Here is a 70,442-nt window from a genome sequence, read left to right as displayed (position 1 = left end):
GCACTGGCTGAGAGCTTCTTCACAAAGGGAGCAGAGACAGGTCAAGAATACCAGACATTATATGGGATTAGTTTGCATAGCCAGAGACAGTTCCCAAAACAAAACTGATCTGGATCTCACAACCTGGGGGGAAGGCTAGTCTGAAGAAGTGGCTAATGGCATGATGAGATGTATGCTGAAAACACATCACTGCTCCTCCTGTCCCCATCCCTCACACCCCACCTCCTTCCACCACGTAGGCAGCTCCTAAACCTTAGGGTCTGGGCACCCACCAGTGATGTTTTGATGATGTTTGTTTAGCCACCAGCAGACCCCTGCTAGTAACGGTGGAAACTAAATATAAACTGGCTCAGGCTCATGGGTTTCATTATTGAGCTCAGTAAAGGAAACACCTGGAGTGAGAGGAGGAGAGGCAGAGCACATCCACTCTGGTGCTTGCAGGGAATACCCGCCCCAGAGGCACTGGCCTTCCCATCACATAACAAATAACAAACAGATAATGTTTTCCATTCCAGTAGCACATCCCTTCAGAGCCACTGCCCAGCCTCCAGCTGTAATCACTGCAGCAAGAGCTGGCCCATCCTCTAGCACCAGGCTGTCTGCAGACTCCTTACTCTGCTCATCACACCCAGCTCTGCAGGTTCCATCTCTCACTGAGGGACTTGGAAAGGGTGAGCAATAAAGGATGTCATCTATCTGTCAGCCCTTCATCTTTCATTGGCCAAGGTTTCTCTCACAGGGGACAGTGATGGTTCGCAGAGGATGGTCCCCCACTCCCCACCACCACCCAACCAAGAGCTTGTGCCTTTGCTCCCCTCCCAGCCTCCACCTCACCACCTCCTCCATCCCCAGCCTCCTCTCCATCAAAGGGCTCTGTGTTGTGCCTCCTGCTCCTATTGAGCTCAGCACTACAAATTATCCTTTCATTCCTCCTGTCACTTCCTCAGCACAGCTCCCAAGTCCCTGTCCCCTCTCTACACTCCCCAAGTTCAACACCAAAAAGAAACCCCTCGATCTTTATTTTCTCCCATGAAAAACAATCCACCTGCTCTGACTTTCATCCCCACTCCAGGGTTTTTTTTGCCCTTCCTTGCTGTATTGACTGTTCTTACAGGAAAACATTCACAATGAAAGAGATCAGTGGTGATGGGGAGGATAGCACAGGAGCCAGCATCCATCCAGACAGCTGCTCCTGCTTCACAAGCCACTAATAAAGATTTTGTTTTCCCCTCTCCCTTCATATGCTAATCACCCAGCAGTGATTAGAGTTGCAGCCTGACTCCTAGGGAAAGCAACAGAGGAGAGGGAGCTGAGAGGTATTTTTCCAGTGCTGAGCAGCAAGGGAGGGGGGGAGAAATTGGGGAAGGGAAAACAAAACAAAGCAGCAAAACCAAGAAATGCAAAGACTTGAAGAAGCCTCATTCCTTATGGTTGGTCACGTCCACCCCTTTCAGTATTCAATCTGGGCAAGGGGCCTATTAAAAATCCCTGCTTTCTTATTAGTATTCCTCCTTCCAACCCGGAGGAGCTGGTGAAGGGGGGGAAAGTGAGATGGGAGAGGGTTTGGGGAGAGCGCTGGGAAATTCCTGGCATTTTTCTGCCTTTGTGTCTGGGGGCTGAACTGAAAGGGAGGGATGCAGAGCTGCATTAAGCCTCCTGCCCCCTCCAGCAGAGAAGGGATTGAGCTTGAAGAACTGAGAGCCTTTTTATCCCCTTCCCTAGTCAGCTTCCAAGAAAAAAACTCCCTACAAATTTGGTGGGGTTTGAGGGAGACACAGCTCTTAAGGGGACTCTGAGGTCCTACTGCCACCTCCCTGGATAACACTGACTCCTTCTGATCCCCATGGCAAAGCCCTGTTCAGATCTTCTCTCTCCACCCCTGGGGGCTCAATCCTTTCAGCTTTTTGTCTGGTTTCACTTTATAATTGCCATTCGATGGGGCTCCCCTGGCTCCTCTTTTGATGTGATCCTACACTGCTTCCTTTCACTGTCAGATCCCAGCTAGTCACATTCCTCAAGGCATGACTGCAACACTGGATGAGAGCAAGGCCTGGCCTCAGCCTCTAAAATAACTAGAGGTGGATAAAGAGCAAAAGTGGGTATGGAGGAATATTCCTAGGGAGGAGCGCGAGAATTGCAGCAATAGCTGACCACCCCAGGATGAGGATATCTATCAAGACCATCATGTTCATCATCCGCTGACAGACCTGTCCTTCACAGCTTCTTCCTAACCCTTTTTCAGCTTTAGTCATGCTTCTGGTCTCCACAGCATCTTAAGGCAGCAAGAGCCACACCTGAGCTCCGCCAGGCTGCTGTTGGTTACGGGAAGGAGCATTCGCTGCCTCCTCCCATCCCTGCCTCCTCCCACTCACTGCCCTATCGCTCGGGATGTTGTGACCCAGGGTTTGTTCTCCTGCTCAGCTTTCTCTTCTGCAGACAATGGAGTTTCAGTCTATTCCCTAGGTAGTGCTTACACTGAAGTTGTTCAGGGCCTATAATTGTTCTTGGTGCTTTTACCTTTTCCAGTGCTATTGTATCCTGTTGAGGTGGAGGGATCAGCATTGTATACACCCTGCAAGAGGTCAGTGCCCCAGAGATTTACTCAGTCCCATGGGCTGGGTTTTTTTTAACATTACTCTTTTCTTAAAAACTCTAAACTCCTATTTGACCTTTTTGACTCTGGCTGAGTGCAGTGATGACATTTCACTCAGCTCTTTCCAGGGCCACAAAGCTGTTACCTTGGGAATAGCTTATTTGGGGCCCACACATGGTTAGGCTGGGTTTTTTTTTTTCCCTGTGCAGTCTTTTACACTTTTCAACATCAAGCATGGACTGTCCCTTTTCCTGCTCACTTCCTGCAGACTAGAAAACCCTGCTGCAGTTTTCCATGCTGAGCTTTCAGCTGCACAAATCTCTACAGGTTTCATTATTCACCCTCCCTTTACCGTATCAACTCTGAAAAGACTGAGCAGAATGAGACCAGAAGAGGCTGGGCCTGCAAGCACCAGGCCTCTACTGGGAAAATCAGCCCTGCATTCCTGTTCTTTGTTCCCCATCTTTGAACATTTAACTAATCCATTGCAGCTTGTGAATAATGATGATGGGAGAGTTTTCCCAGGAACTGGATCAATCTGATCAGATTGGACCTGGCCTATGTGACATCTTGCTCATGTTTTTAACAAAGCCCAGCAAAAGAGGCCAGAAAGCTAACGGTGCCAGGATGGCCTCACCCTTGATGTTCAGCCTGCACCTTTCCTCTCACAAGAGGCCTTCTTGTAAACTACGTGATCTCATGAGAAGATGGACGTGCCTAACTTCAGAACAGAGCGTTAAGACAGTCCCATGATCACTGCCTGGATTGACTCCCCTTAGGGAAGTCATCTCACCTTATCCAACCCATCCTACCTGAAGGACACAGCTCTGGGTCCTTCTCCCTTCCTTCATCTACCTGGCAGCAGGAGGGGAAAATATTTTGCATCGTGGAGAGCTACAAACTGTGTCCAGATTTGTCACATGGAAAGAATTATGGTGCATCCACACACCATCTGACAGCTAAAAATAGAGAGCATCCATCTGAAATCACTGAGCCCCACCTCAGAGCTCCCGTGGAGAGCCCGGCAGGACGTGTGTGTGCGGCAACACAATGGAAAACAGTGAATGCTAAATATAGGGAGAGCTGCTCTGAAGCAGGGGTAGGTGGGGTGGAACATGTGCCGTGCCAGTAGCTCAGCTTTTGGCTAGTAAATAAGGGATGACAACAGTCAAGGAACTGAGGCAGGAAGAACTTCATTTATCCTTGACTAAGTGCCGCCTTGTGCTTTTGTCTCCTGCCAGGAGAGACCTCAAGGAAATAGGGAGCTCCTCACCACATCCCATCCCTCTCCTTCCCTACTCCTCTTTCTGCTTCTGACTGCTTTGCAAGGGCCAGCTTGGCCCTTCTGTTGTCCATTTTCAGAAGATGCACAAGCACTGCTCAGTGAGATCCACAGAGAATCTCTCTCATTCTTTGACAAATTAATGTCTCGTATCAAAATCAGAGCTCACTGGAAAGGAAAAACTCTCTGTGGCTAATACCAAAAGAGGTTCCAGGCTTCTATTTCCTCTCTCATTATTTCCTGTGATTAATCCTTGTGTTATTTAATGAGGAATGGTTGGTCTCACCCTGCCTGGTGCTGTAGAAGCCAGGGAAGCAGATGATTCAAACTCAGCGATGTCACATCGAAACAAGTAAAAAGAGAATCGTCACACTTTGTTCACTGGTTCTTACTCATCTGAGGTTAAGCATTCATCAATGACAACTAGGTTGGGAATCCACACACCCAAGTTTGAGAGTGAGTTCAAGTTTCCCATGAGTTATTTCATCACCTGTAGAAAATGGTCAATAACGTTTCCTAGCCTGTTTTCCATGTTTGCCTTCCAGCACCACACATAGGCTGGGCCCTTTGCAGGAATAAATGCTGTTCTGTAATGCCATCACATACAGACACGTTAAACACCCAAACAAAGCAGAATCTGAAGGGGACAAGCAGATTCTTTTAAGAGAGAATGGGTTATTTAATAGAATCATAGAACCATTTCAGTTGGAAAAGAGCTTTAAGATCATCAAGTCCAACTCTTCCCCTCACACTGCCAAGCCCATCACTAACCCACGGCCCTCAGCACCTCAGCTCCATGGCTTTGCAATACCTCCGGGGCTGGGAACTCCCTCACCTCCCTGGGCAGCCTGGCACAGGGGCTGACAACCCTCTCAGGGAAAAAGTTTTGCCTCAGTTCCAATCTAAACCTCCCCTGGGGCAACTTGAGACCATTTCCTCATGTCCTGTCGCTTGTTACTTGGAAGCAGAGACCAACCTCCACCTCACTGCAGCCTCCTGTGAGGGAGTGTCAGAGAGTGCTGGTGGCTCCCCTCAGCTCAACACCCCCATTCCCTCAGCCCCTCCTCACAGCACTTGTGCTCCAGCCCCTTCCCCAGCTCTGTGCCCGGCTCTGGCCACGCTGCAGCCCCTCAGTGTCCCTGTGGCAGTGAGTGAGGGGCCCAGCACTGACACAGCCCTGGAGCTGCAGCCTCCCCAGGGCCCAGCACAGGGGCCGGGCACTGCCCTGGGCCTGCTGCCACCCCACTGCTGAGCCCAGCCAGGCTGCCACTGGCCTTCTTGCCCCCCTGGGCACGCTGCTGGCTGCTGTTCAGCCCCTGGCACCAACCCCCCAAGGCCCTTTCCCTGCAGCAGTTTCCAGCCCCTCTGCCCCAGCCTGGAGCTGCCTGGGCTTGGGGTGGCCCAAGGGCAGGACCCGGCACTTGGCCTTGTTGAACCTCATCCCATTACCCTTGGCTCATCACTCCAGCCTGCCTAGAGCCCTCTGAAGAACCTCTGTTTTTGTGTGATTCAGCATGTGAACTATAACTTTACAGCACCAAGCTCTTCTTTAACACACCATCTTGAAAAGCAGCATTAAGAGTCAGCATCTGTGTTTGTCATCTACCCTGTAACTTCAGTTGCTTTGAATGAGCTGGGGTTCTTCCTCCAGGGAAGATTCCCACGGGACAGCAGTTATTCTCATGGTTTTGTTCCCCATTTTCTAGCAGAGGGTTTACACTGATTCATAAGAAGCTTTACACATTAACCAACAGGCTTCCCGGATTCCGGGTAGGAATTCATTTTGTTCTCAAGATCTTTGAGCCAAAGGGTCTGGAAGTTCTTGCAGTGTTACCTAACTCTTCTGAGTACTGCAGCACCTTCTCACTATTATGAACCCATCCTGCTCCTTCCACCCTTCTTACCAGGATACTCCAAAGCGTTAATATCATCAGCATGGCCACTTCACGTGCAGCATGGGCAATGCTGCCTTCCCCAGTGCAATTCACTGGACATCTCAATATGAGTCCTTTGTCCATGGGCTTAGAAATGTAGAAACAGACTAGATTTAGATTTTTTTTGTTGGCTTAGAACCCCAGGTATATCCAAATACCAAGAAAGTTACCATGCCACTATGCTTCGGGGCATGAGAGAATAATTATGCTTCATCTAACATTAGCCACAGAAAAAAACCTTCATCCACATGAATCTTTCTTTGTTCATCCCACCCAGGGCAATGTAGACTTCTAAGACTGGTGGTATGAGACATATACAGGGGAATATCTCTTTTTCTACTGACTGAAAAGGCCCTGAATGGAAAGATTCACTTGAAAATGGCTAGCTGCTGGTGAACTAGGACCCATAGGAACTTTACAGTGCGACACACAGCACTTACTAGTTGGGTGTTAACTGAGACTAAGCCTTCCCTTTGATTGAGACCAAGAGATTGCAACATGGATCCCAGATCCACCTTGCTCTTGGCAAGTTTGGGATCTAGTTCAAATCATAGAGTAGCTCAATCAGCCAAAGCATAGAATGCATCTCTTCTTTCTCCTCTACTGCCTGATTTTCCAAACCCATTTTGATCAATCAGCAGAGCCACGGGTTCTCTCCAGCACAGTGACTGCTGGTGATTGGTTTAGCTGTGGCTCTTTGTAAGCCTGTTGGGAAGGAATTGTAGGTTTCCTTTGAGTGGATTTGCCATGTGTTAGCAGGTGAATCAATCACATTCAATCAGCTAAAGAGATGCCAAAGTCCTGCGTGTCCTTTTGCATCTTCTGCAGGTGTTCTCTGAAGTGGACCATAGCTCGCACACATACAGGATGCAGTGACATAATGACAACTTCCTTTGGTCCCCCAAATTTCAGCAAAGCTCTCCCCACAATGAGAGCATTCCCACCATGTCTGTTAGCATTTTGCTAGTGAGCATGCTGGAGCAGGTCCAGCCCAGCCCCTTGTTCTTCCTGGAATTTCCTTTTATTGTTAATCTCAACAGTGTGAAACATAGACCTGAGCTGGAGTGTTCTTATGGACATTCGACTTTCTAACCAACAGTCCTTTTCTGTGCTGTTTATTCTTTTCTCTGGAAGGAGAGATTCAAAGTGCCTCCTTGGTTAACTGTTATTTTAACTGACAGAGGACAGCTCTGTGTTGCTATGCCTAACCTTGCACTTGGCACAGAGCTGAATCCTGAAAACCCCTCCGGGTCTCTCTGCAGTGTCCTTAGATCTGCTTGTGTGCCTTGCTTTGCATAAATATATCTTTCAGATACAGAAACACCAATAAAGCAGCCATATCTTTCACCTCCAGGTGCATTGGAGTCTCTCTGGTCCCTTCAATAAAAAGAGTGTCCATTTGAGATGCCTTAGATAATCCCCCATGGCTTCCAGCTACTGCCCTAAAAGGACATGTGCCTCCTTGGGTTACTGGGAGACATCTGCCACTGTGGAAAATCGATGGCTTGAATCCCACTCCATCCTTAACTTTTACCTCAGCAGTGACTGCACTTCAACAAAGAGCAGAATGGGAGTGTTTAATGTGATGGGAACCCTTCCAGGTAGCTACATCCATATTGTAATCCCCATGTAACTGCAAGGACTCTGCTGCAAGGACTCCCAGAGACAGGAGACCAGGCCACATGCCACTGGGCATTAATTGCCTTATTTGTTAATTTTCTTCTTTTTCTCTCCACCCTGGCTTTTAACTCTCCTCCCTGTATTGTCTTAGTGCAGCTGCAGTCCACCACACTGCAGAGCAGGGGGTACCTGGGTGCCTGTGTGGCTGGTGAGAGTGTAGGGGTGCTTTTGCAGAGCTCCCTCCTTCAGGCTTCTCAACCTCAGAGGTAAAACTGATATTTTTAGGATAAAGTAACTCCCTTGACACAGCAGCCTGCATCTGTGAGCTGAATTCCTTCTCTTGCAGGTAGCAGAGAGCTGAGGTGCCTGCTGTAAAGAGCTGGGCTGTATCCAATGTAAAATACCATGGTGAAGAGTGGTGAATGCTGCTAATTCTCCTTTGCAGTGCCTGGGAACAATCACAAAATGCCAGCTCCCCAGGTACCTAATTAGCAGCCTTAACCCAGCCAAGAGGATGTGTCTTTATCCTATGCTGGGACAGGGATGCTCTCCAACTCTTGTTTGCACAGCATCTAGCAAAAGGCAGCTTTGAATCCATTTGAGCCTTCTTAGATCAACACAAAACACAAGAATGAATAGTAATATTCCTTAGCTCTAATAAGTCCCATTTCATTGCCAATGTCTCAGGCTAAAAGAAGAATTTCTTTTCACTGGTATGAGGCTGTGGGCAGACTCCCTCCAGGCTGGCTTGATCTCAAGTGGGTGAAGTGTTTGCACAAGGTCTCCTGGCAACAATTTCCCAGCATCTGGGCAGTAGATTTGGAAATGACTTAAGCTGAATCAACAGTGACTCCCCGTTTGAGGTGACCTGGGTTAATAAGTCCTGCTTCATCTGTCCTAGGCTTGAGCACCAGAGAGGAAGTTAAACCCAACACAGATCACCTGTACCAATCTGCAGCAGCCAAACGTGCCATAAACCTTTTGTGATGTGCACCCAGGTCAGCACTTTGCTGAGCATCCTGGCACCTTGCAGAGGAGAGATGCTGATGGAGTTTCACATCCTCAAGGTCTTTCCCAGCTGCTCTGAGGTGTCTCTTGTTTTGCAAACACCATGCAAAACATGGTGCTTTGAGTTTTGCTGATGTGGGCACCTGCACAGAGCCAAAGGAATGGTGAGAGGGTGGATGGAGGGAGATTTCCTGTTATCCTCACCTTGTTTCCCTTTTACCCCACCACATAACACCTTCTTGCAAATGCACTTGGCAGAGCAGGTAGCTGCTCTGCTCTGCTCTGTGCAGGGCAACCATCAGAGGTGAGGGCAGGGCAGGGAGACTGTGTTGCCTGTGTTTGATACTAACAAAGGGACAGGTACAGAGCTAGAGTTGCAGTACAATGCAAGAGTGAAGGGAAGGAGAAGAAGTCAAAAAAGCACTGATAATCTGTGTTAGTCTTCCTCTCCTGATCTGTGTTGGCAATGCCTGGCATCAGTGCCCATGTCTGGATACTCAGCAATGACGTGTCTGGAGAACAGTGCACCTGAAGAAGTTGCTTCTAGCAGAAGATGATATATGGGATGTCTTGGTGCAAGTAGACTTGGAAGGACTTTGCACGTCACACAGAGTTTGGTCTCTGCAGAAGGACTCCTGACTGCAACAGCATCAAGGTACAATCAGTCCCTATTTTCTCCATTCTTACAAGCAACCTGAATTTTGTAAACCTCTGGCCATTTATTGTGGTGCATCTTTTTGTAACTGGAGACCTAGAGAGCTTCAATTCTCTTCTACTGTATTTTGATCAGATGCTGTGATGCAAGCAGGAAATTTCCTGTTTCTTCTGCACTTGTCCAGCAGACAAATACAGGACTTGTCTCTCCATCCTTACCAGCCTTTTGGTGATGATGCATTCATCTAAGATAGACTAATTAAACTATTTTACTGTGAGGGTGAGGGAGCCCTGGCCCAGGCTGCCCAGGGAGGGTGTGGAGGCTCCTTCCTTGGAGGGCTTCAAGCCCCACCTGGACACGTTCCTGTGTGACCTGATCTAGGTGGGACCTGCTTCTGCAGGGGAGTTGGACTGGATGATCTCTAAAGATCCCTTCCAACCCCTACCAGTCTATGATTCTATGATTCCAATTACCTCTCCTTCCTCAGAAAGATGCTGTCAAACAGCTACTGCTCCGGTCCATGCCAAGGAGTGAGCCAGCACGTTTTACTGATGCAATTTAACTCTGATGTCCATTAAACATGCCAAATAAAACTGAAACATACTGTGATTTGTACTCATGTCTCTTAGGCTACAGGGATTTAAGGAGGTTCTTTGTGAAACCAATGTCCTTCTGTAATACCCATTAGTGCTGACGAGGGTGACGCATTTCCACTAACTGCATGAATGTCCCTTAAATTAGTCTTCACTAAAACATGGGAGCAGGGAAATAGAAGGGAGACAGTGTTTTAATTAGCTTTCAGACTGGTTTTGTTCTTGCTTTTAAATACAGGAGAGCTCTGTATAAAATATTAAAGAAAAACAACACTATTCAGCAAGAAGAGCACCTGAGTTTGTAAAAATGCTTTAGTTCTTGGAAATAGCAACATCTAATACATCTACTGTATGTTCTTTGCAGCTTATGTTGGGAAACTGAGGCACTACAAGAGAAAAATAAATGCTAAGAATTAAATCAACACCAGTATTGGAACTGAAACTTAAGAGAAGGGTTTACCTCATCCGATTCATGTCTCAGCAACCCACAGTTTGCACCAGACTTAAGGGAAACTGCTCAGAAGAGAAGCTGGGAGCATCAACCCCATAGTCAACATTGGAGTAGGGGAGAGAACGTGAGTTTTTTGATGGTACTGAAGGAGATGGGGGCTCAACCACTATGTTGGGACATGAGGTTTCCATTTGAGCCCCTTTTTACCCTGTATTTTTCCACCATGTCTAAAAAAGCACAAGGCAAAGCAGAAGGACATGAACTGAGACACTTGCAATCCAGGACAAGAGCAGAGGCAAGCAAACAGCACTTGCCCAAGGCTACCTGACCCAACCCAGCCATTAACCCTCCTGTCCTGACTCCCAGCTCACCACAATGCTCGGAAACCCTCACTATGCACCCCCACGAAGCACTAACCACATCCTAAATCCACTGTGCAACCAATGGATGCTTCATGGAGGTGACCCACAAAGAACAGCCACGTACAACAAGCTCTCTCTCATCCCTTTCCCCAGTACAGGCTTCAAATGCTTCACCTCATCTCTAATAATTCAATGAGCTTTGTTATGACAGGGCAATGCAGTTAATGGAGAGTGAAATTGAAGAAGAATGTGTGGAAGTTGCAGCTTTTATCTCTAAAACAAATAGTGAATTCCTCAGGGTGGCTGCAGCACCAAACAATGACCCAGGCTGCAGGACCTTTGCAGGTTGCCCTGGTAACTCCCAGGCTGTTTTGGGGCCAAATTCTTGTCAAAGAGGGAAAAAGAGGTGGCAAAGCTTATGGGAAGAGATGTGGAGCTGGTGTTTGGAGAGCAGCATGCACCCAAGTGGGAGGCATAGAAGATATTCATGTTGGAGGGACACGCTGCACCCAATGCCAAGGCCCAAAGGATCATCTTGGGAAATTCCCACCAAATCCAGGAGATATGGACCCCAAGGGGTTCCCCTGCTCCATGCAGAAGGAAATAATCATAGAATCACAGGATGGTAGGGGTTGGAAGGGACCTTCAGAGATCATCTAGTCCAATCCCCCTGCAGAAGCAGGGTCACCTAGATCAGGTCACACAGGAACGTGTCCAGGTGAATCTTGAAGACCTCCAAGGAAGGAGCCTCCACACCCTCCCTGGGCAGCCCTCACCCTCACAGTGAAACAGTTTTCTCTTATGTTTAAGTTGAACTTTTTGTGTTCCATCTTCATCCCATCACCCCTTGTCTTGTTCCATTGTCCAGAAAAAGGAAGCAATAAACCCCAAATCTATTTTAGTGGTCTTCTGCTGGTCCTTTCCAGCCCACAGTCCTCTGCAGAAGTTTGTGGGGAAGATAACAGAAGGGACTTTGAGGCAGGAGTGAGACAATTCTCCACTCACCCTGGGCTTGAAAAAAGGAGATGTCTGTATTGCTCTCTACAGCTTCCTGAGGTGGGAAAGTGGAGAGGGAGGTGCTGGTATTTTCTCCCTGGTATCCAGTGATGAGACATAGAAATGGTTCAAAGCTGTGCCAGGGAAGGTTCAGACTAGATGTGAGGAAGTATTTCTTTACCAAGGGGATGGCCAAACACTGGAAGAGACTTCCTAAAGAGATGGTCAATGCCCCAAGCCTTGCAGTGTTTAGGACTCATTTGGACAATGGCCTTAACATCCTTTAATTTTTGTCCAGCCCTGAAGTGGTCAAACAGTTGGACTACATGATCATTGTAGGTCCCTTCCAGCTGAAACAGTCTATTCTATTCTGTTCTATTTAGCTGGAGACATGCAGAGTGACAGGTTCCCACCAGTGCCTATTTCTAGCATTGGAAAATGTGTGTAGCTGCTTACCAATCTCTCCTAAAGGGCTGTTTGTTTGTCTTTCCTGTATCCCTCCCATTACATACAAACCATTAGGTGAGCTATGTATGAAGGACAACCCAAGACAGATGTGATATGAAATTTCCAGGTGTATCTGTGAATGCTCTTTGACCCCACTGGGGACTTTTCCATCTCCACATGGACCTTTCCAATGCAGCTGCCATACAACAGCCATTAATATCCTATGCTGTAGCTCCACATCTCTCTGGGAGTATGCTTCTCACCATCAAGACTTCTCCACTTGCCATAAAGACATCTCCAATACCTGAGATGCCAACCCAAGCACAGAGTGGGTCCTGAGAGGCAGATGGATTTGATCTCTTTGTGCAGGACTCACTGAAGGGTTTGGAAAGGATTGAAAGAGGAGACACTAAGTCAATGATCTGACGTGCAATAGGGGCTTCTGCTGAGATTGGTTACTGACTCATCTGAAAACATCACTTCTCTTTGTGCTGTGAGGCTCAGCCCCAGATTTAGGTGCCTGATAAAACCTCCTGCTGCCACACTAGGTGCCTCAGGTTGTCTGAGACATCCCTCTGGGGCTGATGGATGTGACATGGGACACAATACACAACTATGCACCCCCTGGACAAGCCAGTGGAGGCTGGACAGGACCCCTTACCAAGCAGGACACCTATTTTTAGACAATTGAATTAAAGCCCAAGTCAAGGCAGTGAGCGGAGTTCACATAGCAATTCAGCTCGTTTGACATTTTGTGTCCTTCAGGCTGAAAATTTCTCTGCAGTCTCTTCAGAATAAGAACAGGATTTAGTCATTTACACAGAGACTGTAGGATGTGAGTTAGCACACTGTGTTTTGTTGCCAGCTGGACCTGAGCCGCTGCCCCAGAGAGCTTGGGTTACACATTAGCCTTGTGCATCCTTATGAAAACAACTGCACTGTGCTCTCCTTTTCCAGTAGTGACCATAGCAGCTTCTACACCACCACAAATGGGGATACCTGCAGCTACCCTGGAGACATGGACACACAAATGTAGGTGTTTTGGTCCAGATCTGAATCGACCCATAGATGGGTACGTGTGTGGTTGAGTTGATGAGCAGCCTCCTGGAGCATAAGCTTTGCAAGGCAACTTGCTGAAAACGAGGTTCCTCACTTCTTCTCTTAAAAAATTAAACCCAAGAGGATCAGAAATGACACCTGTCCAAGCAGCCAAGTCCAAAGCAAAGTGGAGGAGCAGAAGTCCTTCTAAACAGGATCACAGTCAAGATCAGAAGCTTATTTCAGGGCTGAGAGCTGAAGCCAGATTTTATAAACCTTTGGCTAATATGTCAGATCCCAAATCTGTATGAAGGACAATCCAAGACAGATGGGATATGAAACTTCCAGAGGTATCTGTGAATGCTCTGTGAGCCCACTGGGGACTTCTCCATCTCCACATGGACCTTTCCAATGCACCTCTCATACAACAGTCATTAATACCTATGCTGCAGCTCCACATCTCTCTGAGAGTAGGCTTTTGTCTCTTCACCCACAGGAGTTTGTGCAACGGCAGCTGGCATTGTGAGCAGGATCCCAGACTGTTCTTGGCTTTCTCAAGACAATCCCTGCTCCAGAGGCAAGCTGCATTTCAGTCCCTCCTACTAAAGAACAGACCCCCCACTTGAGACTTCTGACTCCTCATCTTCTGAAATACAAGGGAATTACCCCCATTCCCCATTCTGTGCACGTCACAAACATTTTCCCTGTTTATTTTCTCATGAACAGCCTCTTGTCCTCACTTTGTATCTGTCTGCAAGCTTCAGTCCATCAGTGGTCCTGTTTCTTCGAGGCTATCCATCAGGCAGACATTAGACCACAGGTATTTTTGTCTCTTGCTGAAAAGGGGGAATGGTTTCAGGTTGGGGTGGATTTTTTTTGGCTTTCCTTCCTGAAATAGCCATTGGTGATCTTCCTTCCTGGAGTCCACATGCTGTTGTTCACACTGTTACACACACCAGAGCTATCAGCTCCCTATGCTGTCATTCATCTTCCCCTTTTAACCCCAAATTTGAATTCCAAACGTTATTACTTTGTGCCCCATTGCACCAGGAAGGCAGATGATGACATTCAATAAAATCGGATTACTGGCAAGTTAAATGACCCTGAGCTGGATCTCAGCCCGAGGAGTTTCATGCCACAGAGCCTCTGCTTGGTCTTTTTCTGTGGAAAGAGGTAAATAGTCCATGGATGCCTGGAGATGTCAATCAAATGCTATGATGGATCTGAACACAGCTGAGAAGGAATTAAAGGGTACAGAGAGAAAAGAAACTCTTCTCGGGGAATTTGTCTTGTGCTGTGAGGCACAAGAGTGTCTCCTCTGTTACATTTTCTTCTCCTTTGTCCAGTTTACCCATAAATGACAGAAGAAATGGGGTTTTCATAGCCTTTGGGGAACCAGGAAAGCCTCTTATGGTTTCCCCAACAAAGAAATCTTGTGTCATGAAAAGTCTTTCATCCCAGCTAAGTTACATACCTTAAAACCACCATCTCTCTGTTCTGTTCTTTCACAATCTTAGATAAATATTTGCTGGGGACACAAGGAATCGGGTGTATGTGAGTCTCTGTGTGTGTGTGTGCACACTTTCACATCAATATCAAGCTTAAAGAAAGACACTTGACAAGCTTAAACCCATGAGGTTATGAATAATGATGATATGAATAAGAAATTTTAGAGCAAATTTCTCTCTTTTTGTTCATGTTTCTCAGGCAGATGTGCAGACCACTCTCCAAAGGCTTTCTCTGCATCTCTGAGGCTTACCTTTTTGTGTTTGGAGTTGAAAGCAAAAGCTTTTGTATCATTTCCTGACCATGTAATGAAGGTGTTTAGGAAAACCTCCAGAGCTGGGACACTTGAGATAAAGTTCCCTGGTAGCAATGCTGCAGGTCTTTGGATGTAAAAGACTTTTTGTCCCTTTCTATGAAAGACCAATGGCTTCTTGACATCCCTAGAAGTGCCCAGCTTCCCAAATTTGGGCCTTTTTTGACCTTTTCCCTAAGCCAAAGGTTAGGCTGCTGAGCAGGATGCACTTCAACAGACATTCAGCTTCTGAAACAGCCATGTTGAGTACCAATTTCTTTCTTCCTTCAGCTGCTCATGAATCATAGTCTTGGTCTGACACCCTCTTGGTAATTATCCTCTTTGCTGCAGAAACGAGAGGCAGATTTGCCCATGTAAATGGGAAGGCATCTGCACCCTGCAAAGCAGCAGAAACAATGTGAGTCCTTTCTGCCACCCCCTTGGAAAAGGAGGTTTAGCACACTGTTTCTGGATGAATCTGTTTTCCCAAGAGCTGAGACTGTGACATTATTGTAGCCACCGTGGCAATAATCAGCAGCCAAGGCTTGCAGAAAGAGAGAAGCTGCATGGGAAGTAGGCAGAGAGGAGGTTGGAGACCCTCTGAGGATAAGATATTGCTGAAGGAACAGCAATATCTAGCACAGATGGCAGAGCCCTTAGAATCTGGGTATCCAATGATAGCCCTAAAACTCCCAAAGGAAGCTTTCTGCACAGGATCAATCCTCCCCTTGCAGTGCCTGGGCTCTCTTCCTTGTCTCTGAAGGCAAAAGGAGGTCCAACAAGCTGAGAGTAACCCTGCTGAGAATTGACAAAACTCTCTGCCTAAGTGGCAGGGTACTTGTTCTGATAATGTAAGAGAAACCCTACAGCCCAGATCAGCAATCGATAAAGACTTCATAGGATCATAGAGTCATTACAGTTAGAAAAGACCTTTAAGATCGTCAAGTCCAACCACTCACCTCACACTGCCAAACCCACCACTAAACTAAACCATATCCCTCAGCATCTCATCTTGGTGTCATCTGAATATCTCCAGGGATGGGCACTCCACCACCTCCCTGGGCAGCACATTCCAAAAGACCAGCACAGCCCAAATCAGCTGAATTTATTTTCCCCCTACCTCTCAATACACTCATTGCAGCATAAAACCCATGGCCATGGAAGACTGCTTGACTTTTAAGTGAGTTTCTGAGGCCATTCTGGTTTTGTTAGATCTTCTTTGATCCCCAGCCTCTAAGGCACTGTTACCCCAGAGCAATGTGCCATGGAACATTTTTGCAGTGTGGTGTTGTAAGAGAGTTTGAGGAGCTCAGCATCTCTTCATAGAATCAGAGAATTGTTTGGCTGGAAAAGATCTCTAAGGTCACAGAGTCCAACCCCTCTCCTCACACTGCCAGGCCCATCACTAACCCACGGCCCTCAGCACCTCAGCTCCACGGCTTTGCAACTTCTCCAGGGATGGGGACTCCCCCACCTCCCTGGGCAGCCTGGCACAGGGGCTGACAACCCTCTCAGTGTTTCCTAACATTCAATCTAAACTTCTCCTGGCACAAGAAGAGAAAAATCCCCAACTCACTACAACCCCCTGTGAAGGAACCAGCCCCTGGCACCAACCCCCCCCCCCCCCCCAAGCCCTTTCCCTCCAGCAGTTTCCAGCCCCTCTGTCCCAGCCTGGAGCTGCCTGGGCTTGGGGTGGCCCAAGAGCAGGACCTGGCACTTGCCTTTGTTAAACCTCATCCCATTGCCTTCAGTCCATCAGCCCTTCCCTTCTCTCCATCTTCTCCTCATCCTTCACTCCTCTTTATCCCAGGGACACTGTTATGCTGATGCCGCTCAGGTTTTTCCCCAGGCTCTCTTGACTTGGCAATTAACACCAAAATATGCTGACTGAGAGAGAGAGATAGAGAGAGAGAGAGTGTGTGTGTGTGCGTGTGTGTGTGTGTAGAAATGTGATCTGTTCTTAAAAACATTCTGCAGGGAGAGGTGGAACTGCCTCTCTGATGCTGGCAACATTACTAATGTGCATCAAGACATTCATTCATTTATTGGAACTCAAGTTTCATGGCTTTTAGGTCCTGTTTAATGCAGAGTCATAGCAAGAGAAGGCAACGATGGGCTGAGGGACATGGGAAGACTCTCTGCACTGACCTAGAAGCTAAAATCAGGCCAAGAAGCCTTTTCTGGGGACTATAAGCAAAGCAGAGAGACATCAACTCTTGTCAAGGTGACCTTGCAACAAGAAGCAAGTCCACCTTCCATTGAAGGCATCAAGAATACCACATTTGAGAGTTATTTTTTGGGGAGCTAAGGTTATTTTTACCATTCCTGGGTCCAGGCTGGGAAGGTTCCTGGTGTAGCTGAATCTGTCGGTACAAGGAGGAGGATTCAGTGCAAAGCTCTGGGCTTATTTTTAGTCCCCTCTGAGCTGCAGTGAACGCTCCATGCCTGAACAAGCAGATAAAAAACTTTCAGCACCCTTCCTTCTCACCACAGAAAAATGCAGAGATTGGATAAGAATTTGGTCCTGAAGACTTTTGGGCACGTTGCTTCCTTGGAGACATTCTCAAAGAGGCACAAACCTTTCCTAGACTTGTGAAATTATTTCAGTCATTTTTGAAAGCACAGCTTTGTTTTGGAAGGGGTGATGGTGTGGGACTGAAGTTTGGATGGGAACACTGTGCCTGGTCTCAGGATTTAGGAGAGTCCAGAGAGGAATCCAAAATCCCTCTCCCAGAGGGGAATTCAAAATCAAACCCCAAATTGATGAAAATCCCAAATGCCTCCCAAGCCACTGTCCTGATAAACACCCCAAATCCCTCCATGTGCAGTTGGGAATCCCAACTGTCCCCAGGACCTCATCCTGATGAAATCCCCCAGATCCATCTCCAATGAAACTCTCAGATCTCCCCACAAGTCCCCAACTCTAATGAAACTCCCAAATCCCTCCCAGTCCCCCCTTTCCAACGATAACCCCAAATATCCCCAGGCAGGTGGGAGTCCCAGACTTCCCAATCCACCCCCAAACTTAATGAGACCTCCAAATCTCCCCATGTAGCTGAGAACCCAAAATCCCCCCTCAGCCTCCATTCCAACAAAACTCCCAAATCCTCTCCAAGCTCCCATCCCAATGAAACCCCCAAACCCCTCCCATGCAGATGGAAATCCTAAATCACCCCTGAAGCCCCTTTCCAGTGAAAATCCCACTCCCTCCCTCCCCATGCAATAGGGAACCCAAATCCTCCCCATGCAGTTGAGAATCTCAAATCCCCTTCAAACCCCTATCACAATAAAAACCTCAAATCCCCCCAGGTGGCTGTGAACCCCAAATGCCCCCAGACCCTCATCCCAGTGAAACCCCAAATCCCTCCCCCATGTGATGAGGAACACAATTCTTCCCAATCCAGCTGAGAAACCCAACTCCCCCCCAAACACCCAAAAACCCCAATTTCCCCCCAGACTCCCAATCCAATGAAAGCCCCAAATCCCCCCCCCCATACACATGAGAACCTTAAATCATCCCCAAAGCTCCATCTCAGTGAAAACCTCAAATCCCTGCTATGCAATGGGGAATCCAAATCCTCCCCATGCAGATGGGAACCCCAAATCTGTCCCCAAACCTCTATTCAAACACAAAAACGGGGTGGGGGAAAAGCCCAAAAAACCTCCCTCCAGGCATCTGAGAATCCCCAATTCCCCCCACATCCCTATCCCAACAAAAACCCAAATCCACCTTATGCAATGGAGAACCAAAATCCTCCCTATGTAGACGGGAACCCCAAATCCCTCCCAAACTCCTACCCAACAAAACTGCCCAAATGGTCCCCATCCCAACGAACGCCCGGGATCCCGCCGTGCCCCCACCCGCATCGTCCCCCCGCGGGTCCCTCCCCCCGATGCGGGCCGGGGGCGGGCCGGGGCCGCCCCGCACCTCCCCCGGCGGCGGGGCGCGGCGGGGGCGGGCGCGGGGGGCCGGGGCCGTGGCGGGGCCGGCGAGGGCAGCGGTGGCCCGGCGCGGGATTCGCTGGCCGGGCGCCGGCGGGGACGGCAGCTCCGAGGCACGATGCGGGCTGCGCTGCTGCTGCCGCTGCTGCTGCTCGGTGAGTGCGCGCTCCTCAGCCCCCAGTGCCTCTTTCCCTCTCAGCTGACCCCTTTTTTTTGCCTTCGCTTTGCTTTTATTTACCCCCCCTTTCCTCCTCCACCCCCAGTCCCGCTTTTTTCTCTTGGCTAGTTAGAAGCAAATGGGGCAGAAAGGCTGTGGGATGCTGAGAGCCCGGTGATCTCTGAATGGGGTCTGATTAACCCTCTTCTTTGGGAACGGAAGGCATCAAACCTTCGGCGGCGGCTCAACTTGGAGCCGCAGTGCCTGTGTCTTTATGCAACAACGGCGTGAGCTGAACACGCCGCTTCTTCGCTCCCTCACCCTGCTCCACAAAGCCCCCGCTTCGGGGTTTGGGCTCTGGAGAGACGGATATGCAAAGAACCGGGTGTCTAAACCCATCTTTTGGGGTCTTATCGAGGTGAGGGAGACCTTCAGTTAGGGTTGGTAAGGGCCGTTCTTGCAGTGGTCCAGAGTCAGGTGCGGCACGGAGCGAACCGTCACCCCCCGGCCCCGGTTCGTGGAGGAAAAGAGGGGAGAAAAAACGCTGGGAGACGGCAATTCCCTGCTGGAAGTTGGGCAGTGGGGTTGGAAAAAGGGGAAACTTCTGGAGCTCCTGTCGTGGGGCAGCCAGGAGTGGCGAGAGGAGGGGGATGCATCGCTCCGGGGAGGTTTGCGAGTGGAAACAGAGTCGAGGGATGATGCGATGGGGAAGGGAGGGGGGTGGTTCTTTGGAGGGGTGTTTCGTAGAAGAAGTGGCCTAAAACCACAAAAAGTAGTGGAAAACTCACAGAAAGTAGTGGGGGGAAAAGAGACCAACCCCAAAAAGTAGCGAGGGGGTTGGTGGAGGGAATGGAAGTGATTGTTTTACAAGTGAGTAGAGGTAGGGAGGAGCGGGATGTTTCATCCCTGTGTTCAGGGAAGGTGGGAAAAGGGGGAAATTGAATGGAAAATAAAATATATCTAAAGAATTAAATTAATTAACATGAAATATGAACATATAAAATGAAATAGAAAAAGAAGTGAAACAGAAAAGGAAACAGAAAAGAGAATGAAACAGAAAAGAAAATGAAATAGAAAATAAAATAGAACAAAATAAACCAAAACAAAGCAAAATAAAACAAGAGAAGGTGAAGTCTGGCTCTAGGTCATGTCTCCCAGCAGAGCCTCTGCTGAGCTGAATGTGCTTTTATTCAAGGTAACAAAAGCTGAGGGATGCTGCGCTGGGAGGTAAAAGCACAAGTGGAGGCAGGGCCCTGGGGGGTTGACTCTGGGCTGAATTCGCAGTGGTCTGGCTGAAGTCTCTGCCTGCCTGTGGGTTTTTTCCTGGAGCCTGGGTGGGTGAGCAGGTGTGAAGCCCCCATCTCTCCCTGCTGCCAGCGTGGGCTTAAAGAAGATTTCTGTTCTCATTAGAACTGGAGGAGCCTCAGCCTCATTAATATGGGTGTAAAGTAGGAGCCGTTAATGCATTTTTCCTCGCGCTGGCCAGAATGTAGCTGAGTTTAGCTGACTTTGCCTTCGCAGAAGGTTTTGTTGTCTTTCTCAAAAAGGAGTGATAAATGTGTTGGGATTGGTACAAACCAGGCTTTTAGGGGGGCAGAGGAGGAGGAACCTGTTTCTGCAGTGCTCTCAAGTGATCCTATTACTTTTTTTCTCGGAAATTATTCAATTAAATCCTTCAAATCAGTGTTTTCTGCCCTTTGTTGCTACTCTTCAGTTTTGAAATAAGCTCCTTAGAGGCTCTTTTAGGTTGCTAAGTCTTGATACCAAGATTTTCTTCCTTAGGGATCAAAATAGGCATCACTCTTCACTAGGTGTTTGGGCTTGGAGAACCAAACAGTGTTTAACTCTAAGGCTGGTATCTGCTGCAGTCATCTGAGTTACTCAAATTCATCTTTCCCCACCTACTTCTTTTAGTATTTGGGATGGAGCTGGGTTGAAACTGGAGGTGGGTGAGCAGGGAGTTGGGATCTCAGAGCGTGGATTTGGATGTCACGAGGAAGAAAGTGACAACATCCTAAGTGGGGGCAGAGCAGAACGGAGCCCTGGGCTGCTGAAGTTTTCAAAAGCAGTGATTTTGGGTACGGCTGTCTTGCTGTCTTACAGGTTCATATCATCCAACTCTGATTCTGCAGACATCCCCCCTTATTTCCCTGCTGTAAATCAGTATAAATTCCACCTCAGACAGGTGCTTACAAGAGCTGCAGCAAACATGACATGGGGCAAAGAACGTCTTTAAATTCAACCAGCCTGCAAGGCACTCAGAGTTACACATTTCAGTGTGTTCACAGGATATTTTCTTTGATTTATTCTTGCCCCATATTAGATCTTCTTCCCACAGGGTGTATGATAACACAATTGCATCATGAAGAGAGAAACAATGCTTTTTATTCTCTTAGCTGCAGCTCAAATCTGTCCTGGGGGCAAAAAAAAAAGCAGGAAGGGGTTTTACTTGAGATCGAACCTTTGCCCAGCTCAAAGCAAACCAAAGATTGATGAGTTTTAAATCCTTGTTGCCAAAACACCTCTTTTCATTCCCAAAGCTTCACTGGCTTCCTAGTACTGGGAGTCCTTGTTTGTCCAAGAGAAGCTGTCAAAGAAGTGCAGCTTCTATAATCCATTTTATCCATTAAATACTAATATTGACGTGGGCAGGAGCAGGCATTTGGGGCCATGCCTAAAGGAGGAGGCAAAATTTGTTAACCAGAGAGTTTGAAAAGGGACACTGAAGCAGAACATGTCTTCTTATATATATGGTGTGGCAGGAACTTTGATGATAAGGTTCTTTGCAACCTTATTGCGAGTCATTTCAGTGCCTTTGATTCCCCAGTGGCAAAGCAGATACCGTAACAACACCCCATGGGTCTGTTTAGGAGGTTTAATTAAGGTGTTGTTTGTAAAGCAGTTGAAGATCCTTGGATGAAAGGGGCTGGAACCATGCAATACACTGGTTTAATTCCAGGGAGCTGCTTTAAAGGCTTATGATGAGGCTGGTGATCGTTCTTGTTGGCGGTGACGGGAGACCAGCTGGAAATATCTGCTCTCAGCATTTGCAGGGAGGCTGGGGTTGCACTTTGGTGTTTATTTGCCCTATAAATCACATCTTTTCTCTCCTCATTTGCATCCTTATAAAGACTCAAGCCTGCTGACACAGGCTCTGGGGTGTTTTGGGGCTCAGGCCGTGGGGATTGATGGGGGTTAGTTAGAACCGGAGAGGATCCCTCAATAGCCTCCGTGTGATTCTGGGTGTTACATCGAGTGCAGAGAGGAGCTGTTGGGGTTTAGATGCAGGACCAGATCCATCCCACCTGAATTTTGCCCCCTTCTCCATGACATTGGATTAGGTGGCCCCATTGCTCTGTCCTCAAGGATCCACCACAGCACCCAAAGGCCCACAGTGCTCTGCAGGGTCAGGGAGGATGCGGCGAGTGGGGCTTCATCCTTCCAGGATGATGCTCTGGGGAGGTGAGATCCCACCACAGCACTCAGCTGAGCTACTCTGTGCCACATAAAACCAGAGAATTGTTTTGGTTGGAAGATCATCAAGTCCAACCACTAACCCAACACTGCCCAGCTCACCACTAACCCATGGCCCTCAGCACCTCAGCTCCACGGCTTTGGGATTGCTCCAGGGCTGGGGACTCCCTCGCTTCCCTGGGCAGCCTGGAACATGGGCTGACAACCCCCTCAGGGAAAAAGTTCCGCCTCAGCCCTAATCTAAACCTCCCCTGGGGCAACTTGAGCCCATTTCCTCTTGTCCTATCACTTGTTACTTGGGAGATCAACCCCTACCTCACTACAACCTCTTGTCAGGTGGTTGTAGAGAGTGCTCCTGTCTTTCCTCAGCCTCCTCTCCTTCAGACTAAACACCTCCAGTTCCCTCAGCTGCTCCTCATCAGACTTGTGCTCAAGACCCTTCCCCAGCTCCGTTGCCTGGCTCTGGACAAGCTCCAGCACCTCAATGTCTTTCACTTCAATGGAGTGAGGGGCTCCCGGACACTCAAGCCCAGGTGCCTTTAATACCTCCATCTACAGGCAGGAGCAGGACCGAGCACATAGCAAACAACCCACCCGTGAGTCTACAGGAATTCCTCCCTCCTGGCTGCTGGGAGGATGGGGAGCAACACGTCAGCAGAAACGTGCAGGTTGTGAGGCTGAGTATCCACTCCAGGCCTGCTCCCAGCCCCACAGCACAGCCAGGCACCCTCAGCTCTGCCAAGAGCTGAGGTCAGGAGAGGGGTTGAACTCTGCAGGAATCTGGGTGGCCCGGTTTGGCCCATTCCCTGTGTGCAGGCATGTGAAATCTCACAAACCCTCCGAAGGGTTTCACACGCTCCTGCCAACTTCCTTGTCAAAAGCCTGTTTACATGTAGGGCTTCTTCCATAACTGGCCAATCTCCACCTAAGGATGTTGTTTCTGAATTCTTGCAATGCCTGCCCTTTCCTTCACGGAGAGCTCCTGACCAAACCTTGCTTTTTGATTTTTTTATGTATTCCCAGCAATGCACACAGTCATCTGGCATTTGTTGTTCTCCAGCTACCTGTGCTCTGTTCACTGCAACCCCCAGGGCTTCACCAAACCATATTGCAAAGAGCAGTGACCTTGGGCTTGGGATTGTCAAGCAAATCCACAGAGTCTTTCTCTTGCAGCTTGTGAGACAAGCCAGGCTTCATCGGGTCTTGCAGGTCCTCCTGCATGGTGGGGTTTGGGGATACACCAGCCATCTCCCTCCAGACCCTTTCTGTGTGCCACTGGGGTTTAACCAGGAACAAGAAATCCTTGTTTTTCCCCAAACTGCCTGATGTGATGGTGTCCCACATCCTGGGGTGAGGTGCTTTCTCCTTGTTGTTCTTTGTTGTTTGTGAACCTCTGAGCTCCATCAAGCTTTAACAGCTCTAGTTGCACATTTGTCTGTGCTAGCACTGGGCTCTCATGGCGTTTTGCTCTGATTATAAGCTGGAACAGAAGAGGTTCCAAAAAAACACAAGGAAGAATTTCTTCCCTGTTGAGGTGAGGGACTGGATGAGCTTTCAAGGTCCCTTCCATCCCTTGAGATTCTGTGATTCTGTGAGGCAGGAGGGATGTGCTCTGCTCCAATTTTGAGGTGCCTAAGCATTGGGAGTAGCCCAAAAACATGTTACTCCTGAGATAAACAGCCCTATCCAAGAAGATCAGCAGAGCTGGGGAGAAAAAGACAATCTTCCTTGTTACTGTACAAAGATCATATATGATTCACTATGAACTGAAGAGCTGAAATGCTGTTTAAAGGACTGCCTGTGCCACGGTTCCTCTGTTTTTCATGTGTCTGCTTAGACTACGTGCTACTGGGTGGAGAAGCCACATGGTGAGTGTTCAGGGATGGGAAGATGCTCTCAGCTGGGGTCTCTGGGGCTATTGCAGTACAAATAGCATCAAGGAAGGGCTGGTTAGCAGGGGGCTCCAATGCAACAACAGCTTTCCATGCCTAGAAGCAATCTCACGGTGCTGCAAGGGAAGAAGTCACTGATGACATTTAAAGGGCTTTTCATCATGCCACCTAGTAAATTTGGAGCCCATGCTGGGGTTCAGGAGACATTACTGACTTCCCACTGCTGGTTTCTACACCTTTACCAAGTGACCACCCAGTGCTATATTGGTGCAGGAGTATTTTTCTTCCAGCTAAACTTCCAGGTAGTGGGTGTCAGTGTCATCACCTCCTTCTACAGCCAAGGGGATGGAATAGGCTTGTTTGAGGATGGCTTACCTTGCTTCCAGTTAGCTACTGGCTTTGAATTGCAAATAGTGCTAGAAATAGTGAGTGCCTGGGAGACTCTTGGAAAATGCCAGTAGTAACCTTCTGGGAGTGAAAAGCTCTGTGGTGGGTTATTTGGGATGGCTTTCTTGGAGGCTGCATGCAAATATTCACTTGACTTGAGCCATAGAGTGTCTTGGAGTCTGCCTTTGGGAAGAGTTTCTTCCCTGTTGAGGTGAGGGAGCACTGGAAGGGGCTGCCCAGATGGGCTGTGGGGTCTCCTTCTCTGGAGACATCCCAAACCCAGCTGGATGAGTTCCTGTGTGACTTGCTCTAGGTGATCCTGCTCTGGCAGGGGGGTTGCACTGGATGAGCTTTTGAGGTCTCTTCCAGTCTTTGAGATTCTGTGACTGTGAATATTGCTAAAAGTCATAGGAAACCAGCAAATGTCAGGATGCCCCATCAGCCCTAAAGCGCAAATAACCTTCTCTCCTTCAAGAGGTGGAGTGAAGTTACTCCAGGTTCCCAAATTCACCAATATCCTCCATTGATTGTTTGTTTCTTGTGTCCCAAGGCTTCACACAGAGGTTTTTCTCATCACTGAATGTGGCTGCTTTGCAAATCTTTGCATCTCTGTTGCAGGCAGCTTTTCTACCCCGTAAATGACGTCTGTCTCACAGCTTCCTTGGCCGCCGGCCAGGAGCGCCCAGCAGCTGCCGGTGACAGTTTGGTGACAAAGTATTGCGAGGAGACAGCGAGAACTGCAAACAACTTATTAAAATTAGCTCTCAGCATAGAGCCAAAGTGGTAACAAAGGGGAATGAGGCTTTTCTGGGGGGGCATCAGGAACTTGGTGCTGCTGAGGCACCTGCTTTTAGGTGCACGTCTATGCTGAGTTAGTTGTGGGAAGGCAAGATGCCAGGTCAAGCTGTGGCTTTAAGAATGGCTCAGCTAATGCTTAATGGCCAGGGTCTCAGTGAAGTGACAGACAGGGTGGCAGCAGAAAGGGAATGGGCTCTGGTTTGGGCAAACTGGAATGAGCAGCCTTGCAGGGGATGGGAAAACTGAGTCCTGGCATTGCCAGCTCTTCTGTAGTTGCATGCGACTTCTTCTTCCCACTGAAGGACCCAAGCTAATGCCATGTAGGTTCAGATACTTAACCAAGGTGTTTAAGGCTGGAGCTGAGTTGTCCTTGAACCCAGATGCTGTTAATGGAAAGAGAAGGGCATCTCCTGGAGGCAATTCAGGTGTGTCTTGGAATGATTTGGTCCCTAAGAAATGCTTGTCTCCATATATGCTCCCTAACAGGGTCTGATGTTACACCAAAAATACCCAGGGTCTGCCTCTGGAAACCCTCACATTGCATAACAGTATCTGCACTTGCTTAAAAATGTCCCAAAAAAGGTGCATTTCAGGATTTGGAGGAACTTTTTGGTGATAGGCCAGGAGTACACCCTAAAGGCTGCAAAAGGGAAAGGCAGGTAAGAACACATGGTCTTTGGGGTTAAAACCCAAGTCTGTGCTTGCAGCCGGGTGAGGACAGAAGCAGGCAGACAGGATCTGTGATAAAACATCCTCCACCATGGGAAATGATAATTTTTTATTCCTGACTTGTTCCCATTTGAGATGTTGCTTTGAGGACTGGCTCATATTCTTGGCATTCTTAATAAAAACTGGATTAATCCAGTGGCTTTTTCTCTGTCTTTCAAGCTCTGTGTGCAGGGGGGCTTTGGTCTTATGCCACGTGGCTCATGAGGCTGGTGAAAGGGAGGAGAAAGGTCATTTTGCAGTGGAAGAATAAGGCCTAAGTTATTAATGACAAAGGCTGAAATTTTCTCTCTCAGCCTTAATTGATTTTAGTAAATTTAACTGGAGGAGGAGGTAGAAATTGGCTTAGAGTTATTAAGCTGTAGTACTTAAAGATATATTAAATCTATTGCAGAGAAATGAGACAACCTTGTCAGACATTTATTCTAAGTGGATTCTGCTAGATACAGGCAAGGAGAAAAATGCCAGATTTCTAACTTTGGCAAAGGGGACATGAGAGACTCTGCAGAAGGGTTTGGAGAAACCCTGCTTGAGAAAGTCCTGCTTTGAAACCTCATAGCAAAGACCATTTTTGGGTTTTTTTTCTCCCTTCCCCAGAGGATGAGATAAGACATTCCACCACGTACACAAATGGAGAGGGGAGAAATGGGAAAGATTAAATGATACTGCTGCAGCCTGTGTAAAAGGGATAACTCTCAGGGTGAGCATTACATGCTGCTTATCGAGGTACTGTGTGTCTTGGCTAGGAGAAAAAGCAGAGTAGTTAAAGCAATGCATTGTGCTCCCCAGGATGGAACCAGTTAGCAGTGGTTATACTGGAATAACATCAAGTAATCAACATCCTGGACATATATATACACACACACACTAAATCAGCAATTAAAGTTGTCCTTGTTGGACATTTCTGATTCATTAAGCAACAGAGGTAAGGGAAGCAAGTTTTCTACCAGGTATTAGGGCAGCTGATAAGAAGAAGCCCCAAACCAGGTTGTGACTGCACAACTCCAAAACCAGCATTCTCATTCAGGCATTTTCTTCAGCCATCTTCTCACTGTCTAGTTGCTGGTGACCTGATTTGGTTTCAGAGCCCAAGCAAATAAAAATGACAAACCATCCCTGGAGGGGTTTAAGGGAAGGTTGGATGTTGCACTGAGGGAAATGGGCTGCTGGTTGATAGGGCTGAGATGAAGGCTGAACTTGATCTTAAAGATCTCTTCCAGCTGAAACCATTCTATGATTCTAAAAACTTGTTCCAGTGGATTTCTCTTGGCAAAGTGGAAAAGTGCCAACACACAGTAAATATGTGAAATGCCTCTCCTCTTCTTTTATTTTCCTTTTACTAAACATTTTTCATCTATTGGTTTAGTTTCTAGATGGATCAGTTCTCTGCTCTGGTTTGACTCAATGGTAGGCAGTGCTTGTGCTTTCCACTGCCCCTTTCGAAGGGCACGTGGATTGAGACCGAGTCAAAGCAATGCCATCAGCCCACCAAAATCACAGGTGGCAACGAAAAGCTCTGTGGCAATGATAAGCGTGGCACAAATGAGATGAACCAACTGTTGCTATGAGGCTCCTGGGAAAGCCTGAAGCAGCCAAGAGGCGAAATGGAAGGGAAACGGGACGTGGCGTTGCGTTGGCTGTGTGAAAATCACACCCTTGACCCCATTTTTCAAGCCTTGAGGAGTTAATCTCAGACCACCTCAGTGGGTCTCGAGATCATGATGAGCCTCAGGGTAATTCCCATGCCAAAACAGCAATGAGAGATGCTGACCTCTTTGACATAAGTGATAAATTTTCCTGCCCTGGTCTATCACAGGGAATATTGTGGAAAAAAAGACAAGTTTTGAGCTTATTACAACCCCCAAGCATAGAGAATTATTTTGTTTCCTCAAAATTTTCCCAGGCAGCTAAAAAAAGCCCTCAAGACACTCAGTCTGTGTAACTTTATAGGCTTCTAAGATAGTTCTCACTCACAAATGGTACCAATAAATCCCCACTAACTGCATTCAACAGGAGAATGTTGGGTTTTTTCCTCATTAGAGCCTCACAAAAGGTTCAAAACCTCATTTTATTGCAGGGGGCTTTTATTGAAATGGATGTGGCTTAAATTGTGAATTTTAATCACGATTCAAAATGCAGAGAAGTCTTATTTTGAATGATCTGACTTTAATCAAGTTTTTCATTCACAACTCATGGCTGCATCCTTTAAGCCAGGCTGATCCTCCTTGGTTCCTCATTGTACAACTCAGAGGTTTACAGCCCACTCTTGCCTTGTGACTGTTTTCTGACCAGGTGGACACACTATGAATGTTTGTTTAAGCAGCTCTGTAGTCTTCCACTGGTCTCTTTTTACTTCTAATTTATGCTTCTTTAACTAATGATGAATAACACTAGTTTGGGGCTTGTTGTTGGCCATCACTATACGTGTAGAGGAAATTTCAACTGACACAACAGCATTTGAAATAACTTTAGCCAAGGTAGCCAAGGGCCTGGCTACCTAGAGCATAAACTTTTCTGGCACACTTTTGAGTTTAGTGCTGAGAAATTCACGGAGCAAATCTCAAGCATCAATCTTTGATGGAATCAGTGACTGAAGTGAATTGTTTCGTGTCCCTTGAGGGTTTTGAATAAACAGGAGTCGTTCTCTTACAAACTCACTTCTGCTGTTGGAAATGAGAGGGGAAGCAATTTTATTTTTCAGCTGCCAGTTTCCAGCTGTTTTCACAGCTCAGAATTAACTGTTGAAGGAATGTAAATGTTTAGTTGAGGTTTGTATGTGTAGCTTTTGACCGTCTAACTGAAGGCAGAAGAACCGCATGCTTCGTGTCTGCCCACTCTGGATATCTGCCCATAGTATGGGCAGACAGTGATTAAAGAAAAGCAAAGCAAGAATTAATGAGGCTTCCTTTAATTGGCTGCCCAGTTTTTTGCCTTACATCCAAATCCAGTCCCATTTAGTGTTGGAAAACCCAAGTTCCCCAAGTGCCATGGCTGTATTCATTGGGTTTAATCCTGCTGCAATATATTTAATCTTCTCTTTGGTATTAGATGATAAAATTTGACCTTTCACAAGTTAGAGGGAGTTTTACCTTGATGCATTGTGGCCCATGGCAGTGCATACACCCTTTCCCAATAGGACAAGGCCACCTTGGAGCAATCCTTCTTGCATACAAGGAGAGCAATGTAGCCTAGGAGATCCTGGTGGCCCTCCATCCATCCACACTGCATGCCTGTCATGGGAGTGATAAACTCAATTCTCCCTCACCTTTTCTAAGTAAATCACTGTTAACAGACAATTCTGCAAAGCCTGGTGAAGCCTGGATCCATTCATCCAGCTTATTTGGATGCATCTCCTTATGGATCCAATGTGAGAGCATTTTCTCTGACAAGCTTGACAAATAAAACATTGCTGTTGGAGGCAACAATCACGGGGGGGGGGGGGGGGAAGAAGGAAAAACAATCTTGACAACTGTCACATCTTTGGTGCAATGCCTTGAGCTCCTCAGCATAGGAAGCTGTTTCCAAAGGACATTTTCATTAGGCAGGGAGCTTCTCAGAGCAATTATTGCCACTGGGACCACTGCAAGTGCCACTCCTGCTGTCACTGCTCTGCAGGTAGCCATTACAGCTGTTGGGGTACCACCTCCTCAGTGTGGATGTATCTGCTTCTGCTACAACACATCAGTTAAGGCTGATAAAGTTGTCTGTACACTGCAGTTATGTCCAGCTCAAGGTGGAGGATGCACTAAGATCATGCAGACCCTGGGGCAGACCTTACAGCCCTCACTCTGTTTCAGTAAGTCCCTCTCAGGCTATTGGTAAAGCAATATCTCATGATGGCTGTGCTCCAGAGATGAGTAGTTCTCCAAGTCTGGCTTATAATTTACCACTCATCCCAAAACCTATTTTCTGTGGAGTTTTCCCACCAAGAGGAGGTCGATAGCAGATGGGATGGTGTTAAGGAACATCTGTTGAGGACAAGGATGGTCAATACAACCACCACTGTGGGCTGCAAAACCAAGCACAAAGCCTGTCACCCATCACTGTCCGTGTTCTCCATGTATAGTGATGCTCTAAATCATGACTTCAGCTGCTGCAGGGTGATTGCAGCTGAGTTGGGGGGAAAATAATAGCTGTTCTTTTAGTAAAGGAAGTGGCACAAGAAGGGTGGAGTGATGTGGGAAGGGGACACACATAAGGTTGAGTTGGCAGCAAGACAAGTAGTGGACTTTACAGTCAATGTGTACTTTGCACAGTCCTTAACAAATGCCCTGTACAAAGGGTTAGAGAGGGAAATGCAGAAGTGATGGGTTGATAAAGGAAAGAGATGGGTCTCTGCTTAAAAAAGAAATGTCTGGTTTTTAGTCCTGTGATGAAGTCTGTCCATGGGAGCTGGCAGCTGTGCAGGGTAACATTTTTAAGGTTTTAAAGGGTTTTTGGTGGCAGAGCCAGCCCTTGAGGAAGCAGGGCTCTCCTTCCCCTGGTCACATTAGAAACGAGGGTTAGGGCATCTCATCAGCATCTCTGATGGTAGCAAAGTGACTCGGCCCCACCTGCAGGACCTGCTCTCTGCATGCACTGCTGGCAAGCACAGGAGCTCCTGTCATTGCAGGACGCAGTGTGCACACCTGGGAGGGCATCAGGATGAGTACAGAACCATGGAATCATAGAATCATGGAACTGTTTTGGTTGGAAAAGACATTTGAGATGATCAAGTCCATCCTCACACTGCCAAGCCCATCACTAACTCCTGGCCCTCAGCACCTCAGCTACATGGCTTTGGGATCCCACCCTGGGCAGCCTGGCACAGTGGCTGACAACCCTCTCAGGGAAACAGTTCTGCCTCAGCTCCAGGGATGGGCACTCCACTGGGGCAACTTGGGATCATTTCCTTATGTCTTATAACTCATTACTTGGGAGAAGAGACCGACCCCCACCGCACTACAACCTCCTGTGAGGGAGTGTCAGAGAGTGCTCCTGGCTCCCCTCAGCCTCCTCTGCTCCAGGCTCAACACCCCCATTCCCTCAGCTGCTCCTCACAGCACTTGTGCTCCAGCCCCTTCCCCAGCTCTGTGCCCGGCTCTGGCCACGCTGCAGCCCCTCAGTGTCCCTGTGGCAGTGAGTGAGGGGCCCAGCACTGAACACAGCTCTGGAGCTGCGGCCTCCCCAGGGCCCAGCACAGGGGCCGGGCACTGCCCTGGGCCTGCTGCCACCCCACTGCTGAGCCCAGCCAGGCTGCCACTGGCCTTCTTGCCCACCTGAGCAAAGAGACCCAGCACAGCTCTTACTGGTGAGGGTCTGGGGGGAAACAGCATAGACCTGGTGTGTTTTGGACAAGACCCCAAGCTGAGCTCTGGCATGGTGATTGCTGATGTCCCACTGCGAATGAGTCCTGTATCTCAGCTCTGCTGTCACACAGAAAAATCCCACCAACAGTAAAACCTGCAAAAATCTCTCAGGAATAAATATAAATAAGTCAGTAAGGCACCAGAAGAAGAAGCTGCATGTGCCTGGCAGATGAGAAATAGCTGGGGGACAGCCATGCCGAAGGAATGCCGGCTATTTCGGGGCTGTGTTTGTGTCTGAGCTGGCAGATGAGGGTTGCAGCTCCACGCTTTGTCTTCCGTGAGAGCGTTTTTCGTGTCTGGCAGGACTGCTCCAATCTGATTAGGAAGGGGCTCGCTCAGGGGGGTGGCAGCAGGGATACAGGGATGTAAGCAGCTTTCCCCAGGAGCTGGGGACTGCCCCAAGCCAGTGAACACAGCCCAGCTGGCCTTTTAGGCAAGGTTTCCTTATAATCCATCTCCAAAGTAGTTTTAGGGCTGGGTTTTATCTCTGTCTTGTCTGGGAAAGTCTGTACCTCGAGGTGCTGGAAGAAAGGGACTGATAATGCAGCTGGGCTAGTGGGACCTAGGCTAGGAAGCCTCTGCAGGCAAATTGGCTTCAAAGTTGGGTTTTGGAGAGCGCTTTTAGGATTTGCATATAATTTATTTATTTCCTTCCATCCTGAAGACTGACCCTGGTCACAGCAGGGAGCTTGGGGAAGAGGAGGGAAGGGGAAGAAAAGCGCAGCCTGGGAGCTATTTCTGGCTCAGTCTGAGCAGAGGGCACCTCATCAAGGAGAGAACAAGGAGTAATAAGATTTTGCCTCCATCCAAATCTGAGAAGGGCAGATACTCACAACCTGACTCTGAAGTAGGTAAAAGTATTCCTGCCACAGGGATTTAATCCTCAGAGGCAGAGAAAGGCCCTCAGATCTCTCAGCTCCCATTTCAAGCAACAAGACTGCTCTTTGCTGAGGTGGACAAATGTGTGCAAGGTGCATGTGTGGAGGCTTCCCATATTTCTCCCCCAAAAAGGCAGGGAAGTGGCTTGTTATGGCAACTCAGTGCCACTCAAACCTCGCAGGACTTCCCAGAGTCAAAGGGTTATGAATTGTCCCAGCCTTGTTCAATCCATTGCTGATACCACGAAACTTCCAAGAGTGGGGAAAGGAGGAGGGAGCCCTCTCTTTGGTAATATACATTAGGAAGAATGCATTGGTTTTGTAGCAATAAATGGCAGCTTTTGGATCTGGTTGGATGAGGGTTTGAGCCACCTTCCCTGAGGTGAAGGTCTCTGTGTGTACACAGTGCCAAACATCCCACTGCTCTAACTTGTCTCCATCTCAGATGCTTTCAGCCCTCCGTCTGTCTGGGCTGTTTGAAAGATGAAGATTTCTTCCACTACTTGTGTTTCTCCAGTGCATTTCTTCTCCTGTTTCAAAGAGTCAGTTTGCAGCAGCAAAGAGCTCGGCCATCTGCTCCTTCCATAGTCTCAAAACGCAATGCCTGGATTTCAGCATGCTTGCCCTATTTATTTGGCCATTGTGGTGTGCAGTAGCTTGTTGGGCAAAGGATCTGCTTCTGTTGTTTTGCATCATTCAAGCATTTGAACCTCTCATCCGTGACACTGTGGCCCACATAGAGAGGCCTGGGTCCAGGAGGGAACCAGTGATGGACAAGCAGAGATGCTCCTGTGCTAAGTGGCTGCAGCTAACAGGAGCCAGAGCTTGCACCAGAGAGCAGTGTCTGGGGTAGATAAGCTTGCTAGTTATTAATGATTTAAAGCAATAATACATCAATCAATAAGCATTGCTAAAAGTCACTGTTTGCTTTTAATGCCTCAGCTTTTCCTTGCCTCCATGGCCAACACAGTTGGGGCTTGATTTCATGAGGGCTGCCCTGACTGCAGCGAAGGAGCATTTGGCCCAGATAATAATTTCCAGAGATGTCTGGATGGGATGGGGCTCAAGGTAACAGGAGAGTCTTTTTGCACATCTGATGGTGCTTCTCCAAATGTGGACTTGAAGTCTGAGGATTTTCCAGTTGTTACTTACACCTTTCCATAATCAGAGATGCTGGTTTTCAGGTCTTTCATCCAATAGGTTTTGCTTGGATTTGTCAGTGATTAGTTGCAAACAGAACTGAGCTGCAGCCTTCACTGTTGTTGCATGTCCCTAGCGTGGGGTCATGCATTTGCTCCCCCCACCCTCCCCATACCTACCCCCCAGCTCCAGGTTTACAACCAGCAGCATCCACTGCTGCAACCAGCACTCTCCCTCACTCTCCTCTGCCCTGCTGATGGCTTTGTGTGGGTCCTATCACATATCCAACCTACAGTCCCTACCCTCTCCTCCCATTTCCAACCCCACACTGCTCCAGCTCAGTTTTCTAAAGGTAATGTCCAAGCTGGTGTGTCAAAGTTTCACTGCTGAGCCAGAAGCAGGATCTGGGCTCTGCCATCATGGGAGCAGAGTCATTTAGATAGTATCATGAAGCCCATCCCCATATCCTCCTCCTACAACCAGAGCTTCTGGTCACCTCCCCTGGGTCCCTTCCAAGGAGGGAGCCCAGAATGGACTTTGCAGACCTGCCAGCCTCTCTGAGCAGAAAGAGGAGGATGATTAGCAGCAGGGAGGGGATGCAGCTCCTTCTTCCTTCCTGCTTCCGTTGCTCCCTTCCCTTACCCTGCCTTGGCCTGTCCTGTGGCACAACAGTCAGATACTGCCCTGGAAATAAGGGTTTTGGTGGCAGGAAGCTGTCACTGAATCTGACATGGACAGGGGTCTTCTTCCATCCAGACCACCCCCAGTGTAAGTGCTGCAAGCTTTCTTTTCCACTAGATGCATTTAGAATTTTCCTGCTTAACCAACAAGTCTCTTTGTGCTCAAACTGACTACCTGGACTTATCCATGCAGGGATTTTTTGGAGAGCTGGATATGACCACTGTTGCCTGCTCTATTTGTGTTGTATATTCTCGTTTCTTTTTGCTGGACTTTGTCAGCGTGGAGCTGCCATTCAAGCCTACCCCAGCCTGCGTGCACTGCAAAGGGCTGCATCCCCGACCCGCTGACATCCCACAACTTCCCATGCTCTCCTGCTCAGCTGTAACCACGTAGGAATCTCCTTCCTTGCTGGGCTGCTGGGTGGACAACATTGTTCCCCTATTGAGTCATAACAATGAGGTCATTGGGCTGGAAAGACAATGTCATTCAGCAGCCAAGAACCCAGCTGGTTGATCCCGGTTGTGTCTCATCTCCTATGACAGAGCCACATTTAATTGCCTAATTAAAGCCGTTGCAGGCTCCATCTTGGAAGGGGTGACCAAAATGCTCATTGTCAGCATTGTCAGGACAGTTGGTCAACTAATAAACCAAAACCCTTCTTCCTTCTCCACTTGCTACTTGCTGTGTAGGCCCAAATTCCCAGTCCTGGCAAATGACAAAGCCTCCTCAGAGATGTGCCACCATGTTTCAGAGCCAGTTGTTTGAATGAGGACCCAAGGACCTCAAGAGAGCTTCTCTAAAGGGTCCCAACTCAAACCTCTTTGGGATGTCTCTGCATTAACACCCCACCTTTTGTTGGACTCTTGATATTTTGGGTTCCCAACTCCCATGGGAGTTTTATGTTGCATCTAAACCTATGGCATCGGGGTGCCCCTAGGCCCTGTACACCCTATAAGGACAATTTGCCTGGCTCACACGTCTAGTGGATGGCCCAACTTCAGCCCAGGACTGGCTGTGGGCCAGGAGGCATTTTTCTTTCCATTTATGGGTCATCTTTCCCTTTATGTACCTTTTGGGTGGTGCAGGTAGAGTGGCCTCAATGTAGGCAGAAAGAGGGGAAACATCCAAGTACTCACAAGCTACGTGCCCAGAGCAAACCTCTGCTTCCCTCAACCAAGTGTCAGGACCTTCACCACGCTCTGAATGAAGATGTTTTGAGCTCTGACACCAGTGGGCACTTCTGCTCCCGATGTTTCTTGCTCCTAGTGCCATTCCGAGTAACATCATCCTGTAAACAGTGAATCAACGTGCCCCAAGAGACTCCTCAGGATAAAGGCTTCTAGGTTGCCATTTCCATGAGACCCTGAATTCTTTCTTCCTGTGTGCAATGCAATTGTCTGAAATGAGATTTATCTTCTTCTTGCTGCCCAGGCCCAGCTGAGCAGGAACGCTGGGTGTGTGTTTACCACGGCTGGTGTCCCAGCCCTAAAGCACAGCAGCCGCTTCTTTTGAAGAACATACAAAGCAAGGAAGAGGAGCAATTGTTTGGGAGGAAGTTGAACCAGAATGTATTAGGCTCCCAAGGGGATTACTATTAGTAATTATTTGTATTGCTCTGGCATCTAACCAAGGTTTGGGGCCCCGGTTAGAAAGGTGCTGGACCAGTCCCTAAATGAAGACAGCTCCTCTGGCCTAAATCTACTTATTCTTGCATGTAGAGACAGGGGATACTGAGGGAGAGAAAGGTTAAGAAATGTAAGAATGTGACTGAGCAAGGATGGGAGCCAGCTCATAGTGCTTATGAGAGCATCCTTCCTCTCTGGGAGAAAATGGTTAATGCTCCTCTACTTGTGCTGCTCATAGCTACGTATAAGAGGCCACTGGGTAATAAATACGCTGTGCTGGAGAATCTTGAGTTAGGACAGCACTTGGAAAGGTCATCCTTTGCACCTTTCCTCAGTGATTCCTGTGATCACATGCGTTATGTTAAAGAAATGAAGGGCAGGAGCTGTTGAAGAGCAGGAGTTCTTCAAATGGAAACTGAGTCCCAGTGCACTTGGAAAACAAAATCAAACAATCAACAAACAAACAAACAAACAAACAAACAAGAGTCAAAATGGATATTCTCTTTCTGTAAAACTGTTTCAGGAGAGTTAAATAATGAGGCAATTATGAATTTGCCAACAATAGAAGTTGATCAGATTACACAGCCCTGTAAAGCCAGATCGTCACTGGAGCCATTTGGTGGGAAAGAAACTCTGTGCCAGACAGTCTTTAAATAGTTTTGAATAGGAGGGAGGGTTAGCTGTGTCCTTCCCTTCCTAGGCTCTCTCCACCTAAAGAATAGCACCGAGTCTCCTGCCAAGTCCTCCGTGTCCAGCCAGTGCCCAAAAGCTCAACTCGCATGCACTGCCCTATGAATATATGTAGGTGCATAGATATGGGTATATATAGAGGTCTGAATTATCCAGGAAGGGAGCTGTGGGTGGGATCCAAAACAGCACTGACACACAAAGGATCCCAAGGAAATGTGGAGCTCTCCTCCTGGCCTTAACAGGAAATCTCCAGGCTGCTGGCTCGGTAACCCCAGCTGGTCAAGGTCACGGGGGACTGGTTGTGGTGGAGGGATGGATCCTGCCCTCCAGATAGGCACCCCTGCAAAAACATGGGGTGAGGGTCAGGTGGCAGCAGCTTTTATGTTGGTGAAGGTTTAGAGGTGTCCCAGATGTGCCTACAGAGCACAGCCTGCATGAGCAGCAAAGCAGATGGCACTGAGGAGTGGGTTATTTCACAGAATCACAGACCGGTGTGGGTTGGAAGTGACCTCTAGAGCTCATCCAGACCAAGCCCCTGCTAAAGCAGGTTCCCCTCAATCAGGGGGCACAGGAACGTGTTCAGGTGGGTTTGGAAACCTCTCGAGAAGGAGCCTCCACACCCTCCCTGGGCAGCCTGAGCCAGGGCTCCCTCACCTCAGCACCAAAGGAACTTTTCGTGTTCCAGCTTGTGCCCGTTACACCTTGTCCTGGCCCTGGCCACCACAGAAAAAAAGACTGGCCCCATACTCCTGACATGCACCTTTTAGGTATTATAAATGTTGATGAGGTTCTCTTTCAGCCTTCTCTCCTGCAGACCAAACAGCCCCAGGTCCCACAGCCTTTCCTCAGAAGGAAGATGCTCCAGTCCCCTGATCATCTTGGTGGCCCTGCACTGGCCTCTCTCCAGCAGTTCCCTGTCCCTCTGGAGCTGGGCAGCCCAGAATGGGACACAGGACTCCAGATGAGGCCTCAGCAGATGGGGCAAAGAGGGGCAGCAGAACCTGCCTTGACCTGCTGCCCACACTCTTCTAGATGTCATTGGCCTTCTTACCCACCAGCCCAGGCTGCTGCTCATGGGGAGCTGCTGCCCACCAGCACTGCCAGCTCCCTCTCCCAGAGCTGCTTTCCAGCAGCTCATCCCCAGCCTTTGCTGCTGATAGACTTGTTCCTCCCCAGCTGCAGGACTCTGCACTTGACCAAGAGTCACCCAAAAATTTACCTAGAGAGACAGGGATGCTTGAGGTCACTAGTGCTTCTTGGAGGTGGCATCACTTGGTATCACTTGTGTCTTTAGCTACTTTACATCACAGCACCTTTGAGTCTTGATGGACCAAAGCTCATAGCAGATTGATAGAATATCTCAAGTTGGATGGGAGCCACAAGGATCATTGGATCCAAGATGTGCTCAGCTCGTCATCTTTGGATTCATCCTGGCTAAGTGGTGGGCTGGAGGATGCAAAAGACTCGTCACCCTGAAAAGGTTAAAAAGTCTCTGGCTGAAAGGTATAAATTTGGGCTGACTTGTGACTCATCAAAAGAGGGTGAGGCTTTGGGTCTTATCGCCTCCTCACCATCAATTTTCCGCTGGCCCTCTCTGCCCTCAGGGTGGGCAAGCATCCTTCAGGCCCTGAGTGGGAGGAGAAGGCAGATGCTGTTGCAAGGGAGTGATTCCTGCTGTAAATCTTTGGGGAGGCAGGGAGGAAAGGGAGGTCCAAGAAGCAGGGGATGATGCTTTGCAATGCCACAGTGGTGCTGTGTGCCAGCACAAACTGACCTCACAGACATCCATCGCCGTGTTTTTTCCAACCTGGTGCTGGAGCTGCCTGTGAGCAGGCTGAGGTCTCCTTATTCCTTTAGATTTGGAATCTCTCCTCTTCTTCTCTGACTCTTAGGGCTGCTCCATGGACCTCCTCCATGCCAGTCCTTCAGCAAGGGTCAGGCTCCAGCTAAAGCTGGCTTCCTCAATTTTGGTGGCACAAGCCTGGGCATTAGATCCCTGCTGATGATGACAGCTTTAATGTCCCTCTGTGGTCTGACTCTGTTGAGCTGTAAGGTCATGGAGAAGCCAAGAGTCCCTGTTTGGGTTTGGGTTTGATTCTTGCCCTTTAGGAAGAGCCCCTGCCACAAGAAAGCATATATTTCTCAGTGATGGCCAATGATAGGACAAGGGGCTATAGGTACAAGCTGGAACAGAAGAGGTTCCAAAGAAACACAAGGAAGAATTTCTTCCCTGTTGAGGTGAGGGAGCACTGGCAGGGGCTGCCCAGATGGGCTGTGGAGACTCCTTCTCTGGAGACATTCCAACCCAGCTGGATGAGTTCCTGTGTGCCCTGCTCTAGGTGGTGCTGCTCTGACAGGGGGGTTGAGTTGGATCATCTTTCGAGGTCCCTTGCAGCCCTTGAGATTCTGTGATTCTGTTAGTTAGACTCATAGAATGGTGGGAGTTGGAAGAGACCTCTAGAGATTTGCTCCTCTCCCCTTTCCCATTGCAAGAGTTAGTGTGATTCTTACAAAAAGTGAGGATTTTTTTTGGCTGCAAAACATACCCACAGGAGGTCACAGAATCGTTTTGGTTGGAGAAACCTTTAAGCTCATCAAGTCCAACCACTCACCTCACACTGCCAAGCCCATCACTAACCCATGTCCCTCAGCACCTCAGCTCCACGACTTTGGGATCCCTCCAGAGACGGAGACTCCACCACCTCCCTGGGAAGCCTGGCACAGGGACTGACAGCTCCCTCAGATCTGCACATTAGTGGTTTTGCAAGCCACTCATCTCTCATGGGCAGAGTCTAGACACATCTCCAATGCACGATATCTGAGTGACATTAGATGTGACAGCTCTTCCCCCGTGCTGGCCAGCTGGCAGAGCTTGAGGCAGCAGGATGAGTAGCTCAAGGTCAACTCCTTCCCAGCACTGCTCAACATGAGCCCAAATGTGAACCCAGCCAGCTGGAGGGGAGGCCAAGGCGATGAATGCTGTGTCCCTGTGCTGCCCAGTGAGGCTCCTCTTGCTGTGGATGAGTGAACCAGCCTTGCCTCTCCTCTCTTTCCACTTGTCTACTCTGTCTTAGAAGACAGTGGATGGACCCTACTGCCTTCTGCACCCTGCACCCACTCCCCAGCCCTGTGGTTTGGCCTGTTCACTGTCTTCCTCCTGTCCTGCCTTTCTCCATGACAAAAACTGAGCACACAGCTCAGTGATGTGACATCAAATCTGACATCAATCAGAGCCTTCCATGTCTGGGAATCAGCAAAGGCTGACCTCAGCTGGGAGACAGGTCTGCCCTATCCCCAGTGTTTGGTCAGTGTCACTGCCCAGTGCAACATTTGGGGGCTTATTTGTGTGGGGACCATCGCCAGGTTTCTCCTGAATTAGCTTCTTTAAACTGCATCAGCTCCCCCCTTATCAGCTTTCAGAGCTAAGGAGGCTTTAATTTGATTTAACCTACTTCATTTTGGCTGAATTAAATGAGGGCTGATTAAAAGCCGAACAAGAGTGGCCACCTGGTGAGTTGTGTGCACTTTGGCTAATCCACTCTGAAATCATACCTTCTTTTCATTTGAGACTAATTTTCTTGAGTACCTCTGTGCAGACAAGCCATCAGGCTGAGTAAAATTCATTCTTGTCTCAGGGACTCCCATGCTCACTCCTCAAGTTATCCAGAGTAGTCCTCCAGGAAGAGCCAGCAAGGGATGGAAGGTCTTTCTGGGGTGAAAAGCGTGAGGAGGAGCTTCTGCTCTGGCTTGATGGGCTGGAGAAAAGAGGTCAAGTCGTCATGAGGGGCTGCTGTGATGACAGTCCAACCACCAGGAGCAAACCGGTGGCTTTGGCCAAGCAACTCATGGCATTGGCTTCTCTGAAAGTCTTCTCCCCACCACTTTGCCACCAGCTTCATGTCTCCTTCCTGCTAAAAGTCAATTCATGAGCCTCACTGGAGAGAGGCGGTGAAGATGGGGAATCTCCTCATGGCATCTCCTCATTGCCAGTCTGGTAGTTTGTCTCTCTGTCTTTCCTGAGATCCCTTCTCCAAATTCAGACAAAGCTAGGTTGGGGTTTTTTCTCTTTTTGTTTTTAAATGTAGGCTTTGTTTTAGCACTGGTATTGGCAGACAAAAGCCTGGAAGCTTATCTTAAGGACTTACCACACAAGAAAACCCCAAATGTTCAATGTCATCACAAGGTTGTGTCTTAGGGATGTTCTTTCGATGTCATTTTGATTCACGGCTGCTGCGCAGGGCCAGAGGCAGTTGGGCTTCACCTTGTTACACAGCAACTTTTCTGGCCCATTATTCAGTGTAAACCTTGAGTTTCTTCCAAAGCCCTTGGGTGGCTTTTGCTGAAACAGAGGGGTCTCAGTGCTCAATGTACCGGAGGTCGTGTCCTTCAGCTTGATGAGAGATTGATGTGGGAGGAGGCTGTCCTGACACAAATCTTGCTTTGAGGCAGCAAGGTTGTCCTGGGATGACTCCACACTGACAGCATGAAGGAGGTAAGGGAAGGGCAGGAGTGTGTCTACTCTCTGTGCTCTGGAGGGTCTGGGACATGAGGCTTTTTTGCCTGACACTCCCCACATTTCCATTCCAGCGGCTCCACCACCATTTCCTGCACGATGAGACATTCCTGTTGAGGTTGCAGAGTCCCCAGTTCATTTTGCAGCTTGGGAAAGGTGCAGGGCTGGAGCTGAGTCCCTCAGCCCTCGCTGGAAGGAGGATGTTTCCAAGCTCAGTGATGAAAAGTGTCTGGGGGTGTGCACATGTGTCTGTGTTTGCCTCCTTGACAACCTCCTGTGAAGGAGTTTGGAGCCTTCATTTTCCACCTTGGTCTTCCTGTCTCCCTTTTGATTATTTTTTGCCTTTTGCCCTTCACTTCTTAGCACCAGACTTTCCATGGGAAGAGATGTGGAGACACAATCCTAAATAGCATGTCCTATGTTTATCTGTAAGAGAGGCTGAACTGGTGCTCCCATCCCTGGCAACGCTTCACCTCTGGCTGGAGCTGCTTGTGCTGATGGCAAAGCCTGTGACAGACCAATCTGGTTTATTTGGGTGCAAGATGTCTCTGATGACAATTTTCTGCCAATAACCAGTCTTCAGGGAGAAGTTCAGGAGAGGTCACAAAGGACAATTCAGAGGCAACGTTTCTGAGGAGATGGGAGTGGGGAGTGCTGAGTTACTTCTACTCCCTCAAATTCACTGTCTAGTCATTAATTAGCACAGCAAATTAACCCATTTCTGCCTCCACAAATGTGGAAGGAGCACAGGAGCGAGGAGGAGATGTGTCAGGGCTGCAGGGGAAGGGGAATGTGTCCAAGTGCTTTGGGAAACGTGCTTTGGGATGATTATTTTTAATATTTGTCATCGTTCCAAATGAAACAGCAGACAAGCTGAGCTGGCTCCAACACTTGCAGAAAGAGCTGATGGGGAATTTGTTAATGAAGCAGATTTCTCATCAGAAAATGCCAGTTCATCAGAAGCTGGGTTTTGGGGCCGTGTGTTGCAGTCTCGGGCATCTCAGGCTGTGGATGGGTTTCTTGGCTGAAATGAAGGAGGTTGAAAGGCTGTCATGTGAATAAAATAAAGCAAGGCAGATCTGACGGGAGGGATGGAGCAGACAGAGCTTGCATGAGGTTTGGTTCAAACCCTGCTCTCTGAGCTTCAAGGTTACTTCCACTGGATAAAATAGGGGCAACGTGAGACATTTCCACAGGGCTGAATGAAAGCAGAGTGGCTTTTGGCTGCTGTAGGGAGGTGTGTGACTGCAAACTCCCACAGACTGATAAGAGTCCTCAGGATGATGCTAAGGTACTGCTGGGACATGCCCCGAAACTCCAGCCAAGGAGTATCTCCAGGCTGGCAGTGCAGGAGGAAACCCTGGATGCTCGTCTCCATCTGGAGATGGAGCAAAACACCTCAGGGCTTGAAGCACATCCATTTTTCCCCTCCACATCCACCTTGTAAGGGCTCATTAGGCAAGTCTTTCAGAACAGAGGTCACGGCTGCAAGATCATTTCACTTGACAGCAGAGGACGGTTGTCAGTATCATTGCCTTGATTTTGCTGTCACTTGCAAGATCCAAACAGCACCCAGCTGAAGGGGATTTTTAATAGAGCCTCTTCACAGCAGTGTAAAGGAGGTTCCCTGCTGAAAACAAGCCCAGTGGCTTTCAAGGCAGAGTTCAGACATCCACGTTTCCTTCCTGAGTGATACCGTGGCACTAATTAGATCCAGCCATTAAGTCTCATCTTGAATATCTTGCAGTGCAATTCCATCAAGGCTGTTCTGCAGCAGTGATTATTCTGGCAGGGTTTTGGAGAGGATAGCCATCTCTGCACTGGATAGTTGGGCTGATGGATTAGAGTATGAAAACACTCTGGCGGTGGTTCTTGGACCTTTCCCCATCTTCTCACCCAGGAAGCCGAGTTGGTCTTTGGCCTGGATGAAGCCATTTCATAATGTTGATGGTGAGATTGGCAGCAAAAGGGTTGAGTGATGCCAGTTTGGAAGGGTATCTTCTGACAAGGAGAGTGCCTCTTTGCAAGGGCCAAGAGTGATGTGCACACTAACAGCATCCTGGTACCACATCCCTCACCAAAACCTCGGTGGGTAGCTGAGGAGCGTGGTGCAGCTTGGAGCCCACCTTTCCCTAAGCAGATGGAAGAGAGGGAGCCTCCACACAGGCAGAATGTAAAACCCTGTGAGGTAACCATTCGCTCTGGTAGCCCAGCTTAATTCCAGGATAAATAAGGCTGTCCTGTGATACTCTGCCAATCTGATTGCTCTCATGGTTTTAAAAGGAGGTGACAGATTTCCTGTCCTCTGCAGCGACTGGTCTCTGCTCCAGCTCAGACTGGAGCTGCATTGCAGTGGGTGGATAAAACTCTCCTTTCATCCAGGAGCCTCTTGCAATGCAAAGACAGGACCAGGAGGCTCCTCACTAGCTTTGGGACACGCAAAGGCCACCCCTGGAGCCTCAGGCCCCGCTTTCCCTTTGACAAACTCAATCCCTTGCCCCTCTTGAATCAGGAAAGGCTGCAAAAAAGGAGAGGAAAATCTGAACTTCCTCAGGCCTGGCTCACATCCCTTCCCCTTCCCCAGGTTGCTGGGGCTCCTCAGCTTTCTCATCCCGCCTTGGGAGGAGCAGGAGCTGCTGGCGTAAGGCTCCAAGCCGGGCTCAGCCTGCCGGCCTGGGGTGTGGCACCCACCATTTCCTAACTTATTCTTTTGGGTTTCCTTTTCTCACTATTAATAGATTTTCAGCCAATCTGAGCTGTTTCAAGAAGGTGGATGTGGGGGCGCAGGGGAGGGGGAGGCTTTACCAAAATAGGAAGCGGGAAGCTGTTGGGCAGGGGGTTAATCAGAGGAGCTGCATGGCAGGGTGGTGGCTTTGGGGTGGGCTGATGGAGGAGGAACAGGATGTGTCCTTTTGCTTTGCCTTTTGTGCTGGTGTGCGTGTCCTCTCGAGCTCTTAAGTCTTTCCAGACAATCCATTCCCCTCCAAGCATCTTCCCCAGCCTGCAGAGTGCCACACATCTACTGCAGTGACGTTACAACCAGAGCGTCCCTTCACGGCGTGGTTGGTGGTGATGCACAGAGGCTGAGAACTCTGGCACTCAACCCACAGTGCAATGAGCTGCATTGACACAAACCAACACAACTTTCCTCCTACATTTTGGGTGGCTTTTTGCACCGCAGCAGCTCCTATCCAGAGCACTCGCCCACCAACCCCATCCAGGAGTGTCTGCAGCAGTAGAGACCTACAGCAGCACTTCCAGCCTCCTAAATATTGCTCTTGTGGGGGGAATGAATCACAGAATCACAGAATGGTAAGGGTTGGAAGAGATCATCTAGTCCAACCCCCCTGCTAAAGCAGGTGCCCCTCGATCAGGAGGCACAGGAACGTGTCCATGGGGGTTTGGAACCCTCCCGAGAAGGAGCCTCCAGGCCCTCCCTGGGCAGCCTGGGCCAGGGCTCCCTCCCCTCACAATGAAGTTTTTTCCTTCTATTTAAGTGGAACTTTTTGTGTTCCAGTTTTTGTCCATTACCCCTTGTCCTGTCACTTGAGACAATGGGTAAAAATGCTGCCCCATCTTCCTGACACTCACCTTTTAAATACTTGTGTTACCGAGATCCCCCTGAGCTCAGGCTTCTGTTCCCCAGGGCTGCAGCCTTTCCTCCTCATACACATCTTGCAGCCCCTCAGCATCTCAGCAGCCCTGCACTGGCCTCTCTGCAGCCCTTCCCTGGCTCTCTGCAGCTGGGCAGCCCAGCACTGGCCACAGCCCTGCACATGAGGCCTCAGCACATGGGGCAGAGCACAGGGGCAGCACAACCTCCCTCCCCCTGCTGCCCACACTCTGCTGGATGCCCCCAGCATGCCATTGGCTTCTTGCCCCCCAGCCCAGGCTGCTGCTCATGGGGAGCTGCTGCCCCCCAGCACTGCCAGCTCCCTCTGCAGAGCTAACAAGCTGAGCAAGCCCTTGATAGCAAACAAGAAGGGAAGGCTCTGTCTCCTGTGGGGTTGTCCCCATCACAGGCCCAGCCATGGGACACACACATCCGGAAATGAAATCATGTTTGTGCAGTGGATTCATTTCCTCCAGGCTGTTTGGCTGCCAGGAGCAGGGATGTGTGCCTGGAGGGATTGCACTCTGCTCCCACAGCTCTACCCCACACCCAGCATGGAACTGCAGAGATTTGGGGTTTTCAGAGCCATACGTGTGCGAGCCGAGGTGCAGACCAAAGCATTAAACTCACAGCAACCCGTGCTGTCAAATCACACCAGTAGCTGCTATATTACCTCTGTTTTCCTTAAAATGAGGATCTGATAACAGTCCAAAAAAGTGAAATCAAGTAAGTGGCTTTGCCCTGCCAAAGTCCAGCCAGGAAGGTGAAAGTTAGGTGGGTTTTTTTCCTGCCTTCTGGAAAACAGAGAGAGGGACTCTGGCTGAAATTCAAGTGAACTTTCTTTTGGAAAGGATCTCCTCCTGGTCAGGGGAGTGATGGCTTAGAGGACCTCTCCTCCATCCTCCTTGTCTCTCATAGCATGCATTACATGCTTTATCTCTGGGGCTCATGGTGTGAAAGGGTCATTTGTATCCTGCAAAAGGACCCACTACATCTTTTGTGATTGATTTTCATGCTGAAGGGGCACCCAATGTAATCCTGTCCTGTCTGGCTGTTATTACCACCAGTCTGTGGTTGCAGAGATTTTGTCCCCCTTCAATCCAATCTCTTTAATTTCTTCTGTTGAAGACAATCATCAGGCAACGCTGGCTCCCAGCCCAGGCAAACAGGGGCTCATCACCAGCTCTTATCCCCAGGCCCACCGCCGATACTTGGCACAGGTGACCAGATAGGGAGAAAGAGATAAAAGGTACTTCTCTAGTGTTTGGAAGAGACATGGGGAAGGAAAATGGTGACTCTGGGCTTGAGGCACTCTCACTGCTCATTTTGTGTTTGCTGCTGCTTTGGTATTCAGCTTCTACTACGCTTCTGAAAGTGAGAGCAGTGAGTGTGCATAAGTCAGGGACCTGCAAAACACCAAACAACAAACTTGGTTTTTCCCCAATCTGAATAAAACCCATTTTTTCTCCCCCAGTGCTGCAGTGAGACAGTTGCTGGACAAACAATACTAAGACCAGGGCAATAAAAGTGCAGAAAGATTTAAAACTGCCAGAAAGCAGAGCTGGGGAAGGGGCTGGAGCACAAGTGCTGTGAGGAGGGGCTGAGGGAATGGGGATGTTGAGTCTGGGGCAGAGGAGGCTGAGGGGAGACAGAAGTATTCTCTGACACTCCCTAACAGGAGGCTGCAGTGATCTGGGGGTCAATCTATGCTCCCAGGTAACGAGTGACAGGACAAGAGGAAACAGGCTCAAGTTTCCCCAAAGGAGGTTTAGATTGGAGCTGAGGCAGAACTGTTTCCCTGAGAGAGTTGTCAGCCCCTGTGCCAGGCTGCCCAGGGAGGTGGGGGAGTGCCCAGCCCTGGAGGGATCCCAAAGCCATGGAGCTGAGGTGCTGAGGGCCATGGGTTAGTGATGGGCTCGGCAGTGTGATGAGAGGGCTTGGACTTCATGATATTAAAGGTCTTTTCCAACCAAAATGATTCTGTGATTCCCATGGCCATCTCTGTGGCTGCTGTTCACCACAGCCATTGTATTTTAGCCAGCAACAGTAACTCTTCAAGACAGTCTGCTTTGAGACAAGCAAGCTGTGGAAGAAGAAAGGAGGAAAGGGAAAGTTTGGTATCAGCTCATCTAAGTTAAGAATGAAAGTATTAAAGCAATGTCTCCTTCAGATTAAGTTTAGGATGGGAGATCTTTTGCAAATTGCTTCTCAGTGGTCCCATCCAGTCCAATACAGCAGGAGCATGCTTGTAAGGAGGGAATGTTGTGGTACAGGGTTTTCAGTCTCATAGATCATTTCTGTTGCTTACCAAAGGCATGAAGGTCAATACTCACCAAAGAAGAGAGAATTCTTCTTCTGTGGCACTTAGCATCACCTGACCTCAGCCAGGCCCATGTCATAGGATGGATAATATCCTACCTGCCCACATGGTCAGCACTCACTGAATGCATCCATCCATCCATCCATCCATCCATCCATCCATCCCCCTGCAAGATGGCTCACCATTCCCAAGCAAGGATGTGCTGGCTTCTCAAATTACTTCAAGTCTACTTAAATCTCTTGTACTAGCTTAATCAGGAAGAATAAACTGATCTTTTAACATCTCTCGACCTTAGCAGAAGAGGGCAACTGAGAGTGGATGAAGAGATATAGAAAGATAAAATACTAGTAAGCCTTGTGGATATCAACTTGAGTCTTGGTTGCTTTCCCAGTCGCTTACTGGGGCTCTGTGTCACCCTGTGTCCTTTGAAACAGACCCATCTCCCACCTCAGCCAGGGCAAACCTGGAGGGTCCCACCAGATTTCTCTATCAGCAAAGTAACTCCTTTCTTTGGGCTTTCTCCCTCATTTTTTGCTAGAAGTAGTAAAACCATCCCCACAGCTCTTTGGGGTAAGATGGGGATGTGCTGAGGCAAGGAGACCAGTTTCTTGGCTCACAGGGTCCTGGCTGGCTACCAGGGCTGGGCCAGAGCCAAAGCATGGACCTGCCCCTTTCTCTTTTGGACCAAGTTGAATTGAATTGTCTCTTCTACCTCTCCTTCAGTCCATGTTTGCTTCCTGCCACTCTGGGATGGATCAGGGGCATGAAAAGGAAGTGAGAGCAGTGGGGCATTTCCTCCACCTTCCTTCCAACCCTTTCTTTATTTACATCTCTTTTGTGTTGATTCTACCTTTAGAAAGTTTTTTGTTTTAACCTCTCCTGCTGTCAAAACTCCCATCAAACTCTTACAGTGCTATGTATGGGACAGACTTATTTTGTGGATAACTGGATACAAACTCCCTCTTCTATCTTGCACATGGTTTTCTTCTGCCAGGTGGCTGTGACTAGGATTTTGGTCCTTACCTCTTCTTCTCCTGCAGACAGTGGTCAGTCTACAGGAAATATGACTTATCTCCACAATATCTTTTCAGATGTAGTGTTGCAGCCTCCTCATCCCAAATCCCCCTCCCCAGGCCTTGCCTCAAACATACCTCCATGCTCCCTACCACTGATGCGGTGCAGTTAGGTGTCTGCAGCGATATGAATCTCAGAGGCTCAAGCTTTCATCAAGTGATACGACAAGAGGAAATAACCTCAAGTTTCCCCAAAGGAGGTTTACATTGGAGCTGAGGCAGAACTTTTTCCCTGAGAGAGTTGTCAGCCCCTGTGCCAGGCTGCCCAGGGAGCTGGGGGAGTGCCCATCCCTGGAGGGATCCCAAAGCCGTGGAGCTGAGGTGCTGAGGGCCGGGGGTTAATGATGGGTTGGCAGTGTCAGGGGAGGGGTTGGATTTGACGAGCTTAAAGGTCTTTTCCAATCAAAACAATTCTATGACTCTGTATTTCTATGATCAGATTGCTGAAGTACAACCAGTGTTCACAAGCAGATCCTGTAGGAGGAAATACTGTGCCAGTGTGCAACGTGGAGAGATGAAGCAGAGAGCTCTGGAGAGCAGAACTGGGATATGGCTAGAAATCAATCCTTGGATGTGTGACTCCTGTTTTGGAACTTACATATAAAAAAGAGGGCACAAAGACAGCCTTCTTGTGCAGTGTCATCAAGTGGAAGAACCACTCCCCTCCAAAGTCAGGTTGTTGTCTTGACTCCAGACAGATCCATGGATGAAGTGGCTCCTTGCAGCCCACAGCTCCCTAAAGGTGAAGACTTGGTCAAACCTTTCCTAGAGTGAATTTGAGCAAGAGTCCAGAGCTGGTGGCTACCACGTACAATGAGGGGGAAATTATGTGGCAATTGATGGAGCTCCTGCAATGATTGCAAACAGAAAAACAGACCCAAGTTTTCGCACCATTCTAGTAGTGAACAAATTGTGTTTTAGCATCGTGGGCTGTTGCAGAGCTCTCTGCTGCCAGAGAGCTGTCTTTTGTCAGGCAAGCTGTCCTTCAGCAGCATCCCACACCAAGAAACAGCTTCATAGTTTGAGAATTTAAAGTATTCTTTAAAAACCAACTGCAGATCCCTTTGTGTATGATAAGGTGAGATAACTGAGCAGTGGTCAACCCTCTTAGCTTTCAGACCGAGCTGTTTCCCCACTTTAGGTAATGTCCACTCTCAGTGAAATGGAATCACAGATTCATAGAATGGTAGGGGTTGGAAGGGACCTTTAGAGATCATCTAGTCCAATCACCCTGCAGAAGCACCTAGATCAGGTCACACAGGAACGTGTCCAGGTGGATCTTCAAGCCCTCCAAGGAAGGAGCCTCCACACCCTCCCTGGGCAGCCTGGGCCAGGGCTCCCTCACTGAAACACTCAAACAATTTGTTCTTATGTTTAAATGGAACTTTTTCTGTTCCAGCTGCACCCCATCACCCCTTGTCCCGTTGCTAGATACTTCATGGATTTCCTCAATAGCAAATAAGCCATGATAAAAGTAGCATTTCTTGGTGATGTGCAGGGTAAAGACCATGGAAAAAACACATGGGAATTTCCTGGTTCAAGGAGGTGGCAGTAAAGATTTGTGTGGTAGGTGTAGATGGAGCCTTTCATTTTCCTGTCTTCTTCTCCTTCTCCTAAATTTCTCCCTGATTGAATTTTTTCCTTAAGGTTTCCTTTGAAAGTGAACATTTGACGTCCAACATTTTTACGTGACTTTATCAGGCTTTTCAGAAGAGTAAAATAATCAGCTTAAACAAGTGTGTGGCTGTGAATGGTGATGGCATTGGCAATGGGCAGTTGAACTGAGCTTAAAATAGTGCAGCTCCAAGTCAATGACTTCTGTATTTACTTATAACCTCTGTGCAGTGGTGACCCATTCCTTCAGTGCAAGCAGAAAAGCAATTGCTTCTACAGACCACCCAACTGGGAATTTCAGTCTGTAACACAGTTTCATAGAATGAGAGGGTGAAGTTGGGTTGGAAGGGACTTTGGAAGACTATCTAGTCCAACTCCCCATGCCATCAAAGCAGGTACACCTTCCACCAGAGCTGGTTGCTCCAAGACCCATCCAACCTGCCCTTGAACACTGCCAGGGATGGGGCAACCACCTGTGCCAGGGCCTCACCACCCTCGATGGTTTGACTCTGTGGATTTCAGCAAGGGTGCCTATTTTATGATGTTTTTATGATAACCATCTCAATTTAAAAGGGAAAAAACCACCCAAGTTGGAATGTGAGCAATTCCAGAAACAAAGCTTGAGCTGGAACTTTCAGAATGGTCAGAAACATCACCTTGATTTATCTGAGGCTCCTCACCACTTGAGGGATATGGGAGACTTTCATAACAAGGTTGGACAAACAGCACCTGGTGCATCCCTTGACTGCCCCTTACAAGGGCCAGGTCTTCTTTATCTACTCGCAGTGCTTTGCATGGGAGCTGGTCCACCTCCTTTCTGAGAGATAGCCTTCTGGGAACCAGCAGGTCTTGCCCTCCTTGCTCACCCTTTGAAATCTAGTTAGTTTGACTACATTTGCTCTGGAGGTTACTCAGGCTTCCTCCTCCTCCTCCTCCTCTGCTCTGCTCTCTGCCGGACACCAGAATGTCACATTTGGTCTGAGCATCAGACAAGTTGTGTGTGAATGATTGTGGTTTCTGGTCAGCATATATTCATAAGCTTATGAAAGAAGCTGGAACACAAAAAGTTCCACTCAAACATAAGGAAAAACAACTTTACTGTGAGGGAGCCCTGGCCCAGGTTGCCCAGGGAGGGTGTGGAGGCTCCTTCTCGAGAGGTTTCCAAACCCACCTGGACATGTTCTTGTGCCCCCTGATCGAGGGAAACCTGCTTTAGCAGGGGCTTGGGCTGGAGCAGCTCTGGAGGTCTCTTCCAGCCCCAACCATTCTGAGATTCTTTGTTTTCTACAAGTTCCTGTTCAGGGTGGAAACCAAAGGTAGTTTCCTTAATTCAAAGTTTCTCTTGGTGGTTTTTCTTCTCCCCAGGTGTCAGCTCTCAGGATGCTGCAAGCCCAGCTCCTGCAGTCCCAGAAGAAAATCGGCAGGAGGCCACTGCTGGAGACATCAGCAAGACACAAGAGACCACCCCGACAAGCAATCCAGGAAACCAGCCACCTGCCTCTACAGTGTCACCTACCACAGAGCAAAGGATCGGCTCTACGGGAGCACCAGCAAACCCGTCACCCACCCCTGCAGTGTCACCCACCACTGCCCCGGGGACCAGCCCTACAAACAAGCCAGAAAACCCAACATCCCCTCCTGCGGTGTCACCCACCACGGTTCAAATGGTCACCACCTCAAGCAACCCTGGAAACCCACCACCTGCCCCCGTGACACCATCCAAACCGTCTCAGCAGGTCAGTTCTTCAACGGGCTCCAGAGCACCAGCAGCCAGCACTGCTGCCATCCCCAGCACTGCCCAGCAGACCGGCCCCATGGCCAGCTCAGGGACCTCGGCAGCCATCACCCCTGCGAGTCCCATCCTCCACCATGTGAGCAGCCCTTCAGCCACCCCAGGACATCCAGGGACTGCTGTTGCATCTCCTACCAGTGTGGAAGCTCAGAGAAGGCAGCCTTCAGACCAGCTGACTACCACCACCATTGCGAGCAGCAGCGTCCCCAGGAGCAGCCTTCCCACTGAGACCAAGGACCATGCTGTCTCTTCTTCCACCAAGCAGCCTCATGCTTCTTCCAGTTCTCCAGCCTGGCCTCTGGCCTCTTCCACCAGACCTAGAAGCATCGACACCTCTGTTAGCCCTTTTGATGGATCCGTGTCCCACACCACTAGTAAAGCATCTCTGTCTTCACCACCCAGCAGCACCCACAAGGTCTCAGAGGCAGCCACCACTGCAGCAGGTACCAGAGATAAGAACCTTGGTTTCTCATGCTGGGAGGCTCTTTTGTGCTCTTTTCCTTTTGGCTACCCTGAACACCTCCTGTCATTATGGGGTGTCAGCACCTTGTCTCATTTTAGGGCTTCCCAGTGTAGTTGTCTCCATGACAACTGAGTGCTCAGGACCCTGTTGGCATTGGTGGAGATCGAGTCAGTGCAGTTAGTGAAGTTCAAAGCATAAATCAACTGGCAGAGCACGGACAGTGTCTTTTGGATGGACTAAACTATGCCTGAAGCACCATTGACTGCAATGACTCGATCTTCAGTGACTGTAGAAGGGAGGCAGCAGCAGTGATGGGTGTGGAGGTGGAGGCTGACAGTGGTGACAGCACCCCAAATGCTGACTGTAGAAGAACCTCAGTGTGCTTGACAGCTTAGTGGAGGCTCCCTGAGCATGCACTGAAAATAAGCTTTAGATTTTGTGGCTAAGCTCTGAGTCTACAACCTCTGAAGAGTCTAAGCAGTTAGGGGGGATGGTTGTCATTGCTGCAGGGGGTTTGGCTGATGACTTCTGTCCAAGCAGCGTTATGAGTGCCCATTATGAGTGGCCACCTGGTGTTTAGGATCTTGCTGGACACCATTAATATAGATTTGTAGAATGGTTAGTGTTGGAAGGGACCTTAAAGATGATCTAGTCTAACCTCCCTGCCATGGGCTTGGACATCTTCCACCAGACCACGTTGCTCCAAGCCTGCTCCTGAACACTGGGATGGGGCAGCCACAACTTCTCTGGGCAACCTGTACCAGGGCCTCACCACCCTCACAGGGAAAAACTTCTTCCTAATATATAACCTAAATCTATGTTTTCTCTGGACCTGTGGAGCTTTACAGAGTCCTGTTAGTTCACAAGTTACTTCACAAGTCCTGGAGAGCAGAGTTAAGGCTCCTCGTTGGCATTTTGTCTGGTAGTGCTTACAGGGGAAGTAATCACCCTGTGGGACTGGCAGGGCTCCATGGAGCCTTCCAGACTTAGGTGGGATTGTGGGTTCAGCTCATGTTTAGCTCTGACTAAAAGCTGTGATGACACTAAAGCCCTTTATTACCTTCCTCTGGGGAATGTTGTTGACCCAGTTTCAAGCTACCTGCAACACAGGAGCTACTCAAAAAAACATCTCTACCCTCCTCAGCATTCCAACTGTCAGCATCACTAGATGGGCCAAGGTCTTAATGCAAGGCCATCTTCACTGGCTTCACCCAAGCCATGTTCTGAGTGTGCTAGCAGGCACGAGGAGGTGAAGTGGGTATCTTGATGAAGGGTGTTTGTTTCCCCTCCTGCTTCACAGGACTGTTCTCCATTAAAGAATGGTGTGTGAAATGTCGTTCATTCAGATTTGACCTCAAGCACTGAGAATGAAGAGGTCTGAACATACTTTGTGTTTAATAAATAGGTGAGAGAATGTTAGATGAAGTTAATTCTCTCCTGGAGCTCTCAGAATGTGTCTGGGAGACACATATCACTCATTTTCTTCCTGTGGAAGAGGCAGGAGCCCCAAAAGCAAACAGCCTATGAATGGGATGTGCCATTTTGATTCTCTTTGTCCCCATTTAAGGATCAATTAGGAACCCAGGGGTGGAGATTCATTTCTTCAGAAGGATTTAGGGAGGCAGGAGGTTGCTATGCTCCCTGCACTACTCCCATTGTGTAAGAAACTATAAGATGCTGCAGACCTTCACAAAATTATCTGAGATGATCTCAGGTATCTGAGACACCTGCCTGGGGTTGGCAGACATGGGGCATGTGTCTTTCTGGAGTTGCAGGCAGGCAGAACACCCCAGGCTGGCTCCTGTAGTAGCAGGCACTGTGTCACCCTGGGCTTCTCCCATAGCTGGTGGGGATTCAGTCAACAGAAGTGATGGCATTTCATCCCCTCCTAACAGTAGGGTTGCACAATGAGCTCCATACTCTGGGAGATCCTGGGTAGGATGGTGGATGAGAGTCTACCTCTGTTACAGATGAATTCACCCCAGACAAAGTGAAAGGAGAGCCATCTCATAGACCCAGCAATACTTTTTGCTGTGATTACCCAGCTACCAACACACAGCCATCACAGCCTTGGGGTTCCCCTCTCCAGAAGAGCCTGATGAGTTCCAGCAGCAGAAAATTCAATCAGGAATAATGTTTCTGTCCATGTCAAAGTTCATTTTAAGTGGAAAAAAAAAGAAGTAACCACATCTGGAATGTTGTGTCCAGTTCTGAGCCTCTCAGTTGCAGAAGGACAGGGAGCTGCTGGAGAGAGTTCAGTGCAGGGCCACCAAGATGATGAAGAGAGTGGAGCATCTCCGTTGTGATGAAAGGCTGAGGGAGCTGGGGCTCTGCAGCTTGGAGAAGAGGAGCCTGAGGGGTGACCTCATTCATGTTACAAATCCATCAAGGGTGGGTGTGAGGAGGCTGGAGCCAGACTGCTCTCAGGGATGGCCAATGACAGGACAAGGGGCAATGGGGACAAGCTGGAACAGAAGAGGTTCCAAAGAAACACAAGGCAAAACTTGTTCCCTGTTGAGGTGAGGGAGCCCTGGCAGGGGCTGCCCAGATGGGCTGTGGAGTCTCCTTCTCTGCAGCCATCCCAACCCCAGCTGGATGAGTTCCTGTGTGCCCTGCTCTAGGTGGTGCTGCTCTGGCAGGGAGGTTGCACTGGATGAGCTTTCCAGGTCCCTTCCAACCCTTAAGGTTCTGTGGTTCTGTAACCCAAAGCCTCTCCAAGCTTTGACACAATGAGCTTCAAGGCAGGGGCAGAGCTGAAACAGAGCTGTGCCAGCTCATATCTTCTGTACTGTATCAGTGTCTCTCTGCTTCTTTTTTTGATGTATATTGGGGAGCCAGACCAGAGAAGCCACGAGGTTGGATCTGTGTCAACCAAACGCCCGAGTGCTGAGCAGAGCCCTGCCAGTGCACAGCCATCAGCCCCAGCCCCAGGCGAGCAGACGGCGAGTCCTGGCCCCCAGCACCCCAGCGCTCCCCTCCTAAACGAGGTAAGGCTGCCTGTGGGAAGTTGGGCACTTCCTAGTGCTCTCTGTTAATATTTAGTCTGCAGCCCTGTGTGGGTTTGTGCCAGAGAGGTCTGCCTGAGGAAAACACAGGGCAGCAAAATAGTTCTAGGTGATAGAAGCGTGGAACGGTTTGGGTTGGAAGGGACCTTTAAAGGTCATCTAGTCCAACCCCTTCCTCCTGCAGCTTTCCAGTGAAGAGACATGGAGGGTGGAGGTGAAGGGGGTGATGGTCTGAGTGATGAACAAGGAAGGGGTGAAATTTGGGAAGAGAGAGGGAAGAATTATATAGAGCAGAAGCTGCCTTGGGGTGGACTTGGACTTACTGAGAGGGCAAAGCACCGCGTGTGAATGATACTGGCAGAAAATGGTTTGGGAGAGCAAGGGGTCTCAAACTGCAAGCCAGGATAGCTAAAGAGCCCAGTGCTAGGAAGGAGGGAATGGGATTTTGGGGTTTAGATGCTTGTCTTCTGTAGGGCAGGACTGCATCGTGGCCCACTGGAATGAGTCTTCCCCCTGCCCAAGCCGATTTTTGCCTTACCCTCTACTGCAAATCCTAAGCCTGGTTTGGGAGGTGACCTCTGAAAACCCTTTTCACATATAAAAGGCTGAGGGAAGGGCTCCCAGGCTTGCCTCATGGCCAAAAAAGTGGATCAGAGCTTTAGTTGGGATGTCTCCTGGCTTGGAGCAATCTGTTGTGTCGCTGACCAACTGTCCTACCAACCTAGATCAACAACTGGAGAGCTGCTTTTCTTCTGTCTTCCCAGGTCATCTGTAAAGACCAGGAGCAAAATCATTGGCCCACCATAACTCTGAAGGAAGCCAGAACCTGTGTAAGTACCACCCTTGGGACTCCTGTCTAGGCTCAGCAGCTGTGTTGCTGTTGGAGATGAGGTTTTAACCTGCAGTACTCATAGCACCTGACCCTGCAGAGATGAGAGTCATTTCATCAAAATAAGGTGCAACCACCTTTAGGGTGTAAAATGCTAAATGCAAACCCCCAGTAGCACCCAGTGGGGGATGTGGCAGGAGGAGAAGAGGCCTCTGTGGTCTTCTTCAAGTGGAGGTACCAGCTGAGCCTGCCCAGATCTCACATCAAGAGCAGTGGGAAATTTGAGAGGGTGAAACTTTCCCTCAGCCAAGGCTTCCCACTGGTCTTTGCAGAGGGGTCAGAAGTTCATCACAAAAAACAAGCAAAAGATGTGGAGTTCCTCCACAGTTGTTGTGCACTTGGTGAGATCTTGCAGCCCCACAGCTGGGCTAGGGTGGCATGTGGCTGCAGAGCAGCTGGGAAGCACAGCAGCCTGGGGCTGGGGACATTCTGGGCTCCTTGATGCTGTATCAGCTCTCATAGAACCCTAAAGGGAGAGTGAAAAAGACCCTCCATTTCCTTTGTTTCAGACCCTCTACAAGACCAGGGATTAATAAAATGCTGTGCTAAGGCTGGGGAGAGGCAAGCCAAACCCATGACTACACACCAAGCCTCCTTGTGGTGTGTGGGCACTGTCTGGTGGCTTTTCTGAAGGATTCCCACCTTCAGATGATTCCTGTGGAAACTGTGAGTTTCCTCTGAGAGGGAAGGTGCAGTACACTGATAAATTCTAAATAGGCTGAAATTTTAAGCTTGGGATAAAGATGAAGAGGCAACAGCACAGGGCTGGTGAGATCTTGGTGGAGTCATGGTGTGTGAGCTTTGAGTAAGGCTCAAGGGTGGGTTTTGGCACTACAACGCTCTGGTTTCTGGAGCTCAGCACAGCTGAGGCAGCGTTTGCTTTGGGAAATTGGCACTTTAGAGGATTTCTTACAGCTTGTGCTGCACAGCATCAGAAATAGCTGCTCAGGTTCCTGTATCTCTGCTGTCCATCCCCTGCCCTGCTTTGTGCAATGTGGGCACCTGCAGCCGTGCCCACCCTGGGAAAGCTTCTCATCAGTTTATGTCTTGGGTATATAAAACAGCTCATCAGATTGACAGAAATCTCATTTTGGAGCCTAAAGCACCTGGAGAACTTAATGCTTCCCTCCTCCTCCTCCTGGGTAGAGCCACACTGTATGGGGATGTTGCCCTTCCTGGAACTGTGCTGGGAGGCTTTTTGGGAATAGGGGTCATAGAATCATTGTGGTTGGAAAAGACCTTTAAGATCATCAAGTCCAACCCCTCCCCTCCCACTGCCAAGCCCATCACTAACCCCTGGCCCTCAGCACCTCAGCTACGCGGCTTTGAAATATCTCCAGGGCTGGGCACTCCCCCATCTCCCTGGGCAGCCTGGCACAGGGGTTGACAACCCTCTCAGGGAAACAGTTCTGCCTCAGCTCCAACCTAAACCTCCCCTGGGACAACTTGAGGCCATTTCCTTGTGTTCTACTGGAGACATTGACCCCCACCTCACTACAACCTCCTGTCAGGGAGTTGCAGAGAGTGCTTCTGTCTCCCCTCAGCCTCCTCCACGCTGAACATCCTCAGCTCCCTCAGCTGCTCCTCATCAGACCTGTTCTCTAGACTCTTCACCAGCTTCACTGCCTGTCTCTAGACACGCTCCAGCACCTCAGGGTGAGGCTGGAAGTGCTGCAGCACCGTGACGTGCCAGTGAGCTCAGAGATGGGCAGCCATCACGATCTGGCAACACCCACAGCTCCCCTTTGCCCATTCCACTGGCAGCCAGCACATCTGCCACCCCCTTTCCCTTTAGATTCCTCTGGGGCATCGTAAGGAGCTGAGGCATTGTTAGTGCCAAATGCCAACATTGCCTGGGAAGAGCTGCAGGAGGAGTGCAAGGGTGCATCCTGCCACGGCATCGCGGCTGCCACAAACGCCTCCCGCACGCTCGCCCTGAACTTCCTCAAGAGTTGCCACGAATTTTATGCCTCCCCAGTTAGGCAGATAACAGAGAAATGGCACTATCTGGTTTCCCTGCTTTGTAGGCCCTGGTAAACAAGTCTCATAGCCAAATCTTGACAGCAAAGTGAAAAAAACACACAAACCCCTCTGCGTTTCGTAACCCGTGGGAAAACAGGAAAGTGAGCGGCTCTGAGGAGTGTTCCAGAAACAGCTCCACTTCGGGGCTGCAGGAATCAGGGGAGCTTTGTGCTGAGAGCTCAGCTCCAGAGAGGAGCCAGGGGCTCAGTGGTAGGGGGATCTGGACATCCCTGATGGCAGGGGAGAGGGCAGAGCAGCAGGGAGCCCAGAGACACGCAGAGGATGGACAAAACCCACAAACAGTAAATCCTGAAAAGAACCCAGACCAAAGGTTGGTAGCACTTTGTGGACTGAAGAGTATTTGATGGACTGGTTGGTTCTCAGCACTTTTCCTCTTTCAGATGAGGCTGTTAACCAGCACTGAACAGTTTGATCCATGCCCCCCGCCCCACCTGCCCTTCTACCCCTTCTCCTTCCTTTGATTACAGTAGGATCTTAAGGAGTTTCTTCATGAGGCTTAATTAGCTCCCTGCCTCATGTTGTGTGGGATGAACTTTCCCAAGGTCTGGCTCACATGTGTGTCTTCAGTTGGGTTTTTGGTGGCTGCTTGGTGAGCTCCAGCCTTGGCATGGGTGGGTGGGTGGGTGGATGGATGGATGGATGGATGGGTGGATGGATAGGTAAGTGGATGGGTCATGGAATCACAGAATAGTGGGAGTTAGAAGGGATCTCTAGAGCTGCTCCAGCCCAACCCCCCACTAAAGCAGGTTCCCCTTGCTCAGGGGGCATAGGAACATGTCCAGGTGGGTTTGGAAACCTCTCAAGAAGGAGCCTCCACACCCTCCCTGGGCAGCCTGGGCCAGGGCTCCCTCACCTCAGCACCAAAGGACTTGCTCCTCCTGGGCCAGGGGCACTGTTTCAGCCTGTGCTCCTTACCCCTTGTCCTGGCACTGGCCACCACAGAACAAAGGTGCCACCCCATCCTCCTGACACCCACCCTTTAGATCCCTAAAGTGTTCATGAGGTCTCCCCTTAGGTTATTTTAGGCTAAACAGCCCCAGGTCTTGCTGCCTTTCCTCATAATGGATGGATGGATGGATGGATGGATGGATGGGTGGATGGATGGAGGGATGGATGGATGGGTGGGTGGGTACTCTGTCACTCATCCCAGTCCCAAAATGTGTTAGGTGAAGCAGGAGGTGACAGTGCCAGAAGTGGCTGGTGTCCCTGAGCTGTGGTTAAGTCACACAACCCTGTGACCACATTCCAGGGCACCAGCCTTCCTCCTCCATGCCATGCTATGCCATGCCATGCCATGCCATGCCATCCCATCCCATCCCATGCCATCCCATCCCATCCCATGCCATGCCATGCCATCCCATGCCATGCCATCCCATCCCATCCCATCCCATCCCATGCCATCCCATCCCCAGCTGGGATGAGGATGGGCCCAGTCAGCAGAGTCAGAGGATGCTGGGGAGCACCAGAGCCTGCTCGAGCCAGGGGATGCAAAAGCACCATTGAGACCACCCAGCCCCACAGCCCAGTAGCCAAGGGGATTCCTGTGTGACACACAGAGATCTGGGGACAGCAGGACAGCCCCAGGACAGCAGGACAGCCCCAGGACAGCCCTGGGACAGCAGGACAGCTTGGGGACAGCAGGACAGCCTGGGGACAGGAGGACAGCCCCAGGACAGCCTCGGGGACAGCAGGATAGCCCGGGGGACAGGACGACAGCCCCGGGGACAGCAGGACAGCCCCGGGACAGCAGGACAGGCCGGGGACAGCCCCTGGAGCGGGCAGAGGGGGTCCCTGGCACGCCGGGAGCCGCCGGGCCGCGCAGCTGGCGGGCTGGGTTGTTGACTCAGGGGCCGTTACCTCACTCGGGGATGTTGGTTTTAGGTCCCTGCCAGTGTGGGAACCGGATTCGAGCGGCTCGGCAGCGCCTCTCAACTCCGGCCAAGGAATGCGGGCGGGGGGAGCGGGGCCGGGGCCGCGTCCTGCCCCGAGCCGGGTGAATCGCTCCGGCTCGGCCGCGGAGGGGCTTTGGGCACTGCCCGCCCCCGGCCGCAGAGCCTCGCCTCGCATTTCGTTTCCCACCCTGAGGAAACTCCATCTGTAGAGCCGGGGGCTCCCCGTTCCGCACTCCCCGCGCCGGTGTTGTTGCGGGCCGGGGAAGGCGGAGCGGCGGCCAAAGGCCGGGCGGGAGGGTGCGGGAGGCGGCGGAGAGGCCGCAGCCGCCGCGGGGTGACGGCGGCTGGTGCGAAGCGAAGGAGCACAGCCCAGCGTCCGCGGCTCGTACAGCACCGGCCTGCCCCGCTGGGGCCGAGCGCCTGCGGGCAATGCTGCCGAGCCCGGCGCTGCCCCGCCTGCGTGTCCCCCGGCTCCTGCGCCGGGGATGCTGCGGGCTCGGCGCCTCCCTGAGCCGGGGATGCTGCGGGCTCAGCTCCTCCCTGTGCCGGGGATGCTGCGGGCTCAGCTCCTCCCTGTGCCGGGGATGCTGCGGGCTCAGCGCCTCCCCTCGCCGGGGATGCTGCGGGCTCAGCGCCTCCCTGTGCCGGGGATGCTGCGGGCTCAGCGCCTCCCCGCGCCGGGGATGCTGCGGGCTCAGCTCCTCCCTGAGCCGGGGATGCTGCGGGCTCGGCGCCTCCCTGTGCCGGGGATGCTGCGGGCTCAGCTCCTCCCTGAGCCGGGGATGCTGCGGGCTCAGCTCCTCCCTGTGCCGGGGATGCTGCGGGCTCGGCGCCTCCCTGAGCCGGGGATGCTGCGGGCTCGGCGCCTCCCTGAGCCGGGGATGCTGCGGGCTCAGCTCCTCCCTGAGCCGGGGATGCTGCGGGCTCGGCGCCTCCCTGAGCCGGGGATGCTGCGGGCTCAGCGCCGGGCTCAGCGCCTCCCCGCGCCGGGGATGCTGCGGGCTCGGCTCCTCCCCTCGCCGGGGATGCTGCGGGTTCAGCGCCGGGCTCAGCGCCTCCCCTCGCCGGGGATGCTGCGGGCTCAGCTCCTCCCTGTGCCGGGGATGCTGCGGGCTCAGCGCCTCCCCGCGCCGGGGATGCTGCGGGCTCAGCGCCTCCCCGCGCCGGGGATGCTGCGGGCTCAGCTCCTCCCTGTGCCGGGGATGCTGCGGGCTCAGCGCCTCCCCGCGCCGGGCGAAAGGACGGGCGAGGGGCAGCGGCTGAGCTCACCCTCACCTCCTGCCCTGGGGCTGCTCTCCTGGCAAGTGTGTCCTGTCCCCACCTCCCTTCGCAAATGTGAGGTGAGGTGAGGTGAGGTGAGGTGAGGTGAGGTGAGGTGAGGTGAGGTGAGGTGACATGAGGGGCTTTCCCAGGCCAGGCAGCTCCCACCCCGCTGCAGCAAGCAGGATGGTCCTGCTCACAGAGAGAGGAGAAGGTTTGGGGTGTGGGAGAAGGAAAGAGCAAAGGGAGGAGAAGGTTTGGGGTGCTGGAGAAGGAGCAGAGGGTCATAAGGTCTGGAGTGTTGGAGAAGGTTTGGGGTGTTGGAGGAGGCAGGAGCAGAGCATTTCCCAGCCAGGGCCTGTGTGTGGAGGATTTCTGGGCACACAGGGTCTGTGCAAGCAAGATCTTGTGCCTGTGGCATGATCTGTGCTTGTTGGAGCTGTATGTACAGCATCATAGGAACCTCTGCAGGTGCAAAAAGAGTCATGGAATCGTTCTGGTTAGAAAACACCTTTAGGATCATCAAGTCCAACCATTATCCTCACACTAAAGCCTCGGGAGGACAGCCAGCCCCTCTGTCACCCCTCCAGCACTGCCCAGATCCCTTCAGGGATGCTCCAGCTTATCTCAAACAACTCCTCTTCCCTCTGCAGAGCCACAGAGGAGTGGGGAAGCTCTAGGGAGGACAGGGACCCACTTTAGTGGGGGCAAAAGATAGACATGTGGGTGGTGGGAGTGCCACAGGTGCCTCTCAGAGCAAAGAGGGGGCTGCAGCCCTGTCCCGTCAGCCTCCCCTGCCCCCCCCCACCACTGCTGCTTCCCTCAGGGACCTGCTATTCCTGTAACACCAAAGGCTGTGTCTCTCAGATAAGGCACAGGACCCGGTGAGGAACAGCAGCCAAGAGCTCAGCTCCTCATAAAGAAACTCCTTTTAAACCTTTCCTGTTCCCTGGGAGGGCCGGCGGCATCCGGGCAGCACAAAGGGATGGAGGGAGGGGGGTGTGCTGGGGGGGCACAATGCTGAGCCTTCCCTGTCCCTGCAGGCTGAATGGAGGAGTGCCAGCAGCAACATCTCCTTCTTTGAGAGCTTCTGCTCCACGGGGCAGCACGTGTTCAACAGCAGCAGGGAAAGGTGCACGGTGCTGCTCAGCGCCCGCCAGCCCCGCGCCCGGCACTGGGCCCTGCAGCCCGTGCTGCACCGTGAGTACCAGCCCCCAGCCTGCCCTGCCACGGGGGACCCTGGCCTGGGGATGTAGCCTGAGGCTTGGCACGGCCCTCAGGGGCTGATAGAGCTTGGCTGAGGGGTTCCTTTCCTCGGGAGAGGCACGATGGGCTTCAGAAATGAGCTTTGCACCAGAGCCTTCTCCCATCCGTGACAAGTCAAGGCAGGGACCTGTCCCCAGGAGGAAAAGAATCCTCTCAAGTGGTTCAAATCCAAGTGCCTGGGGAGTTTCTTGCCCACATCAGAGCCTTTTGGGGAAATCCAGCTCAGCCTGAGGGTGCCAAAACGTTGCTTCAACACTGGGGTGCTGGGAAGATGGAGACATCACACTGCCCTAGCACAAGGGGGTGGAAGGACTGAGCTCCATCCTGCTCATCAGGGCAGGAGCTAGGGAAGGTGCTCAAGCCTTCCCTAGCTCCAGGCCCTGGGGATGAATCCTGCACTCCTAGGGCATGGCCTGGAGGAGCTGGTTACAGCCCCTTGCTGGTCTCACTCATAAATCACCTCCTAAAGCAGAGACCTGCAGTGGGGCTGGGGGTTGGTGAGGACTGGAGGGCTCTGGGGCTGTCCCATTGCAGGAGAAGAAGTCTCTGGGGCTGTCTACCTTCCAGGAGAAGTCCTGGCTCCTTCTCTAGCCTTGGAGGCAAGTGTTGGCTTCATGCCTGCCCATCTCCATCCCTCTCCTGCAGAAAGGGGGTCACCCCAGGGAGTGGGAGGTGGTGGTAACACAACCTGCTCTCCCCTCCTTGTGCTGATCCCAGCTTCTTATACCCCCCAGTCCCTTTGGACCCTGAAAAAGTCCTTGAAGAGCTGAAGGAGAAGGACAAGCTAGAGGAGGTGAGTGTGTCCCTGAGCAGCGAGGGGGCGGGTGGCAGAGGAAGGGGCCTCCTCGGGGCCTGACCCGTCCCTCCCGCGGCAGCTCGGCATCGCCAACATCACCTACGACAAGCTGGAGAGGGAGATGGTCATCACTGACGAGTTCAGCACCCCCCTGATCATCACCATCATCACCCTGGCCGGGTCCCTGCTGCTCATCGCCGCCATCTACGGCTGCTGCCACCAGCGCTTCTCCCAGAAGAAGGACCAGGTAAGGCGGGACAGTGGGAGCTGGGGACAAGGAGCCCGACGCCTTTTTGTCCCAGAGGCATCTGCAGGAGGTGAAGATCATCGCTGTTGCCAGTTCTGCTGGGGGGACACGTCCTGGCTTTACCCAGCAGGCACAGCCCTGGGGTGGCTGTGGATGCTCTGGAGGGGCAGGAGCTGCCCGTTGGGGCAGCCAGGATGGAAATGAGGGAGATGACAGGCTGGAGGGGGGGTGTGTACAGCAGTGAGCATCATTCCCACTGCCACACAGGGCACAGGGCAGCACCCCTGGGGCAGGATGTTGATAAGAAAGGCTTTCTCAACCCAAGCCTCCCTCCAAACCCATCCATACTCCCAGCCCCCAAAAACCCCCACTGTCAGCAGATCCTTTTCTGAGGAGGGAAGGAGGGTTGGGTGCCCACCATCACCTCCCTGATCTTCCCAGAGAGACCGTGGCTGTGGGCAGGGTGGGAGGACAGCAGGAGGACAGGAGCTGGGCCATGGCCAAATTTCAGAGCAGCAGCAGCAGCAAGATTTGAGGAGGAACAGGCATGGAAAAGCACAAATAATGTCATTTTTACGCCAGGGAGCAACGCTGGGTGATTTCAGTGCAGCATCCACCTGCAGGGCCTGGCCCTTCCCACACCCCACAGGAGCTGAGGGTTCAGCAAAAGGGGGGCAGGGGGAAAATGAGGCCAGTTGATGCAATTAAACTACCCTTGCAATGGAGAAGCAAAGCCCTGCATCCTACTTCATTCCCTCCTTCCCAGGGGGTGCCAAGCCCTGCTTTCCCCTCAGCATGTGCTGAGGGCCATGGGTTAGCGATGGGCTTGGCAGGGTGAGGTGAGTGATGGACTTGATGAGCTTAAAGGTCTTTTGCAACCAAAATGACTCTGTGATTGGGAACGGGGCAGGATGCAAACCCAGGAGAGATATCTGACCTTCCCTGTGGTCCTCTTGGAGCTCACAGAGTTTCACAGCCTCGGCTGACATCTCCCTGGTCAGAGGGAAAAAGCATCTCAGCAGGAACAGAGACTCCTGGGACATTCCTGCCCAATGTTGTTCAGCAAACTGGTAGAAATTTGGCATTGGTAGGGGTGGGAATGAGTGTCCCCCAAGGAGCAGGGTGCAGAGCAGCAGGCACCAGCCACAGGGGGAGAGGCTCTGGAGGTAAACACACCCCCACCCCCAGCCCCAGGGGAGGGTGGCCAAAGCCCAGCCAAGTGCTGCCAGCTCCTCAGCACAGCTCTTGCTCACAACACGGCAAGAGATCTTTTCCCAAACCGTTGTTTAGAGCAATCCAACCCGTTTCTCCTCCATGGCTCTGGTTTTGGGGGGTTTCTTTGGTTTTTCCTCCTGCTTCTTTTCCAAAACATGACTTGAAAGTTTGTTATTTATTTTTCTCCAACCTTCCTTTCCTCCCCCCCCACCCCCATTTCCCCTTTTAAACCCTGCTGTGGTTTTACCTTGGAAATAACCAGCACATCCACCCTGATCTCCCCGGGTTTGATGATGGACATGTGGCCCTGATCTTTAATGTGAGTTCCAACCCAGGGGGCGGAGGGGTGGGCGCCGCATCCGTAACACCCCCAGCTCTCACCCTCCTCCCTCCCCTCCCCGTGCTTGGGAGGGTTCTGTAGCTTTTAACAGGACTAAAGCCTACTAAAGCCCACTAAAGCCCAGCTTTGCAGCCCCCTGCCCCTGGCTGCATGGCGGGGGGGACTTTGCCACAGTGGGAAAGCACTGCCCGAGCATCCCCCCACCCACCCACCCACCCATCCATCCAGGGGGCGTTGTATCAGCAACCCCCCAGGGTGAAGCAGCCCCTGCAAGAGCTCAGGGGCCTCCTCTGCTTTTGAGCAGCCCCCTCATCTTTGCCCACATCCCCCCTGCCCTGTGGGACTCAGAGGACCCCCAGCAGCATCTTTGCAGCCCCCTTGCTAGTGCCAAGCGCTGCGGTTTTGCTTCTCCCTCCCTTTCCTTCTCCGTGGACTCCCTCCCACACCTGTCTCCTGGCATTTAGTAGGAGCACTGTAATAAATCAAGCTGTAAATCCAGGTGGATTGTAACAGGGGGGAGTCTATCTGGCTGAGGACTGCAGCTCCACAGTGAGTCCCTGGGGGTGGGATGGGGATGAAGGAGGTGCAGGGATGGGTGTCTGCCAGGGGCTGGAGCACGGTGTACCAAAGGAGCAGGGCAGGGTAGTGCCTGATCCATCTGTGACTCAGCCAAAGGCCCAAGGGAAAGGCAGGGGGAAGGGGCTGCTCTTTCCCTGCCTGCTTCCCACTGAGAGCTCCAGAGTGAGGATGGATGATGCTTATGGGGGGACAGCAGCATCTGCAAGGTGGGAGCTGCACTCGATATGAGGGGAAGAAGAACAATAAAACAGCTAAAAAAGGGACAGAGAGAGCAGAAGAGGAAGGATGGACTCAGGGACGGAAGGGGGTCAGGGCGAGACAGCGATGCTCAGCCTCTTCCCAAGATCCTTGGGGGGACCAAGGCAGGGCTGGCAGCTGCTCCTGGAGGTTTTCCACACGTCTCTGGCTGCTCTTTCCTCTCTCCCACCATTAGCAGAGTCTCTCTCTTTGCCAGCTCCACGCTATCCCCTCGCTGCGCCGGCGCTGCCTGCAGCCCCCCCAGCCTCAGCGTGAAAGTCTCTCTGGATGGTTATTTAGCTGTGTCTGGGGCAGCATCTGAGGCTGGTGGGGAGGGGAGGGCCCCCAGGTGTCACACACAGCCCAGACAAGCTGTTTTTCATTGGAGTCTCTGGGTTTGCTTTCCTCTCAGCAGCGCCTGACCGAGGAGCTGCAGACGATGGAGAACGGCTACCACGACAACCCCACGCTGGAGGTGATGGAGACCTCCTCTGAGATGCAGGAGAAGAAGGTGAACCTCAATGGTGAGCTTGGGGACAGCTGGATCGTTCCTCTTGACACCCTCATGAAGGAGGACCTGGAGGAAGAGGAGGACACACATTTATAAGGATACAGGACTTGATCAAGCTAAAAACGACCACCATCCCTCCCAAAAAAGCCACCAACCCCCATAATCCTCACACACACACACACACACACAACTCCCAAACAAGGCAAAAATTCCCTTAAGAGGCTAATCATGGCCCCTCCTGCCACCATGTGGGGTGCAGGATGGAAGAGGAAGGGATGTGAGAAGACACGTCTGGGGCACATCATCAACTCAAACCACCGTGGTGGCCACATCCAGAGAAGCATCCCCCCATCACCCTTGTGGGCAAACAGGTGGGGGCTCTGCTCCCCAAGAGCTGCTGGTGTCTTCCTCCCACAGTGTCCCCTCCCATCCTGCATCTGACCACACCACCCTCATCCTCCAGCTGAACCGAAAAGACAAGGAGATCCCTGGAAACAGGATGGGTGAGGGAGCACATCTCCCAACAGCAAACCAGCATGTAGAGCTATACAAATCCTCTGGCCCACGCTCTGCCCTTCCTGACAGGTATTGAGCAGAAAAAGCTGCAACAGCCTGTTCCTTCTCCATCCAGTTTCCATCCTCTCCCCATAAAGCGACGGCTAAAACGCACAAGAGCCCCATGTTGTGCCCCAGGGAAACAACCAGACCCAACTGGAGAGGAGGGATGCAGCAGTACCAAGGGATGCTCAGCCCCAAGGGATGCTCAGCCCCACACCAGCTGCTCCACAAAGGGCTGCAGGATGGATCCTGCACCCAGCTGGAGACCAGGAGAGGTGTTGGGGGTGGGGTGGGGAAGGAGTGGTTCCTTGAGCTCATCTCTCCTAGGAAGGGTGTAACAAGACCAAGAGCGACTCCTGGTCACCAGCCCAGGCAGGAGGTCAGGGGGGGTTTGTCAGCTCAAGTGCAGACCAGCTCTGCATTTCCTTACAGAAGTGTTGATTGCTTTCCAGTAGCTATGCAGCAGCATCTCCCAGCCCACATCCATCCTGCCCTGAGGCTGTGGGTTCCATGCATCGTGGTGGTTTGTGATTGTTGTGGTTGTGTTTTCCTGTGAGAGCAGGAGAAGAGGTGAGAGACACGGGCCAGGTAGCGTGGTGGTGGTCAGGGTTTTCCATCGGTACAGCCCTTGGTGTTTCCCTCTCCGAGAGGTTTATGAGCTCAGTTCACACGCTCAAGCTCTTCTTCAAAAGCCAGTAAAATAACAGAGACCTGCAAAGAAACCTCCAGCTCAGCAGCAAAGCTGGGGCTGAGCTTTGTCCTGTAGCCCTTGGTCTCAGGTCCAGGTCTCCCTTTGCCATAAGCCTTCAGAGGGGAAAAGAAAAACATGGAGGAGCAGAAAGGGGCTGGACTGAAGTCGTTTCTGGTTTTCTGCACCTAATCCCACCTTTGCTGTGGCTCTGGTGAAGCAGCTCAGCCCCAGCAGAGGCAGGGATCAGAGCAAAACTCCATCCTCCAGCACACAGGAAAGGGAGGAGAGGGCCAGAGTGCACTTGAGCGAGTGCATCTCCCAGCAGATGATGGTGATGATGGTCACAAGCCCTTGGAGAGCCAGAGGAGCTGCAGACAGGAGCTGCTCTCCCCCACGTGCCACAAACCTTGCGTTGGATGGGGTGATGTGCTTCAGCCTTTGCCACCAGCTCAGGACGACGGGGATCCACTCCCCAGAGCTGCTCCGAGCCGGGGGGAAAGCAGAGCTGAGCAATGGAAAGCTCAGAGAAACCCAGGCTGAGTCAGTCTTCATGAAGCAGGAGGGGATCAGGGTGGTCTGCTGGGCCCCAGGACAGATGCTGACAGAAGACAGGTGTTGTCAAAGGGATTGCCTCTTCTCCCTTCTTGAGTTGGAAGTTTCACACCTCCGTGTTTGCGTATGTAAATATTCCTGCTATCCATTAGCAACGTATCCAGCACACTTCACTTACCTGTGCACTGCAAGTTTGGAGGGGGGTGGTGGGGTGGGATGGGGAATTATAAACACAAAGCTGAAGGCCAGGCTGGTAGGGGATCACAATTCACCACCAAGCAGGAAAACACCTCCTGCCTGCCCACACAACCCTGCGCCACGGCCAGCACCGAGTTCAGCTCCGGGACCATGCAGCAGAGCTCAAAGAACCCACCTCAGCGTTTGCCAGTGCTCTCAGGAGCACATTTGCTTCCCAGCTGCCCCAGGAGGTGAGCAGCAGGTCGGTGGCCTCGTGTGTCCATCCTTCACGAGGATCACTGCGGCAGGACACGTGGTGGCAGCGGCTGGAGGGGCGTGAGGGTGCCGTCGGCAGGGCCACCCCCGAGGCGAGCTGAGGCACGTTGCCTAAAGATCCCCCTTCCCAGCAATGAGATGCCAAAGTGCTTTAATGAATCAGGTCCAAAGACTTTTCAGGAGAACCCTACAGAGGCTTGAGATCAAGCACCCTTAAGTGCCGTGGCGCAGAGGGCGAGCAGCGCGGGCTGCCCAGCACGTGCTCCGCGGTGCTTTCCAGCTGAACAGCAACTGTACATTTATTTATTTTTCCAGACACCGTATTTTTAAACCACTGAGATTTTATAGGAGATTTTTCCTTCCCCTTATTTAAAGAACTATGTCCAGAACCCCAACAAACCAACCCCCAAACCAGTACCTGGGGGTGGGGTTTTTTTTACGTTGAGAGCATTCTTTTCGGAGGACAGATAAAGATGAGACGGGAAATGCAGCAGCGAGCGCCTTTGGCCTTAATCCTTCTCTTTGTAGACTGGAGTCGTCATTATTAGACCAAAACCAATGAAAGTACAAATATCTAAGCCAGGCATTTCCTCCCTCCCTGCCCCTCCTCCCTTCCCCACGCTCCTCTCCCTCCCCACAGCAGCTTTAACACCCAGCAGGCTGTAGGAGGAGAGCCTCGCTCTTACCTTTCAGGGAGCAACTCGCCCAGAGACTTTTCGTTTCCAGAGTCACAAGGAACGTGTAAATATTTTAGGGCCATTTATCTCCCTTCTCACAGTGCTGGGAGCCAGCTGATGAGGTTTGATACTGTGACTGTTGCCTACAGGAGACATCCCAAAGACATCATCCACCCGGGGCTGCGGCAGGAGAACCTCTTTGCCCGGTGGTCTCCACGTTGAATCTTGCACAATATCCTGCAGCTCTTATGTACTGTGTAGGGGACAGGAGTCTGATTTACACTGGAATTTACTGAGGAACTGGATTGTAGAGATTCTTCTTGCATTTTCCTACAAATATATTTTGAGAGCATCATGTATTTCTGTCAATAAACGTTCTTATGTAAAAGGGCTCCTTTCCTGGCTGAGAGAGTGGGGGTGGGGGGAAGCAGAGCTGCTGCTCAAGAGCACAGCTGGCTGTTGTGGGGATGGTACAAAGGGTCGTGGTTTGAGGTTGGTTGGAATTCCAGAGCAGGCTTTGCATGGACCTGCTAGCAAGAACCTGTGAAAACACAGGATGAGCTGGAACAAAACCACCACAGACCTTCAGAGGTAGCCAGCAGGGAAGAAGCTGAGCTGCCATTCAGTGGGATCTTGACCTGCTTGGGAGCTGGGCAGAGAGGAACCTCTGCCAGGGGAGAGTCCTGCATCTGTGGAGGAACAACCCCCTGCACCAGGACAGGCTGGGGATAGACCTGCTGGAGAGCAGCTCTGCAGAGACAGACCTGGGAGTGCTGGTGGATAATAAACTGACCATGAGCCAGCAACGTGCCCTCGTGGGCAAGAAGTCAAGGGCATCCTGGGATGCAGCAAGCAGAGTGTGGGCAGCAGGTCAAGGGAGGTTGTGCTGCCCCTCTGCTCTGCCCTGGTGAGGCCTCACCTGGAGTCCTGTGTCCAGTTCTGGGCTCCTCAGCTCAAGAGGGACAGGGAAGTGCTGGAGAGGCACAGGGCCACCAAGATGATCAGGGGACTGGAGCATCTTTCATACGAGGAAAGGCTGCAGGAACTGGGGCTGTTCAGTCTGGAGGAGACTGAGGGGGGATCTCATTAGTAGCTAGAAATATCCCACTGGTGGGTGTCAGGAGGTTGGGGCAGCACTTTTTTCTATGGTATCTAACAACAGGACAAGGGGTGATGGGATGAAGCTGGAACACAAAAAGTTCCATTTAAACATAAGGACAAACTGTGTCAGTGTTGGAGTGAGGGAGCCCTGGCCCAGGCTGCCCAGAGGGGTTGTGGAGGCTCCTTCCTTGGAGGGCTTCAAGACCCACTTGGACACGTTCCTGTGT

At 50.7% G+C, this 70,442-nt stretch overlaps 1 protein-coding gene across 4 annotated transcripts; it reads left to right on the top strand.

Moving 5' to 3' along the window:
- Positions 1-18,760: 18,760 nt before the first annotated feature.
- Positions 18,761-69,502, top strand: PODXL (podocalyxin like). Of its 4 annotated transcripts, none has more exons than XM_062020279.1 (9): positions 18,761-18,874; positions 51,014-51,883; positions 54,742-54,890; positions 55,673-55,738; positions 62,036-62,192; positions 62,993-63,051; positions 63,134-63,301; positions 64,779-64,835; positions 66,088-69,502. In XM_062020279.1, the coding sequence occupies exons 1-9, from the start codon at positions 18,838-18,840 to the stop codon at positions 66,277-66,279; spliced, it is 1,755 nt and encodes a 584-aa protein (XP_061876263.1). In that variant the 5' UTR covers positions 18,761-18,837; the 3' UTR covers positions 66,280-69,502. The 4 variants fall into 4 exon arrangements, with proteins under 4 accessions (XP_061876263.1, XP_061876262.1, XP_061876265.1 ...); XM_062020278.1 differs by having other exon boundaries at positions 66,085-69,502; XM_062020281.1 differs by lacking the exon at positions 64,779-64,835.
- The last annotated feature ends 940 nt before the right edge of the window (positions 69,503-70,442 follow it).

The sequence above is a fragment of the Colius striatus genome, chromosome 1 (assembly GCF_028858725.1).
Source record: "Colius striatus isolate bColStr4 chromosome 1, bColStr4.1.hap1, whole genome shotgun sequence".
NCBI lineage: Eukaryota > Metazoa > Chordata > Aves > Coliiformes > Coliidae > Colius > Colius striatus.
This window is presented reverse-complemented; position numbering and strand designations above follow the sequence as displayed.

Excerpts from the sequence above, each read along its gene's own strand:
- PODXL (XM_062020278.1), top strand. The coding sequence starts at position 18,838 with ATGCGGGCTGCGCTGCTGCTGCCGCTGCTGCTGCTCG. Across the intron at positions 55,739-62,035 it reads TGAAGGAAGCCAGAACCTGT|GCTGAATGGAGGAGTGCCAG; the intron begins GTAAGTACCACC and ends CTGTCCCTGCAG. Across the intron at positions 62,193-62,992 it reads CCTGCAGCCCGTGCTGCACC|TCCCTTTGGACCCTGAAAAA; the intron begins GTGAGTACCAGC and ends TATACCCCCCAG.